The sequence below is a fragment of the Nomascus leucogenys genome, chromosome 5, assembly GCF_006542625.1.
Source record: "Nomascus leucogenys isolate Asia chromosome 5, Asia_NLE_v1, whole genome shotgun sequence".
Lineage (NCBI taxonomy): Eukaryota > Metazoa > Chordata > Mammalia > Primates > Hylobatidae > Nomascus > Nomascus leucogenys.
The window spans coordinates 46,806,748-46,876,872 of record NC_044385.1 but is presented as its reverse complement, the minus strand read 5'-3'; the positions used below and the strand labels follow the sequence as shown (position 1 = coordinate 46,876,872).

Below are 70,125 nucleotides of genomic sequence, written 5' to 3'. Positions count from 1 at the left end.
AGTATGTTGGGATGTGTATGGTTGCAGAGTTTGGGGGTGCGATTGGGGTGTGTTTGGTTGGGGAGTTTTCTGGCTGGGTGCAAGAATGCGGGTGGGTGAATATGGAATGCTTCTGCAGTTAGGTACATGTATGTCGAAGTGTGGAGGAGGAGTATATGGCAGAGACAGACATGTACCCATGTACACCCCCACACACCTCCACATCAGCACCCAAAGCACAGCCAGACACCCCCAGCACCACACCCAGACACACGCATCAAGCACCTAGTATATACGGCCACACCCAGCCCACGCTCCCATAGCACACCCTCAAACTCACGCCAGCATATGTGCATGCGTGTGTGTGGTTGGATCAGGTGAGTGGGCCTGTGTGTGTGTTGGCGTACATGTTTGAGCATGAGTTTGGGGCTGCAGTGTGCTCATGGGGCGTGTGCTTATGTTGGAGAGGGCAGTTTTGAGAGTGTGGTTGGTGTTTGGGGTATGTCATATGTGCAGTGTGTCAGGTGTGCAGTGTGTCAGGTGTACATATGTGGTCGTGTGTGGTGTGTCAGGTGTGCCATGTGTCGGGTGTATGTTGTCATGGTGTGTGGTGTGTCAGGTGTGTGTATGTTGTCATGGTGTGCAGTGTGTCAGGTGTGCGTATGTGGTCATGGTGTGCAGTGTGTCAGGTGTGCGTATGTGGTCATGGTGTGCAGTGTGTCAGGTGTGCGTATGTGGTCATGGTGTGCAGTGTGTCAGGTGTGCAGTGTGTCAGGTGTGCGTACGTGGTCATGGTGTGTGGTGTGTCAGGTGTGTGTATGTGGTCATGGTGTGCGGTGTGTCGGGTGTGCGTATGTGGTCATGGTGTGCATGTGTTTGAAGGGTGTGTTTGAGAATCTATTTTGTGTATGCGCCTGTGTATTGGTTGTGAGAATGTGAGTTGGTGTTGGATTTGTGTGTGTGTGTTTAGGTGTTGCTGGGATGTCTGGATGTGCGTTGAGGGGTGTGGGTTGTGTGTAGGGGTGTTGGTGTCGGGATCACCCTGGCTGGGAGAGATGAGCCTCTGGCTGGCTGGGGCTGTGATTTGAACCCAGGAGCCTGCAGTCCCACTCCCTCCACCTCAGTCAAGGACCATGCAGGGTGTTGTTGCAGGGGGCATCTGGGAAGACCTCTGGGAGGAATGAGATTGAACAGGGCCTGGGGGTGAAGAGAGCACCGGTGTCAGAGGCCATCCCAGGAGGAGGGATGGGTTTGTGCAGAGGCCCAGAGGCAGGAACCACCGGGTACATCCAGGGAAGGCAGTGGACACAGAGGGCAGAGGAGAGCGGGGTTTGTGCCCTGACACAGGGGCCTTGAATGGCGGGCAGAGGGAGGGCAGAGGTGGGAGCAGACTAGACGACAGAGCTCACGATCGGGCGTGGCCTCACAGGGAGGGACTGCCAGCATGCTCTGCGGAGCACTCTCAGGGGCCCTGAGAAAGGCAGCCCCTTCGCGGGGCTTCTTCTTGGTCCCCCAAGGCTCTGAGCAACCGACCTGGCGTTTTCCCAGAAGCCCAAGGAGGCATCAGGGCAGAGGTGGTTACCGTGTTTGGTGAGAGGGAGGGAGTGGTCTGAGACCCACAGTTCTGCAGAGGCTGAGGGACCCCCCTCGCCCTGCAATTATCCCTCCTCTGCATAAGGCTTCCATCCCGGGCACGGGTGCAGGGTGCGGATGGGCCACCAGTTTCCAGGCCTCACAACAACCCTGAGAGGCAGGTGTTTTAAATTTCTTTGTATAAATGTGGCGTAATCATATGTTAGAAATTTGGCAAACCAGAAAAAGAGAACAGAGGACTTCAAACCACCGTGGTGGGATGTTTTCCTGGCTCCTCTCAGCACAATGCCAGGCACATAGTGAGGGCTCAAGACGGGGGATCCTTTAAAAAATCACTGGCCGGGCACAGTGGCTTATGCCTGTAATCCCAGCACCTTGGGAGGCCGAGGCGGGCAGATCACCTGAGGTCAGGAGTTCAAAACCAGCCTAACATGGTGAAACCCCGTCTCTACTAAAAATATAAAAATTAGCCGGGTGTGTTGGCAGGCACCTGTAATCCCAGCTACTTGGGAAGCTGAGGCAGGAGAATCACTTGAACCCGGGAGGCAGAGGTTGCAGTGAGCTGAGATCGCGCCATTGCACTCCAGGCTGGGCACAGAGCAAGACTCTGTCTCAAAAAAAAAAAAAAAAAAAATTGCTGGGATTTTGGAGTAGGGAGCGTCTGAACCTGTCACCCCTCGTCTTGAAGCACCTCACCTCTCTGTGCCTCACGTTCCCTGTGGAGTTGTTGAGAGGATTATTAATAATTCATGTTGGTGGCTTTAGTATTATGACTGAGAAATCTGCCATTGTGCCATGGTTCTTGATAATTGTGGTTTCACAGCAGTATGATCATCCAGCGTGGGGACTGTGGCACTGTTCACTCAGCTTTTCCCCGACTGTGGGACTCATCTTCCGCCACTCATAGTTCATAACACCAATATTTTATCATCTTCTTGCATAAAACTAGTCTGACCTCCAGCCTCAGCCTTGAGTAGGAGCCCAGAATGGGGATGTCAAAGGGCAGTTTGAACCTAACTCAGTGTGAGTGCGTGTTCGCTCTACGCACTGTCATGTCTAACCCTCCCAGCCCTGGGGCAAGCCTCCCCTCGAGGCCTCTGCTCCCAGCAGCCCTACCTTCTTCCAGCCCAGGCCTACTGCAGAGCAAGGCCAGGGATGCTCACTTGCTAATGTGTTAATGGGGCTGAGCTTCCTCTGGTGCTGACATCGTCGTTCTGAAACATCACCATCTATGATTTGCAGTGGGTCGGTTCCTGAGCCAGTGTCTGGAATCCCTTGTGGAAGGAAATTCCTTTTCCACCCAATTTGAGCATGCATGCCTATAAGGAAACTGACTTCTTTGCGAATAAAATTGAATACAGGGCTGGCAAAGGAGAGAGAAAATATCACGAGCTGGGCTGACCCTGGTGGCTCTGATGCCCATCAGGGAGTCATGTCCCATTTAAGGGGCCTCTTGCTGCCACCCCATGCCAGCCACAGGGGCACCACTTCCCAGTTGGAGTATTAGCTCAAGGGTGGGTATGACCTTCCCTAATGCCCCAAGCTTTCATTCTGTGGCCTCCTAGGTGGGCGACCTGAGCAGGGTGCTGCTCTGTGACTCTGTTTGCCCATTTGTGATATGGGGATGATATTAATAACAACCATACCTACCTCATGGAGTTGTGGGAGTTAAAATACTTAATACACACACAAGCACTTGAAACAGGCCTGGAACATTGGAAGTACCCAAGAAATGTTAGCTTTTGTTGTTTGAGCTCAAAATTGACTTTGCTTTTGCAATTACATATCTGATAAGGGACTTGTACCTAGAATATATTAAGAACTCTTTCAACTTAATAATGAAAAAGATAACATAACTTAAAAATAGGCAAGGAACTTGACCTGATATTTCTCCAGAGAAGAGATATAGATGGCCCAAAGCACGTGAAAAGTTGCTCAACATTAGCCAGCAGGAAAATGCAAATCGGAACCACACCCACTAGAAGGGCTAGGATCAAAGAGATGCCAATAACGAGTGTTGACAAGGAGGTGGAGAAAGTGGAACTCTTGTACCCTGATGGGAATGTACAATTGTGCAGTAGCTTTGGAAAACAGTCTGGCAGTTCCTCAGATGATCAATGGTGAACATATGATCCATCAATGTCTCTCCTAGGTATAGAGCAAAGAGAAATGAGAACAAATGTCCACAGAAAAGCTTGTACATGAATGTTCACAACAGCATTCATCATAATAGCCAAAGGTGGAAACAACCTAGATGTCCATCAGTGGAGGGATGGATAGATAAAATGTGGTATATCCATACAATGGAATATTATTTAGCCATCAAAAAGAGTGAAGTATGGACACATGTGACAACATGGATGAGCCTTGAAAACATGATGCTAGTGAAAGAAGCCAGTCACTAAGGACCACATATTGGATGATTCAACTTACATGATGTGTCAAGAATAGACAAATCTATAGAAATAGAAAGTAGATCAGTGGTTTCTAGGGATTTGGGAGAGGGAGGAATAGGGAGTGTTGTCTGCTAGTAGATACAAGGTTTCTTTTGGGAGTGATAAAAATATTCTGAAATTGATTGTGGTAATGCTTGTACAATGCTGTGAATATACTCAAAATCACTGAATTGTACACTTTAAATGGGTGGATTTTCTGATTATGTGGACTCTACCTTTCAACAGAGCTGTACAAAAATAACTGGCTTTATTGAAGGCTTATGGATGACCACAGGGAAACAGACGCAAGCGTAACGTCAGCCAGAAAATCTGGCCCACACTTGACCTTCCTCTGGGTTTGCCTTCCTGGGGCAGAGGCTGTCTATAACCCTTACCTTGTCAGAGCACTTCAGCAACTTCTGAGCTCCTCCAAGACCTGTCCCCAAAAGCCAGGCCCAGGGTTCTCATCGCAGCAAAGGCAGCATGACAAAGTGGTAGAAATGCGAGCAGGGATAACCCTGGTGGCATGGCAGCATTGTCACAGGATGAGTCGAGGTTGTGGGTATTAGCATCCAGCTGGAGCAGGTGTCCATGCGTGATATGTGGCCCTTCTCTCATTCCTGCCCTGAGAGCCCCCTGTCCATGGTGGACATGGGAATACCAGCAGCAACATGCTAAAGCCTCACTCAGTGCTGTGTGCAGACTGGGTCTCCCATTAGAGTTGTGCATGGCAAGGTTGAAGTCCTGTGTTGGTGTGAAGGGAGGCTCTTGGTACTCACCCACCTGAGCCCCACCTTCAGGTGCCCTGGGGCACACCCTGGATGTGGAGTGCCAGAGCCAGAACAGCCCTGTGAGATCATCTTTGGCCCCTGAGTCCCGTGGAGTGTGGCAGCTGGAGGGGAGACATTCAGCACGCACTCAGCAGAAATGCCCCCCATGCGAAAACAGCAGCAGAGGAGGCGGCCAGCAGGGAGGCGGGAGGGAGAAGCAGGAGGAGTCTGTCCTTGAGTTTTGAAAAATAAATATTTGTAAAAGTTTTATATGCTTATTGCAGAAAACATGGAAAACACAATAAAGCATAGATGAGAATCCTCCCTGCTGCCCCTCCCAGAGACAGCCTCCACTGGGCTGCGTTTGGCTGCTCCTGGCTGCTCCAATAAAATAGAAATCAACTTTAGGAACCATATTTCTAATGAGAAATCACTGCCATTCTGTTCTGGTGATCGCTGACAGCCAGGCTTGGCTCAGCAGAGAGGCAGGAAAATAGAATTCGTTAAACCCAGTCTGAGCCTGATTCACCAAGTTCATATTCCAGAATGTACAGCCATACCAAAGATGATGAAAACCCACTGCGCTGGCCTTCGCAAATACGTTCCCAGGCTTGAGTAGGCCTGTGGGGCCCACCAGAGGGCTTTGGCCATTGGTGACGTTCTGGAGGGGTAGGTGTGCTGGGGGAGCCCTGCCTGGGTCAGGGCCTGGGAAGTGGAGCCTGACGGAGGTAAGTGACACCTTCCGTCCATCAAAGGCAGAAGCCAGCAGTGAGAAGTGCAGTAGAGCTCAGGCAGGTTCTGTGCTGACGAGGGGAGATGGAGGTGCCCAGACCAGGGTGTATGGTTGGTCTTGCCACCTTCAGCCCCATCGAGCCTGCAGCTCTTGGCTATTGCCCTTTCTCTGGCTGTGAGAAGACAGCCCCGAGGCCAAGGATCAGAGGGCACTGGGCTGGGAGTCTGGAGCGCTGTCTGTCTGTCTCTGGGTCACCACTGACGTACTGGGCAGCCTTGAGCAGGTCTCTTCTCCTTACCCAGCCCTAGTCTTCCCATCTGCAAAATGGGTAGACTTCCTCTAACATCCCTTTCAACTCAGACCTTCTGGGATTTTAAAAGAAAAGAGCCTCTCTCCTTCCCCAGCGGTGAGGTGAGACAAGGGTGGCTAACCCTGACCGAGCACAGTGTTGCAGTCAGCAAGCATGCCCTGAGCACCTGCTGTATGTCCAGTCCCTTGTTGGGCCCTGGAATGAGAGGCCAGTCAGAACCAGGTCCATCCTGTGTCAGCCTCCCACACCCAGTCAGGGGAAGAAAGAGGCGGAGAGCCCAGCAGTTACAATGCTTGAGTCCAAGGGCTGTGATGGAAGGAAGGGCATGGTGGGGGACCCCAGGGCAGCCTAGTCTTAACAACAGGGAAATCTAGGAAGGCTCCCTGGAAGAGGTGGCTTATGAGCTGAAGCTTGGAGGATGAGCAGGACTCAGCCAGATGAAGTGGCAGGAGAGAACATTCTGGAAAGAGAATGATGGGAGCAGAAGAGAATGATGGGAGCAGAGGCACCTTGGTGTCGGTTGCATGGAGTGTGCCACCTGTTGCTGGTGTATTGGCACTGCTGGATGGACCCTGTCCCAAGCCCAGATTGACGAGCCCTGCCATCTCTCATCTCATGTAGTCGTTGCAATAAACCTGCAAACAGGGAGTGTTAACCCCGTTTTCCAGAAGACACCTCCGGGACCAGAGAGGCTGAGTGATGTGCCTGAGGACACAGGCGAATAAGCAGCCCGGCTGGGACTTGAACCTGGTCTTCCTGATCCGAAGCTGCACCCCATCCGGGTGGCTCAGGGATGTGTCCCCAGACATTTGGCTGAGGCTGCAGAGATGGTGGTGAGGGAGCACTCGCTCCTCCCCAGTGCCCCATGGCTCCTGGCTGCTGCTGCAGAGTGAAATGTCATCCTCGCCCTCCCTGCCGAGGTTTGTGGTGTGGGCTTGCCTCTGGCTCCTCTGCTCTTAGGAGTGAGCCTGTCTGTCACCAATATCTAATTACACCAGCCCCCTGCCTCCTCAGGCATCCCTGGACATCATGTGTGAAACAGGAGCTTGGTGACCTCACCCTGCAAGGAGGCACCCACATCCTTCAGTGCATCGGTGGGTGGGTCTCACTTCCCTGATGCAGGCACACCACTGTCACCGTGAGCTGTATCCCCTGCCCTTCGGCAAGTTGGTCTCCATCCATGTCTTCCTTCATCCTCAGAACCCCTCTGGAAGCCATCGTGTTGTCCCTGTATTCTTATGTGGAAAATGAGTTCAGAGGAAAGCTCTTTGCTCATGTCACATAGGACAGGAGCCAGTGCATGGGCTGGATCTGGCTCCACATGCAGCAGGGGGCATCCAGGGTCCCGCCCTCTGCAGCGACTCACGCAAGGGCACATGTAGAACTAGGCAAGAAGTCCAGAATTGTGACTAAATCTGTCCATGAAAGTATGACGCTGCCCACTGTAATTTTTTTTAAACTTTAGCAAAACGACGTAGTGTAAAATATAAAGCAATAAGTATAATATGTAAAGAAGTAGAAAGTGGAGAGTGAAATGTAAGGAAAAAAGGAAAAGTTATCCCTACCTACACCACACAGAAATAACCATAGTTTCATATTTTGGAGGATTTTTCCAGGCTGCTCTCTGTGTATAATTACACTCTTTACTAAAATGGAATCCTACTATACTTACTGTTTGGGTACTTGATTTTTTCACTAACAGTGTATTTTGGGTGTGTGGCTATGAGCAGTTAGCTGAGTGAATGAGCGAGTGAGGAAATGAATGAATGGCTGGTGAATGGCTGAATAAAGGCATGACAGTCTGCCCCATGATGCCGCTGGTCAGGTCAGGCTTTGGGGACTCCTCTGCCCAGACTGCCTTCCTGAGGAGCCAGGAGCCTGTGTCTACCCCATCAGGCCCCCTGTCCTTGGGGTCCGTGGACCACAGTGTCTCTGCATGGGGTTGCAGGTAGTGTAGACCGTGTTACAGCCGTGTTGATGCTGCCTCTCCACAGCCCTGGGAGGGGTGATACTCTACTGTCATTACCTCCCTGGCAATGCAGACAAATTAGGGTATTAGGTGGTTTTCACAGAATTGGAGGGGAATCAGGATTTGAACCAAGGTCTGGATGACTCTTGAGCACTCTGTTCCCCAAAATGAGCACACAGGAGCAGGAAGAGCCTGCCCTAAGGATCCAGGGGCCTGCAAAAAGCTGGGGGCAGGGGAAGCCTTGGGGAGCCTTGCCCTCTCTGGGCTGCCTTGGTGTCCCCACCCACAACATGAGGTCCTTGGAGGTTCGGCCATACTGACATTGTGTGGGGCTTGGGTTCCCACGCAGCCCAGCCCAGCTGCTTGCATTTACCCCTGGGCTGGGGCGAACTCACAGAGGCTTTGGGCCCAGGACCTGCCCCAAAGCCCAGAACCTCACAAAGAAGCCAGTGTTGGAGCTGAGCTTGACTTGAGGGAATTCCAGGCTGAGGGAAGAGCATATATAAAAACACACAGATATGAAGTTCTGATGGCCCAAGTGGTCAGTGTAACGGGAGCCCGGAGAGGGACCAGGGAGCCGGGGGAGCCAGCCACAGCCAGAGGGTCCCCAGAGGTCAGTCAGCGAGATGCTGGAAGTGCTGGGCTGAGGGTGGTCTCCTGAAGGCAGTGGAGCCACCCATAGGGTTGGGAGTGACAAGGGGAGGCTTGCAATTTAGGGGTCTCCCTGCTGCAGGGGAGATGACAGATCTGGGAGCAATGGCCAACCTAGAGGTGGGGGGCCAGGGAAGTGAGTGGCAGGATGCACATGTACCTGGTGCTGCCCTGGCAAGTGAGCAGCCCGAAGGCCTCACTGTGCCCCGGGGGACCAGACCGCACCCTGGCTCCCAACCTTCCCCTTCTCCCATCCCCAGCAGAGTTGAGGGTTCCTCTCTCAGTCCTCAGCCCTGTTGGCAACCCCGGGGTCCTGACTGGGCCCAAGTGCAATGCAGTGATTTATTTTCTGTAAATTATTGGTGCCCAGGTCATAGCTGAGTGGCTCAGCACAATGGCATCCTTTTCTTTTTGTCCTCCTTAATTTTAGGAGCCAAAGCGAAATGTTTTAATTTTATATTATTCCTGACATAATGCTAATGAGTTCCAGGCGTCCCTCTGAGCGAGTGGCGCAGCTCTGCTGAGCCAGGCATCTGGGCTGGGCTGCGCGCCCCAGGACGGCTCCTCCCGCCACCCCTTGGTTCTCCATGGAGCACCTCACAGCGTGCTTCTCCTCAGGGGCCCCTTCCTGCTCTCCCGTGTGGATGTAACTTTTTTCAGTGGACACGGTCCTGTCTCGCAAGTGGTGGCCACGGGGTGTTTCTCCCTTGCCCAGTAGAGGGAAGGCTCATGTGAGAGCCGGGCGGCCTGGTGGCCGGCAGATAGCCACTTCCCTCTCAGACTCCTGGGATGAACAAGATGCAGGTGAGGGGTGGGTCGCCTCCCCCACACCCTTCCAGAACTTTCCAACCTGTTTTGAGCCGAACAGCTGGCGATTCGGGGTTTTAAGAGAGACCAGTGGGCTTACTGCAGTGGCTGTTATTGCTAGCATTATTTTCTGGTGACATGGAAACATTTAGTCCTTTGTTTTTAGTCATTTCTTCCCCGTGGGCCAGTGTTTCCTAAATCAATAGACCACTCTGCTTTTGACTTAATGCAACATAAGCACAGGGGCCAGGGGTTTGGTATCAGACAGCCCTGGACTCATTCCTCAACCCTGGCTCCATTCCCACTGCTGCTCTCACTCCTCAGGGGCCCTGGGCCCAGGCCCTCTGGGAGCCTCTGTCTCCTCATCTAGGAAAGGCAATTACAGTGGCACCTTCTGTCTAGAGCACTCCAGAGGTTAAACAAGGCAGTCCGCCGAAAGGGCCGCATGGCCTGACTTGAGGGCGCCCATCCGCGGCAGTTTTCCTCCCTTTTCCTGTGTCCACGTCCCCATGAGGGAGGACCGCTAGTGCTCTCTGTTTTACTTATGTCAGGTCCAAACCTGAAGTCCACAAACTGGAGTGAGAAAGAGAAAAAAAAAGTAACTTTAAATGTTCCTTTCACTCCCTTCCTATCCTGAGCCCCGACGTGCTGGGTAGCAAATCTCTGGCAGTTCACAGATCACTGCCCATCTTCTTTCTTAGTTTCATGCAAATTCTGGAGTGTGGGGGGCTTACACTGAGCCAAGGGGCCCGTAGAGTCATTTGTCACATTGACACCTGCTGAACCATCCTGCCCTATCTTTGGCCAGAATCTGCTTGTCCCTGTCCATCTAAAGGCTGCCTCAGAGCCAGCCCAGACTCTGTATCTTCTCTGTAGTGCTGGGAGGGGACCTCCCTGAGGCAGCCAGAGTCCTGCCTGGATGCCCCAGGTGGCCTGGGCCTTGCTGGGAGCAGCCCTGCTTCAGGTCCCACAAACCTAGCCAGTGGTGCTGTCAGCAGCCCCAGGGCATAGCCCCACGGGTGAAGGGGGAGAGCTCAGGACCTCACAGCTTTTAGGGACCCATGCCATGTACATGCATCTGGCTTCCCTCCAATGTCCCTGTCCCAGCTAGAGCATCGTTTGAGGGTGGAAGTACAGGAAACTTTGCTCTTTCCTCATCACAAGGTCTCTCCCGGCCCCCACTAATTTGGGAGGTGACTCTGAGCAGCCAGGCACCTCCCTACCCGCCCCACACTTCCCTTAAGGTTCATTTGTTTGTTGCCTGATTCTTTCATTCATTAACAGATGTTCACAAACACCCGCTCTGTGCCAGCCCCTGTGCTGGGCACTCTCCGATGGGTTTGTGGCGGAAACATCATTTGAAATATTAACTGCCTGTGACTCATCCGTGTCCAGAGTTCTTTCCATTCGGCCCTGCGGCCTGGGATTTTGAAACCCAAAAGCCAGGAATGTACTCCTGTCTGCTCTGCTTTCTGCTAAGTCATCTCCTTCCCCCCGGCGCTTGAGTGGAGGTGCAGTGCTATTCCACACGGACCCCTTTGACAGATGAAAACTGAGGCCCATAAGGGAAGGGGATACCCTCAGGGTTCCTGGCCCAGGGGGCTCCTCTGGCTGAGTCTGCTGGGCACCTGCTTATAACCAGATGTCGCTGTGGACAGTGGGGCATTTGGGGAGAAGGCAGTGGCTCCCAACTGCTGAGAAGCTGAGTGAGCCCTTGAACAGTGGCCTCTGAGCCAAGGCTGTGGCCCTCCCCCTTCCTCAGCTTTGGTGAGTGATCACCCAGGTGCTATCATCACTGGCCACAGGAGGAGCTGTGGATTACAGACCAGGTGCACCAGGCACCTTCCTCACCAAAATCCCCCAGCTGCAGGATGAACAGACCGAGCCTCAGACCCCCAGACAGTTTCCTTTACCACCTGGTGCCTCAGTTTGCCCATCTCAAAAGCAGCATCTCCGTCCTGCCTCTCACAGGGCTGCTGTGATGCCAGGGAAGAGAAGGGCTTTGCAGATGGAGGCACTTGGCCACCAGAAGGGTTTGCCTCTGTCTGTTCCCAGCTTCTCCTTCCCTCCCTGGTTGGTTTCCTTTGGTTTGTGTGCGTGTGTGACTGGTTTCCCGCTATAATTCACCTCCCTTCCCTAACTTGAGTGCGTGTGCAGGGCTGATGTCCTGGGTTTAGGCCATCACTGTTTTTATCCATCTACCTTTACTAAGTGCCCACTGTGAGTCCAGGCACTGGGCTTGACCAGCGCAGGAGGGTGTGATGTGGGCCACTAGGCCTCATGCACATACGGCCCTGAGATGCCAGCACAGGGCCAGCCCACCTTGGGGCCTCTTGGTCAATCATGTGGGTGGCTGGGTGGGTGTGGGGAGGACCAAGGCAGGTTAGCCTGGCCTATTGATACCACTGGCCTCAGGTGGCAGGCCAGCCCAATTTAGAACCGTGGACTGTCCCCTGAAGGAGATCTCCTGAAGGTAACCTTAGGAACCATTTGCACCCTCTGAGCAGCCCTGATGAGTACATGTCATCCGGCTCTGTTCCTAAGCGTCTGGGACGGGAGGCTCACCATCTCTCCTGGTACAGCTTATCCTGCTACTAAGCAGAGTCCTCTCGGTGGCCTCCCATCCCCAACTCTCTCAGGTCCCTGTGGCTCCAGGAGCTACACACCAGCGGATCTTCCCAGCCCAGCTCCCACCTCCACGCTCTTCACTGGCCTGGTGCTGAAACTGCCCCCTCGCGAGCTGGGGGTCTAGGGCCTCACGGGACATTTCTGGTGGGGTCTGAGCCTCAGGTGCACACTGGCAGGTCCTTTCCACCCACTCAAGATGGGGAGCTTTGCCTGTGGTACGTGTGTGATAATTCTGGTAACCTGACACTGGGTTTTCTTTCAGGCAGTGGGTGGAGAATCTCTGGCCTCCGCCCTCCCTGGGCAGCCCCAGATGTATGTTGTGCAGTGTTGGGCATGGATGCATCTGTCACCTCTACCATCGCCCCACTGCCCCATCCTGGGCAGGTGGTCCCTGGTGGGCAGGCAGCTCGGGGTGAAGCTCAGGAAAGGGAGGTGGCTGGGCCGGGGTCACACAGAGCCAGGGCTGGACTTGGGTCTCAGACCCAGGTGTTGCTCACCACCCCTCTCCTTTTATTTCTTCTTGGAACTTGGAAGAGGATCCCAAAAGGGGGCTAACGTTACTGAGCACCTGTCCTGTGCCCAGTACCAAGGCCACATCCTGATGTCCACCGCAGGAGGACACCCCATTTGCAACTAGAACACTGAGGCTCACAGGAAGAGGAGGAAGCACCTGAGCCCCAGGCCATCCCTGGGGGAGGGAGACCCCTGCTGAGGCCGTGGGGTGAGTTTGTTTGCAGAGAGGGTTGAGGCTGGAGGCCTGGAGAGACTGTTTTATTCACTGTGGCCCTCTTCTTCCTCCTGAAGCAGCGCTCACAGCCTCACGCCCAGGGCTTATGGTGAGGCACTGCACCACCGACAAACAATCCCCCAGCAAACGGGAACATGCTCCTCTCCACGGCTTGGCTGTGTGGGCGGGGCGGGCTGTGCGAGGCTCACCGCTGGGGTCTTATGTCTGCCTCTCTCCCTCCCAGGGCCGAGCTCTGAGAGGAGTGTGCAATGCTTGAGCGGTAGCAGAGTGGTAAGGGACTGGCAGTCCTGGCCGCAGCACCGGGATGACAGTGAGAGAACTGGGAAGGCCTCAGGCTTGAGCCAAGCCTAGAGTGACAAGGAGGACTGGCCAGTGAACAGGGGTACCTTGAGCAGAGGACACAGCATGGGCAAAGGCCTGGAGGCGGGAATGTGTGGCCTGTGGCTGCAGCGTGGGGAGGGAAGTAGACATTGGGCTAGAGAGGTCAGCGGAGATCTCTCAGGCTATGCATGCTGTCCCCAAGGCCAGGCCAGGCCAGCCACCACTCAGAGGTCAGGAGGCGCAGTGGACCCAGCCCCTCAGTGGACCCCACACCCACATCCATGTTCCAGGTGGCCAGTTTCCGCGTGTGCTGTGCTATGCATGGGGCAGTGTGTCAGTGTGGCTGGTGGGTGGCGGTTAGTGCGTTTGTGAATGTGGCGGGTCTGGAGCTTGGACGTCTTTGGGTATATGTGTGAACATGTGTGTCCTGGCCCGTGTGTTTTTGTGATATGAGTCATGGGGTGTAAACATGGTTTATGTGTATGATGTGTAGTGTGTGGGGGCGGGGGGGTGTATGCAGTGTGGTATGTGTGTGTGTGGTGTGGTGTGTGTATGTTGGGGGTATGGTACGTGTGTGTGGGAGGTATGATGTGTATGTATTGGGGGTGTGCTGTGATGCGTGGTATGGTGTGTGTGTGGGGTGTGCATTCATGTGCTGTGGAGTATATGTGTGTGGTATGATATGTGTGGGTGTGTTATGTGGTATATATATGGGGATATGGTATGTGTGGGTGAATTGGGGTGTGTGTGTTTGGGTGTAGTGTGTGTGTGAGGGAGTTTCTGGGTCTTGGGGTGTGTGTGTGTGTGAATCCATGTGTGTGTGTTGGTGTCCTGGGGCTGTCTCTGACGTGTGGCTTGGTTGGAAGGAGAGGTGTTCACATCAGAGTGTGTGAGTGTCCGTGTTTCTGGGCCTGTGGCTGGTGGCTTGGTGTACGTGTGTCAGCCATTCTATGCTATGTGCTCTCTCCGGAGCCCTGGCCCCTAGCAGAGCCTCTTTCCTCATCCCAGACGATGTCTAGCCAGAGCTCAGCACTGGGAGAGCCCCTGGATCCCACCTGTCCACTTGGGCCCAAGAGAAGCTGACTCAGCCTCTCTTGCACCTCCTACTTTCGGGGATTCCACATGCCCTGGAAGGGTGGCTCTCTTGATCCTTGCTGGCCGGCCACCTTTCCAGGAGATGCCTCAACTGCACTGCTGGGGACAGGAACCCATTTCTTGCCCAGACAGGGACTTTTGCCAGAGAAGAGCCCAGCCCAGAGCTGTCAGTGCGTTCCTGGTGAGGAAGGGTCAAGGTATCTGCAGCCCCCACCCCCTCAGCCTTGAGATCCTCCTTCCAAGGACAGGCCCACCCGGACGGGCTCCCAGAGGAGGCGTATGGTCCCTCTGTCCCGTTCTCCCTTGCCTCACTGTGTGCCCGCAGCCCTCCCTGGCCTGCCAGCTCCTCTAGGTGCTTATGAAGGCCCAGTGAGCAGATGGTCTCGCCTCTCATGGCAGTGCTCAGTCATGGCTACCTGGGACCAGAGTGTGCCCAGGGCACAGACCTCGGCACTGGAGGGGAACCCAGGCTCCATCCCATGAGTGGGTGCTGGGATTCTGGCACTTCACCTAAACTCAGTTTCCACCTCTGTAACAACAGGGGTTGCAGGATTAGTGAGATGGTGTAGGTGGCACCGCGTCCCCAAAGACCAGACCCTCGAGAGCCTCACGGTCCAAATCAAAGAGCCCGGGCCAGTGCCCTCCAGCCTCACCCCCAGGAACCTCCTCCCATCTGTGCTTTCCATTCTTGCCTCAACCTCCCCACGGAGGACTGGTGAAGCCCCAAACTCTGAGGAGACCATCAGGGAGCCCCACAGGGGAGCACAGGACAGTAACCTCAGGGCAGCCAGCGGCACCTCCCAGAGTGCAGAAGCAAGGAGTGGCCCTCAGTGCCCAGCTCGCCGGCCTTTAGAGCTGGCCAAACGCAGGATTATTTGACATCTTGGAGAAGGAGCTGGCACTGCATTTCTCCCATCCACATCATTGTTGTAAAGTAACTTAAAAGTTTGTACAGAAATGAGAAGTTGGTCCCTGAATGGCTGCCAGACTTTTGTAACCCAATATATTTTACCCTTAAACCAGAAATGTGTTTATTTAGAAGCAAGTCACTGGCAAATGCTAAAACTGAAGGCATTTCCTCCCCTGCCTCCGTGCCATGCCCTGTGCCCCCAAACCTCCTCTTCACTCTCTGTGTCCAGATTCTTAGTTAGAGCATGAGAAACTGAACCCTGCCTCCTTTTTGGGCCATGCCAGCTGCAGGCAGGAAACTTGACATTCATTAGGCACCAGCTACGTGCCAGTTCCTACACTGGGCATATTCTTTTATTTACTTCTGCCAGCCGTTTGTGATGGCCCCATTTTAGAGAAGAGAAGAATGAGGACAGAAATGAGGCGTGACTAGCCCAGGGTCAGGCTCCCGGTGGTGGATCCCCAGCACAAGCCTCTGTCTGCGTGACTTGATTTGTGGCACTTTGGTTTGCGGCACGGTGTCACCAACTCACATGTGAAACAGGGCCCTTGGTTCTTCCCCAGGAGCCAGAGGGAGAGAAGAGCCATCACCCAGTGCTAGTGGCATGCCAGGCACTGTGCTGGGGTTCCCCTGCATGCTCTTAGCCCATCCACAGATGCATAAAAGGCTGAGTGTGGCTTGCTGAGGAAGGTGGACCCATCCTGCAATTCGAATGTCTGAGCCAGCACCCAGAGGATCTTGGGCTTCAGCCTTCCCCCTCCCCCAGCCAGAGCTTGAGGGGTCCCTGGGCTTGGCCCAGAGTCGAGGATGCCACCCCCGCCCTGGCTCCTGGGATGGCTCCCCTCTGTCTTTCATCTCCTGCCCTCTGCTCTGTGAGCTGCACGCAGCAGTAATGGATTGCAGTGGACATTTTTCAGTTAGGTTCTGATTTTCCCCTGCCTGTCACTATAAAACTCCAGATGGTCTGGGGCTTCACGGTTCCCGGGGTATTTTCCCCGTTTTTTAAATCTTCTGTTGTAACACGCCCCACGTGTGGGAATTGGGCCTTTCAAGGCTGTTCTGCGGATCAGCTGGTACTTTCTTCTCCACTGTGCCACCTGGTTTTCCTTTCTGCATGGAGGCATCCACTGTGGGCATCCTTCCTTCCCAGCGTCAGCTCTGGGGCTGGGCCCAGGCCTGGCCTTGCCCCAGGAATGGAACCTGTGACGCCTGGTTTGAAATGATAGTACTAGCTCCCGAGAGAGAACTTGTTTTTTGGTGCTTTAGGTAGGAGTCCCTGAGGCAGTGGCCAGAGTGGTTAGGGACACATATAGACTCATCAGCCAGACCCGAGGTCAGATTCCTGCTCCGTCACTGACTGGCTGTGTGACCTGGAGCCAGTGACGTCACCCTTCTGAGCCTCAGTTTCTTATTCTGCAGAGTGGGCTGGCAAGTAGCTTCCTCGGCGGGACACGTTGTCTGAATTAAATGAAACACACACAGCACTTGGCCTACGATAGGTGTCAGAGAAAGTGTCACCCAGTCACTTCTATCATTCTGAGTTCACCCCAACTTCATCTTCAAATACATTTTACTGTTTGTGTATTTTGGGGTAAATAAGAAAACCCTAACCACCTATTCTTACATTTTTCAAATTGTTAGACATGCCTGCTTTTCCTTCTCCCCATCCTGGGTACCCCCTGCCCTCAGTATCACCTTCTCTGTTCCCTTGATGTGGGAGCCTTTCCTTCTAGCCAGATCAGTCTGTTGTGTTTTTGGTTATTTGAGCCAGTGTGTTTCACATCCGCCCTCAACAGAAGGTGCCTGTATCATTCTCTGCATGGACAGACGGTGTCAGAGCGCTGATGCCTCTGCACACAGTGGTTCACAGAGCCCCCACAGTGTGCCCCTTCTTAACAGCTGAGGTATCTGGTCTCTGACAAGTGAAATGAGCTCACCCTGATTCATCGGGTCGGGAAGCGTGGAGGCCAGCCTTGCACCAGAATGATCTGAAGCTGGAATGCAGTGGTGTGGGTATGGGGGTTGGAGGGTACAGATGCCACAAAGCCAGCACCAAGGGACCAGATCATGCTGGCCAGAATGCCAGGGTGAGGATCTGTACATGTTGAGGCACTGAGGAGCCATGCAGGGTTTGAGCGGGGAGGGACACAGAGCCATGGGCTTAAGTCTTCTTTTCGTATAGCTCGTGGAAGTGGGTTGGGAAGGGCAGGAGGGAGGCCGGATGGCACCTGTGCAGTCACCCAGGTAAGTGATGCTGGGGTGTGGATTAGGGCAGTGGGTGGATAAGAAGAGAAGGGGGCAGACCTGGAAGGTGATTACAGGGGCCAGAGAGGAGGGAACTTGTTCCTGCCTTGAGCATCCAAGTAGAAGGTGGGAGGTCAGGGGCCCCATACCCACCCAGCCCCCTCACCATGAGGGACTGAGAGGCCCCCAAGATATGTGCTTGAGGCTTAGGGGCCCATGTCACACCCTCCTGCACCGGTCCAGCCCAGTGCATGGACTCACGGTAGGTGCTTAGTAAAGGTAGATGGAAGAAACAGTGACAGCTCAGACCCAGGGCATCAGCCCTGCGTGACCTGGGGTGGTCCAGCCAGCAGAAGTCGCACCAGAGTCCCTCAAGTGAAGAGCCTGTGCCACATCAGTCATTGCATGGAGTGGCTTCTGTGAAGTCTTCAGGATCAAAAATCCCCAAATTTGCCTGCTCCAGAAGGAACCACTACCCCATGTGTTTGAATGAAGGGAGCCCCCAAAACTCCCATTTCTACTTTCACCTCTCCTCTCCCTGCTTCCCCTCCTTCTCTGCTCAACAGATCCTTAGCTGTTTGTAGAACATATCCCACCTCTTCCAGCCTCCCTGTTGTTGTTCATGCTTTGCCCTCTCCCTGGAATGCTTTTCCTGGCTCTGTGTTTCCAGCCTCTGCCTGGGCATCAGGGCTGAGCTCCTCTGTGAAGGCTTTTGTAGCTCCCCAGCCTCTGCCAGCCAGAAGCCCCCGGGTCAGCCCCTTGCTAGGGCTCTGAACACTTTCCAGTGTGTTTGGAGCTATGGGTCTTTGATGCCCTTGGGTCTCAGCTCCCAGCACACTGCCAGGCACACAGAGGGGCAGCCGAGTGAGGCAGGAGGATAAGAACCTGTGTGCTCAAAGAGGAGAGGATGAGTGAGTGACTCCCAGAAGTGCATGAGTGGAAGGATGGGGGGTGCACAGTAGCAGGGATGGGGTGGCTGGTCAGGTGGGGGTGGAGGGATGGGGTACACAGCTGGCTTTCAGGCCACAGGGCTTACCTCGTTTTGCAGGCACTTCTTTCTCAGGAGAGATGGCAATTCTGCCTATGGCATAGCTCAGGCTCAGTGCCCCTGGCACAGGGGGAACAATCCCCCTCCCTGACCCCCCACATAGAGGCACTCAGCCCTTGCAGTGGGGGTCCAGGGTCTGCTCTGCCAGCCTGTACCCTTGGACACTGGCAACAGGAAGCAGGTGTCTGTCCAGGACAAATGTACTGTAGAGCCTGAGGTGACCGGGGTGTCAGGAAGGCCCTGCCCCAGTGGCACTCCCTGTGGTGCAGACCCCATGGAATCATTACGATGCCCTCGGGTCATGGTGCCATTACCTTAAGGTAAGTCCTCCCTCCACCTGAGAAACCAAGTTCTGAAGCCAGGGATGTGCTAGATGGCTGCATTTCTGCTCTCACAAGCCCCATGCATCCATTCTGCAGCATCTGTGCCCCCACAACCCAATGGTGGGGGTTCCCTCCCTGCAGCCCTCCCAGCCCTACACAGCCTGTGGATGGGGCCCCTTCAAGCCATGCCCACCCCAGAGGCTACCTCGCACTCATTGGAGGCTGCTCCTGGGACCCAAAGAGCTCCCCCTGGGCTGGGTCTACACCAGGGTCGGTGTGTGTAACCCCTGTGCTGGCTGCACCCTGAGCATCAGCTCCCCATCCGTCAGTGGGGACAGTAATACTTGCCTACTGGGCAGTGGAGAAGAGAAGGCGCCACATTTGTGACAGCACCAGGCCCAGCAGAACCAGGCACACAATAGGTGCTGAACTGATGGTCACTCCCATCCCTCTCTCTGTGCCTCTGTTGTCCCCATCTGTGCAGTTGTTGACTAGGAAGGACCACAGGGACCTTGGCAGGCAGCTGCAGGCAGAGCCCATAGGCCCTCAAGGCCCCTGGCGTGTCTGGGATGCTGGTCCTGATGGGGCATGACTCTGGCTCTGCCAGGGGTGCCTGCAGCATCCTCATCCCAGACCAGTCCTGATGGGGCAGTGCCCCTTCATCTGCTGCTACCTCTGTTTCCACCTGGAGGGACAGGCCGCTCCCATCATGGCATCCCGGCCAGCTGCTTACTATACCCCAGCCTGTGGCTCAGCTCTGGAAAGTTCCAGGGGGCGGGGAGCAGGACAAGGCTGGGCCAACAATACATGGGCACAGCACGGGCATCAGTGCACACACACGTATCGGGGTACCTTGCCGCACACTGGGGTAAGGGGGTGTACTCACAGGGGTACGTGGACCGCATGCCCAGCAACCCCCATATCATGCTTCTATCCCACCCTTTGCCCCGTGATTGAGATGCCAGCCCTGCCCTCAAGGAACTCTCAAACTCTCAGCCTGGAGGCATGGGGAGAAGGCCATGGCTGTGCAGGGAACACCTACCCCGCAAGCTCACGGGTGTGGCAGAGGATGGGGTGGAGGAGGCTGAGGAAGGCTTCTGAGAGAGAGTTGCTTAAGCAACAGGAGTAGGTGTTTGCTAAAAGAGCAAATAAAGGAAAGGCATTCCAGGCCTAGGGAACAGCTGAAGCAAAGGCCTGAGGGCATGGAAATTCCTGACAGAATTCAGGACTGTTCAGACACAGTCTCCCTCCTGCAGATCACGCGTGGAGCGTCTGCGTGGGAGAGGCAGTTGGGTCCATGTTGGAAGACCATGAACACCAAGCTGCAGATCCTGTGTTTGAAAAATGTATGAATTAGATGGTCAGAGAGTTGGAAGGGAAGGAGTCCCAGGAGGGGGACAGTCCGAACAGAGGTGGGGGGTAGGAGCAACTGTGCTGAGCAGAGGGTTGCCCAAGGCAGGAATACACGGACCTCGGGGAGAAGATGATGTATCGCTCATGGTCCACCATCCAGCAGTCTCCCACAGTCAGGAAAATGACGCAGCCTGGAGGAGTTATTGCCCTCTGCTGCAGATACCTCCCCACCGTGCATGGGCCAGAGGGGAACAAAGGCATGAGCTGGATGCTGAGAGGAAGCCCCACTCTCCAGCCCGGGCTCCCCCATCTCACGTTGGGGTGAACTTGGCACAAGGGCATTGCAGGCGAGTAAGGGAGGTGGCTTGCGGCCTATTTACTGCCCAAACAGGATTTCCTTCTGGTTTGGATGCATGGAAAAGGCACAACATCTGGAAGTAGGAAGCAGAACAGCCTCTAAAACCCAGCTGTGAGTGGCTTGCCTTGCACCCGCCCCAGCAGAGCACGGTCCCGAGTTGTGGCTGGGCTTCCAGGGGACAGGCGCAGAGGGAGCTGTCCCGGGGCCATCGTTGTCTCTCGTGTCTCTTGTGTCTCATGTCTGTCTGAGCAGCTCTGCCCTGGCCTGTGCTCCATCTGCCACCTCTGCCCTGGATGGGGCCTTGGTGACCCTCATCTAGAACTGCTACAATTGCCATCTTCCTGTCTTCTCCCCCGGTCCCCACTTGTCACCAGCAGCCAGAGAGGTCTTCCTAGGGCACATATCTGACCCTGTCCTTTCCCTTCTTTAGGAGAAGGGTCTCCACTGTCCCCAACGTGGAGTCCAGGCTCACTGGCCTGGCATTCGAGTCCCCGCTATCTGGCCTCTGAGCTCCCTGCAGACTCCTTGCCCAGTAGAGCCCAGCCCAGCCACCCCCAGCGTAATGAACGCCACATCAACCACTCAGCGGCCTTCACAGGGAATCTGTGCCTTTCTCATGCTTTGGTGCCTCCCAGCCTGCCCTTCCTTGGCCTTCAGCGTGCGTCACCCCACTATCTTCTTTGGATCTGTTGGTTGCAGTTCAGGGCTCGGGCAGGGCCAGAGACTGAATGAGGTGAATGCATCAGTGTTAGGGGAACTGCCTGCCTGTGTCTCCACACTGCTACGTCTGTCTAAGCTCGCTATAGTCATCAAGCCCGTGGAAGCATCTCGCGGCCCCCAGGCTGGCTTAGGCATCTCCTCTGTGTGGCCACAGCCCCTGTGTCTCCCTCCGTGACATCTCAACTGTGTCGCTTTATGATGGTGTGCGTGTGTGCGTCTCCCGCATGGGCTCTGTACACCTAGAGGGCAGGACCCGTGTCTGAGTTCTCTCTGCAGCTTGGCACTCACCGCAGACTGGAGCCAGTCTGTCCCAATGAACAGCCTCGCACCAGAAACTACTTGATGTGCTGAACAGCCTTGAGCCAAGGCCATGAAAATCAGCCAGGTGGATCACAGGGTCTGAAATGAGCCCACAGTCCTCTCCAGGCACCCAGCCAGCTCCTCCCGCTACTCCCCGCAGATGAGCCCCAGAGAAAGGGTATGAAGAGCAGGCTTTGGGAGCACCAGTCCTCGGGTAACACGGTTGCTACCAGCTCATCCTGGGCTACCTGCTGCTGGGAGCTCATGCTGGCTTCTGGTTCAGAGGGACGGGGTCCCATGGGCCCTGATCTGGGTTAGGTGCTCATGCTTGGCTGTTCAGCCCTGGACATGGAGGACGAAATCAATGGCTCATGAGAGGGGGCCAGCCTCCTCTGGTCCCTTCCTCCTCAAGGGTCACCTGCCCTAGGAAGGCAGCAGGCATAGCAGAGCCACCTGGCCTTTGGCATCAGACTTGGCCTGAGTCCTGTCATTGCCATGTCACAGCCCTGTGACCTTGGGCAGGTCACTTGACCACATGAAGCCTCCATCTCTGAGATGGGGCCATTAATGCCATATACTTCACGGCTGTTGTGTGTCCAACACCCAGCACCATACCTGGATGTAGCAGGCACCCGTCAGCGCTGGTCACCTCCTCCCACCCATGCAAGCAGATGGCCAGAACATCAGCCTGGCTGGGACAGGGACAGATGGGGAGAAGCTGGAAGGAGCAGCTCATCACACTGAAGGACCAGAGGCTGCTGCTTCCGCTGGGCAGCATTTGAGCTGACTTTGAAGGCTGAGGGAGGTTGGTGGGTGGCTGTGAGGGCTGAGGGAGGTTGGTGGGTGGCTGTGAAAGAGGGGACACTCCTTGCTGAGTGACTTGAATGAACAAAGGCTGGAAACTGTCTGGCCAACCCCTGGTGTTGATCTAGGGCGTGGGGTGGGCCTAAAGAGAGGTGTGGAGGGCTGTATATGGTCACAGAGCCACAGGATCTATGAAGGGCCCTTCAGTTTACAAATGTGGCTCTTGTTTTGACAGTAGTTAGCATCGACTCTGTGCTCCAGACGGACAAACCCCATGACATTCACTGTCCTACCCCCTGGGGCCCTCATGTCAGCCTTGAGTGGTGGCCACACAGTCTCAAGCTTGACAACAAGGAAACAAGGCGCAGAGGGGTCAAGAGCACTGCGCAAAGCCTCTCTGGGACAGAGTCCAATTCAGATCCGGGCTGTGGGTCCATCCATATTTCAGCTCTCTGTGCTGGGACACATGCCTGCCCCCAGAGTCCTGATTCAGGGCTGTGCTATGGTCAGGGCAGTGCTTCATTTCCAGATGGCCCTGGGGAGGGGAGCCTTTCAGGTCCAGAACTGGAAAGGCCACTTTATTCTCCAGCCCTCATGCCCCATTTTCTAAGTCAGGGTGCTATTTTTCTGGACTCACCAGGCCTTTCCGATAAGGCCTGGGCCCTGAGCACTTCATGGGCAGCTAATCTGGAGCTCTAGAGGCTCTGGCAGGATGGGAGGGGCAGGGGTGCTGGGGCCAGGCAGGCCTGGGGGGTTAGTTTCCATGCAGGGATGGGGTGCGCACTGGGCTGGGAGTTCCCCTCACCAGCCTCTCCTGCAGTTTGAAGGCTGCAGCAAGGCCTTCTCACGGCTGGAGAACCTCAAGATCCACCTGAGGAGCCACACGGGCGAGAAGCCATACCTGTGCCAGCACCCGGGTTGCCAGAAGGCCTTCAGCAACTCCAGCGACCGCGCCAAGCACCAGCGCACCCACCTAGACACGGTAGGCCCAGCAGGCAGAGGCCCAGGGCGGGGTGGAGGACGGCTGCACACCTGCCACTCATTCAGTGCCGAGCCCCTGCCTTACCCTTTCGCCCCACTGATGTTCCAGGCAGGAGATGCTTGGCAGGGTAGTGGGTTGGATGGCGTCCTCTGCATTCTAGAATGTTTAGCAGTTATCCCTGGCCTCTCTCCACTAGATAGGAGGAGTGTTCCCACTCCCAGTCACAACAACCAAACCTCTCTGATGCCAAATGTCCCCAGGGGTGAGGGGAGGCAAACCTGCCCCAGTTAAGAAGCAATGCTTTGGCCTGTGGGTACCAGCCTGGGCACCAGAGCCACGCACAGTCTCCTGGAGAGAGCACACTCGCCTTCCTGTGTCCCCTCCCCAGAACCTGTCAGCCACGCCGGAGCAGATTGCTCCCTGCTCTTCCCGTCCCCTCGGTAGACACAGGTCAGAGGCTCTCCAGGGCGGTCTTTTGTCCCTTGAGCCCTGCAGGTGAGGAGTGGAGGTGGGCAGTGCCTAAGACTCCAGGTTCCTGCAGGTGACCCAGGCCTCCAGATACTGGCTCCCTTCCCACCTCCCTTCCCTTGTTTGTGCCAGGCATAGATAACAGCAGCTTTATTCCAGTGTCTGCCCAGGCAGCCCTCCGTGTGCCATTAATAGAGCGCTTCCTAAAACTTCACCCCCCAGGATCTCATACGGACCCTGCGCTCTGGGCAGGGGCAGTCACAAAGCCATTTGACAGATTAGGGAAGTGGGACACCTGAGGCCAGTGCCTGCTCACCATCGCACGGCTGGCCGGTGGCAGAGCTGACTCAGACCAGGGCCTTACACTAGGCCCTGGGTGAGGGGCACGTGTTCGAGGAGGACCCCAGCCCCCATGTGCTGCAGGAGACTGGGGTCTGCAGCAGAGCCATGTCCGGGCCCCAGGCTGGCTTCTCTATGCTTCCTGCAGGTGTTTGGGGAACTCTGTGGGTCAGAGGCTGGGGGATTTGGGTGGCTGCCCACCAGCCCATCCAGTTCACAGATGAGGAGGAAACAGGGGCCCAGGAGGGCAGCTGACCCCTCCAGGGTAAGTTGGAGGCCATGAGACAGCAGAGGTCAGAGCTGAAAGGGCACTTGCAGGTCTCTGATGCCAGCCATTTACCTTAGAGCTGGGAAAACCGAGACCCAGAAAAGATTCAGTGCCCAGAAAACAGCAGGGAAGCAATGTTCTTGGGGCCAGGCCAGGCCTTGAGGGGGACACTCTGCACATCTGGCCCCACAGTCTCACACATACTGCCCCCAGTTTCATCCTGGTGACCAACCAAGATGGGGCCCATTATCCCCATTTCATAAATTGAGACTCAGAGAGACTGAGTCATCTGCCCTGTCCACAGCAGGTGTGTGGCAGAGCTGGGATGCAAACCCGGGGTGCATCACTCCAAGTCCAGTGCTCTCTGCTGGAAGAGCTGATGTGGCAGCCATCTTGGGGAATGCAGCAGAGCAGAGGGTTGAGGGTGGCAAGGAAGGGCCCCATCCCCAACCCGAACCCAACTCTCTTCCCCTTCTCAGCTTCATTGTCACAGGCTGTGCTGCGGACATGAAGTGAGGAGCAATGCTAGCAAATCTCCCTGCCTTTGTCACCTTTTCAGCCCAAGGGGCCCGTGGCACCCTGGCCCAGCCCCTGAGAGGCACGCTCTGTGCCCCAGCACCCCCAGTTATGTCTCCCAGAGGCCACAAGCCAGCACTGACAGTGCCAGGCCTCCCTGCACCCTCTCCCCACCCACTCGTGCCTCTCGGGCCACCTTCCCTGTCCCTCCTCCTCCCTCCCTCCCTCCTTACTGCATTTCCTGGACCCAGCCCCAAAGCAACAGGCTTCTGGCCCCCACTTGGTGTGTGAACAGAGCCCCAAGGTCTAGGTCAGGCCTGGCCCAGAATGAGCCTGCAGGCTTATCTCAGGCCTTCGTCTCCCCAAGAGGTCCCCAGGAGTCCTGGGAAGTGCAGCCGCCAAGCCCAGCACCCCACTTGGATCCAGCTCCCCACATAAACACCACAGGCAGCTCTGTGTTGCTAGTTTGCTGTCCCAGCACCCGCCCCCAGAGGCCCCTCACAGGGCAGGGCCTTGCTTTCCAGAGGGGACCAGCCATGTCCCCAGCTCCCCTCTGGCATTGGAGAATGTGGGATTCTCTCCATGGGCAGGAAAGTTTCTCAGAACAGACTGGAGAGGACCAGGCCAGGGTTCTGACCGTGTCCCTGCCTCCTGGTCCTAGAGGTCTGAGGAAAGCCCCTGACCTCCCTGGGCCTCCTGAGAGGTAAAACCCCTGCTTCAGAGAGAGAGGGAGGTCAGCTGAGGCAGCAGGTGTGAGGCCCCGCACACGGACTGGGCAGCCTTCCCCTGCCTGTCCCCTTACTGACTGGGCGCTGACCACATCCTTCCGTGTCCCAGGCTCTCACTGTGGGGTTCGAGTCCTGAGTGCACAGATCCCCTGAGCACTGTCCTGCACAGGGCCTCAGCTTCCCCACTGGGATGATTCTCTCTCCCCTGCCCACTTCACTGGACCATTCGAGGCCACCGAGCAGAGGAGGCATTCTAGCAGAGGCCTGCACACGCTCCCTCCCTCTCCCCGCTGTGGGATCTTGGGCAAAATGTAGGTCTCAGTTTCTTCTTCTGCAAAGCAGGATGAGTCTCATGGGGTGGGAGTGGCCTCAGGGAGATGGCGGATGGCCGGTGCTCAGCACGGGGCCCGCACAGGGGAGGGCTCCCAGCAGAGCTGGCCTCCAAGTGCAGATGGTCAGGGGCTCCGCACGACAGACTCTGAGCCTCCTCATTACAGACAGAGGGAGGCCGCCCGGCGCTGCAGCCCACATGGCCATTCCAGGCGGGGCTTGGCTGCTGGCTGGGGATGGCCACAGGGTTTCCCGAGGGCTCACGCGGAATGGAGCCTGAGGAATGTTCTACACACGTCAGGCCCTGGAAAAACAAACACAGAGATGGGCCTTGCCGCCCGTTTCCAGGCGAATGTGCCCGCAGATACAGAGCCAGCTTGTTTGCTTTTAGACGAAAGCGAGTGGATTTGTATCAGCATCCCCAAGGGACAGTCCTGGGGCCGGCTCAGGGACAGGGCAGGGCCGTGTGTGTGCCTGGGCACATGTGAACGCACGTGTGTGTGTGGTGCATGGGTGTGTATGGTGTGGTGTGTGTGTGGTGTGTGGTGGTGGTGGTTGTGTGTGTGTATGCGTGTGTGTGTGTGTGTATGGTGTGTGAGAGAGGGAGCCTACCTCTGGGGTGGGGCGGGCTGGGGGCAGCAGGGGCCATCCGCGGCAGGCCTCCGCTCTCCCTGCCAGGCCAACCCCAGCAAGCTTCTCACTGCTGTCTCTCTCTTTTTGCTCTCCTCCGTTTCTTTAATCTGGCAACTCTCCATGGCAGCACCAAGGTATGGTCGTCTCTTTCTGCTTCCCCTCCTCATGAGGTCCAAGGGCCATGGGTACCTCTCCCTGGGTCTGAGGTTGGCCTGGCCTCTCCTTAGTCCAGCAGGGGCAAAGCTGCCTTGAGGTTCTGGGGGCAGTTCCACGTGGGTGTGTCTGGCAGGACACGGCAGTCCCTGGTACTCACTCTGAGAGGTGTCATTTCCTCCAATCCTTCTCCTGTCCCCTGCAGTCCCAGCAGGGCAGAGATTTCTAAGAGAGCGGAAGCACTAGACGTGTCCACAAAGGGAAGCCTTGTGAGCTTCAAGCCCAAGCAGTGGCCAGAGTCCTCAAGCAGAGTCCGGTGGAAGCCTTGGGAGAGATTGGGATTCAATTAGAGCCACGAGTCCCGTGCCCTGGGTCACACAGACCTGGGATGAATCAGACAAGTCGCTCCCTGGCTGAGAAGAGGGACACTGAGCAAACCCAGCACACAGGCTGGACAGCGCTTAGGGGGATGCTCTGGCCCCGGGAGGAGGTGGAGGATGCGAGGAGGGCTTGGAGAGGAGGTGACGTGGCTGCAGGAGAGCTGAGGAGGTGCTCGTGGTGGGAGGTGCAGGGCCTGCAGTGCCGGGAGATGGCCTGTAGGGCACCAGGGAGCCACCAAGGGGTTTCAAAGGCAAGAGCGGGCCTGTGAGAAAGACCTTCCCCTCTGGCTGTGTGTGGGGAGCCTGAGGCCTGCAGGGCAGGGTGGGGCCTGGGCAGGAATTCAGGAGGGACAGTGGGGATGGATTTGGGGTCCACTTCTTATATTCTGGGTGAGCCATGGGGGCCTGAGGGGAAGAGACTTGTCCACTCCCCATGCACAGGGCACAGCCCCCAGCCTCCCAGCCTCCCCAGCCTCCCCAGCCTCCCCACCTCCCCCACTCCCCAGCCCCCCACCCCTCCAGCCTCTCCAGCCCCCCACCTCCCCAGCCTCCCCAGCACCCCAGCACCCCAGCCCCCCAGTCTCCTGTCTCACTGCACTCCCTGTCTGCTCAATGCTTACTTGCAGCTGTGGGGTCCAAAGGGTGGACTTGGCCCAGAGCCAGGATCTGACCTGGAAGAACCCTTAGACCTCAGATGGCCCCATTTTTCAGAGAAGAAAGGTGAGACTCAGGAGAGGCAACTGACCTGAGGTCCCAGGATGGTGGTGGAATGAAGACACAAACCCCTTGCTCCGCTCCCAGGCCAGGCGCCTTCCCCACAGCTGGGCCAGGCTGGCTGAGGCAGAGTACTCTTGGCCTGCAGCCAGCCTCTCTCCTGGTCACCTCCCCACAGCAGGTCACGCAGAGGCCCGTGGCCCGTAGGGATGGGCCTCACTCACCCTACCCGTGCCCCCCATGTTACAGAAGCCGTACGCCTGTCAGATCCCTGGCTGCTCCAAGCGCTACACAGACCCCAGCTCCCTCCGCAAGCACGTCAAGGCCCATTCAGCCAAAGAGCAGCAGGTGCGTAAGAAGGTAAGCCAGCCGTCCTCATCTGGCCTCCTCCCACCTCTCAGCCGCCTGCACCACATCAGGCCAGGTGCCCACCCTCAACACGCGCATCCGCCCACCCACTCGCCCTGTATGCCACTGTTCGTCCATCCGTTCGTCCATCCATCCATCTGTCCACTTCCCACCTGCCCTGAGTGTCTCTGCTGACTCACAGCCCTTCCTTCCACACCCCCAGCTGGCCCTTTACCATCCACAGACTGCCCACCAGCTCCTCGCCCCATGCATCTGTGCACCTCCCACGGCTTGTGTGGTAAACGCATGATGTCCAGCCTTGTGCTGGGCACGGAAGATGCAGAAATAAAAAAGCACGGCCCCACTTTCAGTGGCCTGGCAGGCAAGGGCAGACACAAAGAGATGATTCTACCTCATGTCATTAAGATGGCAAGAGAGATGTGCAGAGAAAAGTCAGGGCACAGATGAGGGGACCTTAGCCCCTCTGGGTGGGAGCAGGAAGGTCTGTGGAGGAAGTGGCATCAGGCATGGGTGCAGTGTTTAGGGGTGTGAGCGCGGAGTGGGCCCGCCGGGCTTGCCTCTGCTGGCTCTGCACCCAGGCACGTGCCTTTGGGCTTCAGGTTCCTCAGCCATCAGAGGGGACAACAAAGGACTTGCTTTAGACAGCTGCGGTCAGGAGTAAATGATGGTTTATGCTGAGGGTTTAGAACTATACCTGGCACAAATTTAAAAGTTCAAAACAGAAATTGGTGTATGTGTTCATTGGTCTTGAGGAAGGACTAAATGTTGGGCCGGTGAATTCAGAAGAACGCTCCCCAGAGTGACTGGCGCTGAGAAGGGGCTGAAGCCTGAAGCCCACTGTGTGCGGGATCAGCGGCCAAGCAGCTAAGTGAGGAGAGGTGGTGTGGGCAGGGCCATGTCCAGGGCACAGTGGGTGCCATTGAGGGGTCTTAAGCAGAGCAGGGACATGGCACCTTGAGAGGTAACCCTGAGGGCCATGTAGAAAATGGGTTGGGAATGCTGTTTTGGACAAGCCGTGTGTGAGTTCCTGAGGGGGCTGGGCCATGGTAGGAGGGACAGGACTGCAGCTGGGGTCAGAGCCCACCTGGCTGGGTGAACTCACGCCTGCACTCCCATGGAACTCCAGGGCCAGGGAGTGAGGGTCCTTGAGTGCCAGGGAGGGTGTGGGAGTGAAAGAAACACCAGGGACCAACTCGGGGACACTGGCATGACAGAGGAGGACAGAGTGGGAAGATCGCATTTATTGGTTCAACCAGATTTACAGAGCACCTACTGTATTCCAAGCATTGTTCTGTGAACTGTGGCACTGCCAGGAATGAAACAGCAGAGGCCTGCAGGCTGGAGGAAGCAGCTGCCTCAGGCCCTGGGATAGGGAGACAGCGATGGGGTGCTGGGAGCAAGGGGCCTCAGTGGGAAAGAAGATGGGAGGGGACCGCCAGGCTTGGGAAGTTGGTCTCCGGCCTGCAGGCAGTGGGGAGCTTTGGAAGCTGTGGAGCAGAGAGGGGCGTGGTCAAATCCTGCGCCATGAGCTTTCTGGTGAAACACCACCTCCGTGTTCCCTGAGGAGGGAGGGGATGTGCTTTAGCCCAGGTGCCTCTGAGGCTCAGGCACTGTACCTGGGGCTTCATATCCTGTATCTCATTTAGGCCTCACTATAACCCTAGCTCCCCAGCTACTCAGGAGGCTGAGGTGGGAGGATCACTTGAGCCCAGGAGTTGGACTGCACACCAGCCTGAGTGACAGAGCAAGACCCTGTCTCAAAAAAAAAAGAAAAGAAAAAAAAACACAACCGTAGGTGTGGGCACTGTTTTTAATTCCCATTTTATTTTATTTTTAGAAACAAAGTCTCACTCTGTCACCCAGGCTGGAGTACAGTGGCATGATCATGGTTCATGGCAGCCTCCAGCTCCTGGGCTCAAGTGATCCTCCTGCCTCAGCCTCCTGAGTAGCTGGGACTACAGGCATGCTCCACTGCTCCTGGCTTTTTTTTTAATATATTTTTTTTGTAGAGACAGAGGTTTCACTTTGTTGTCCAGGCTGGTTTCAAACTCCTGACTTCAAGTAATCCTCCCACCTTGGCCTCCCAAAATGTGGGGACTAGAGTCATGAGACACTCATTTTAGAGATGGAGAAACAAAGGCCCAGAGAGTTAACAAACCAGCCCAGCATCATGCACCCCAGAAGTGCCAGAGCCAAGGTCCATCCCAGACCTGTCTGCTTCCAGGGCCTGAGCTCCGTTCACTGCTCTCGGGTTGAGGGCCTGAGTGGGGACAGGGAATGGCCCAGGCTCCAGTAGACTGGAGCTCCACACCAGGGAGGCTTCTGTCCCAAGCGGACCAGTGCCCGACGACCAGAATCCTGTCCTGGCTTTCCCAGGCCCTGTGCTTGGCTCGCACTGAGCCCCCGGGGACTTGGGGCCACAGATCTGCAAACTTCCCAACAATAAGCAATCCATTAAGAGCCATCAGGGATGATGTATCTTTCTGGGTAAAGCGACCCTTGTATTATGACAAGTCCTTGGCAGCCCTGCTGCGTTTCAGAGAGAATTAGAAATGCTTTTCTTCCTTAATTCTCCTCTCCTGCTGCTCCTAATCCGATCGACATTGCGGTCTACAAGAACATGCCTTGGCTCTCTTTTGCCAGAAACTTAATTTACATGGAAAACAGCTGCTGGGTCAGGGAACCAAGAGCCCATCTCGAGGCTGGGCATGCCTTCTCCAAGGCTGGGCCTGGCCCTGCTGTCTTGGGAGGGCAGAAAAGCCCTCGGGGCTGACTCTCAGCTGCTGTGTGATATGGGGCAGGGCTCTCACCTTCTCTGGGTCTGTTTTGTCCTGGGGAAGATGAGCATTTGGATGAGCCAAGCTTTGGGATTTCCCTGAGAGAACGGGCCCTTCCCATCCAGGTGCCTGCCCCAGTCATCACCCAGTGTCCCGAAGTCCTCACCCTGTTCCCATCCTGGCTCTGGAAGATGTTCTGAGGTGACTGGGAACAGCCAAGGGTTGTTGGCCAAAGATTTGCTTGGGTTACTGGGTGCACCCCAGCCCAGGCTCACCCTTAGCCAAGGGACCTCAAGTCCATTTACTGATCCATTGTGCCCACGATGGGGTGACCAGATGGGGCTCGGCCAGCTGGAGCTCAGCCACCCCTACTACAGCACTTCCAAAGCATGCCCCCAGCCATCGTCTCATTACTCCTCATGGCAGCCTGGGGTGAGGTGTGACTGTTGCTGCTTATTACAGGCTGGGTAGGCAAGACCCAGAGAGGTTATGTTATTTGTCTGGCATTACGCAGGGAATAAGAAGAGGTGGGATGGGATCTGAGCCCAGCTCTTCATCCCTAGCCCTGAACTATTTCCACTGAACCTTGTACCAAGAAGGAAGAAAGAAAGAGCTGGGGCGGGATTGGGGGAGGCTGACTGCACACCTATTGTGCTTTACTCCTACCGTGTCCATTCACCGGTGCGGCTGCACAGAACGCACCTGCAGACCTCAGCTACCCATGGGAGGCCCCACTGCTGCACTTTGCCACCATTCTGTGTGTGTGTTGAGGCCACACCTCCCACAGGTTGCTCCCAGCAATGACTTGAGTGTGGCAGGCCCAGCAGGGACACTGAGGCAGAGCCTTCCTAGGAGGCACTGGACTCCTGACATCCAGCAGGCGTTGGCAGCTGAGGACTCTCTGAGTCCCTGTCCCAGAGGCTCCCGCTTGACCCCTTCTCCCTGCCTCCTTCTCTCAGTCCTTGGGCTCTCCCAGCCCATCCAGTTCACAGATGGCACATCTCCCATTTAAATCCTTGCATGTTGAATCCCATCCTGGCATCTGCTTCTCAAAGGACCTGGACTAACAGCATCTTCAGGATGTACACAGTCAGCCCGTTTCACAGATGGGGAACTGAGGCACAGTGAAAGGAAGGGTCTTGCCCTGGGGCTGCAGTCCTTTCTGCCCTGTCCCCTAACGGGAGGGTTGCTGGTGGGCAGGGGTCTCACAGTAACACCTCCTTTCCCTCTGCTTGCTCCCCAGCTGCACGCAGGCCCTGACACCGAGGCCGACGTCCTGACCGAGTGTCTGGCCCTGCAGCAGCTCCACGCATCCACACAGCTGGCTGCCAGCGACGGCAAGGGTGGCTGTGGCCTGGGCCAGGAGCTGCTCCCAGGTATGTGTGCGGGGAGGCAGGGCCAGGGGCGTAGCCCAGGAGGGGCCTTTCTCTGCCCACAGTCAAGCACAAGTGATGCTCAGTGGGCTGCCCACATGGGCATGACTTGTTGCAGGCACTCACTCATCTGGACTTGGTTGCCTCTGCCTTTGGCTCCCTACTTCCAAACCATCTTCTCCCTGCAGCTCCTCTAACTAGGCGGACGTTCCTTCACATTATCCTGTGGCTCCCCATTGCTCAGGGCATGAAGCCCTCACCCCTCTCAGCCTGGCCTTCAAGGTGTGTGGGGCCTGGGTCCTGGCAGCCTCTTGCCTCCTCCTTGGCATGTTGGATGCAGTTCCCTGAACACTCTCTGCTCCTGCTCCCCCCACCTCCGGGCACTGTCCACACCCAGCCAGCCCTCTTCTCCCACCCTTCATGAAGGTAGCTCCTGCTCTTCCTTCAGGACCCACCTCCTTGTCCCCTCCTCCAGGAAGTCTTCCTCTGGGCTTCGCTCTGCCCCAGTGCTGAGCACTCTGAGCTGTCACTCTACTTCCCATCTGCCCATCTGTGTCCCCTACCAGGCTGTGAGTTCCTCAAAGGAGGCTCAGGGTCTGCCTCATTCTGGAGTCACCAGCACCCAGGATGGGGACATGTGCAGAGCTGGGCTGGGGGAACCCATGGCCCTGCCCCGAGCATCATCAAGAGAGGCTCTGGTGCCCTTGCTGATGGCCCATGCTGCCAGGATCATCCGCAGGGAGGAACCGTCTTCAAGAAGAGCCCATTCTGCCCCTGGCCTTGACTCTTGCTCCAGAGGAGAAAACTGAGGCTCTGAGAGGATAGGAACTTAGCCCAAATCACTTCCAGCTCATCGCTCAACTCTGTGGCCTGGAGGTGGGGCCCCCAGAGCCCTTGGGACTCTGCGGACCCCTCCAACCAGACGCTAAGGGCCTTTGGTCCCGCTGAGGTGGCCTGTCTGTCCCTCCCAGCAGCCGTGGGCCACGGGGCAGGTCTCAAGCCACAGCAGGAATTCCTGGCTTTGTGGCTTGGGCATCCAGCCCAGATAAGGGCAGCATGGCCTTTGGATTCCAGCTGACAGTCCTTGCGCTCTACCCCCGACTCCCCTAAAGAAACCACGGTATCAGAGCAGACTTTGTGCCCGCCCTCTGGGATTTCTTGAATTACTCCAACCATTTTCAACATTTTTTATTTTCTAATTTTTTATTCTTTCCCCTCAATGTTGAAGTAGCAACAGATTTAAAAATATATCAAAGCACTTGCCAAACAGCCTCAGGAAGAAAAGCCTTTTAGCCTTTCTCATAGGTCCCCCTTTCCAGGGGTCTGTGCTCAGGCAGGTCCACGAGGGCAAGGACACAGGCAGATGGGTGCCTAGGGGAGGGTCTGTACCCTCCTCACGTCTAGCTAGAGGACCCCTCTGTGTGGCTGCTTCTCACAGGGTCAGAATTGCTAAAATGGCAGGACTGGAAGGGACTGGGGGGCTGATCCAACCCAGGGATGAAGGTATCTCAAGTGCCAGCTCCTAACAAACGGTGATGACAGTGACTACTTGGAGCTCTGTGTTGAGAAGGCCTCAGAAGCTGCCTCCTGATTCAGTCGGAAAGAAAGCTGCTGCAGAGGAGCAGTGCTGCCCCCAGGGCAAAGGTCTTGTACCTACCCCATCAGTTTTACCTTGGGAAGACTCAGGCCTGGGCAGGAGAAGGAATCACCTAAGGTCATCCAGAGAAGTCAGCAGCCAGTCCAGGCTGCAAGCCTGTTCTCCCAGATGCCAGCCTCAGGCTCGTCCCAGCGAGAAGGGACAGGGCCAGCAGTTACCATCTCTTGAGCACCTGCTTGGGCCACTGACTTCACAAATATCCTCTCATTCAATCCCCAACTACGCTGTGCAGTAGGATGTGAAACCCATGCTACCGATGAGAAACAGAATCAGCTGAGGCCTCATCAGCACAGATTGGAGGAGCCACTCCTGCTGAAGCTACTGCCCTTGCTCTGTGACAATAAGTGGTATCTTCCCTGCTTTTAGCCTCAGTTTCCCCCCCAGGCACTGAGGGATCTCATCTGCTATGAGAACAAATGTGATCATGGATGCGGTCACTTATATAAACCCTATGTGACTGGTCATCTTACTGTTACTGTTGTTCATGGTGAGTGAGAAGAATGACTATGTACTCGTCCACCTTACAGTCATGCACAGCCAGCACATAGTGACTGTGAGCCAGGTGCTGCTCCAGGGACTGTGCGTGGACATCACTGCCATCATCCTCACGTCAGCCTCAGAAGGCACACGCGAGCCACAGGTAGCAGGTGGCAGAGGCAGGATTGGAACCCAGACCATCTGTGCAGGCTGTCCTCTTAACCAGAGCCCACACCTCCCTGCTGCTAGTGCTGCACCTCTGCTATACTGAGCACCTGCTGTCTGCCAGGCCCGGTGCTGGCCCTGTCCTCGAGCTGCTTCCAGTGCAGCGGGGAGGGCAGGACCAGCCAGGTGAAGCCTGGGGTCCTGGATCCCCCAGGATCCGGCCTGCTGGGTTCTTCTGCAGGCCGCAGGGCAGATGGCTGAGAAGGGAACAGATGTTAGGGCCAGAGGTTAAGCGCACATGGCTGATGATTGATGACACAGCTTTACAGCCTGAAGTGGTACGTTTTGGGGAGAGCCCATCAGGCCCCGTGGCGCCCCCACTCCCGCTGCCCCTCGCAGTCCCATGGTTCTTTCATTCCCATCTGCTGTTCGCTGACATGGTCACCCTGTGTCCGTCCCTGGTGCGGAGGCTGGACAGGCAGGGACCTGGCCCAGGGGCAGGGGACTGAGTCAGGGAGGATTAGCAGAGTCCAGAACAGAGGGGAGAGGGTGAGGGACAAGCTACAGAGGGAGACACCAGATTCCCATTGTCCAGTTGCAGGACGCTCCCTCAAGTAGGGACCAGTTCTCTTCTGCACCCAACCCCCGGGAGCTTATCTGCCAGGCCCATCCTGAGCAGATCCAGGGTAATGTGATGGGCAGTGAGGACTTGAGAAGCATGAGGTCAGCGTGGCTGAGGGAGAAGGTGCAGGAGTGATCAGGATTCTAAGCCTTCCCAGCTGTCAGGCCCCCAAATTGGTTCAAGATGGCAGGCGAAGAGGCGCTAAGGAGAGTGGTGAGTGGCTCAAACCGTGGGCAGCTCCTCGCCAGGCTCCCTCCACAAACACCGCTTGAGGCGCCTTCCCCTAAGCTGGGGAGGGAGGCAGTGGCTGGACAGACAGGTGGTGCTAGGCCTGGGAGCAGAGTCCTAGAGGCAGGGAGCGGTAAGGACGGTGGCCCAGAGCCCCCGGGTCTCACAGCAGCCAGCGGTGATGCCTGCACCAGAGCCGAGGCCTCAGCCGGGTATCCAGACTATCACCTGAGCTGGAGCTGCTCCTAGCCCTGGCCTCAAGTGGACTTTCTCCCCCTGCTTCTTGGAAGATGGGCCTGACGAGCCGCCTACTCTGTGACTTTGGACAAGTCATTCAACTTGTTAATATTTAGTTTCCTCATCTTAAAACGGAATATATTATGTTCCTCACTGACATTTGTCAAGCTGGTTAAACTAGATAATGTGGAAAGACAGTTTGGCACATAGTATGTTTTTAATTAATGGTAGTTATTCTGATAGTTGAATCTCACACAGTGTAACTTAACGTAGGGTGCTTGCAGCTCTAACTCCACGCCAGGAGTTGCAAACTGTTTGGCCTCATAGGCAAACGGGCACTTTTTGGTGGTGGTGGTGGGTTTTGTTTTTTTTTTTTTTTGAGACGGAGTCACCCAGGCTGAAGTGCAGTGGCACCATCTTGGCTCACTGCAACCTCCACCTTTCGGGTTTAAGCCATTCTCCTGCCTCAGCCTCCCAAGTAGCTGGGATTACAGGTGTATGCCACCACGCCCGACTAATTTTTGTATTTTTAGTAGAGACAGGGTTTTGCCATGTTGGCCAGGCTGCTCTCGAATTCCTGGCCTTAAGTGATCCTCCCGCCTCGGCCTCCCAAAGTGCTGGGATTACAGGCTTGTTTTTTTTTTTAACGGTTTCCATGTGAAGGTCTTTCTGGGACGTGTGCTCTCCCCTTTGCCACAGGCCCTCCTGCTCCCCTTGTTAATCCGTTCAGTTTCATTTATTTTGCTCCCTGCCATGCTGCCTGAGGCACTGAGCTTGCCGTCCCTGCCACAGCCCTGCTCCGTTCCCTGCAACAGCCTCCTGAATTGCAGGCCTGGGCCAAAGGGGCCAGCCTGGGATGAGCTAGCCTTGGAACCCCAACCAACTGAGAAGGTAAAAGTTTCCCTTACCTCATTCATGAAATGAGACTGGTGTGTTCTCAGATTGGTCCTTATGGTGTAATAAGAGCACTGGTCTGGATCCACGGTAACCACAGTGCTATTCAGCATGTAACAGCTGCCCTGGTGCACGCTGGCCAATCAGAATGGACGCCACATCAGTGCAGCCCCGGGCTAGCCCCCAGGTCACCCAGAGTCCATCAGTGCAGTCCCAAGCTAGCCCCCAGGTCACACAGAGTCCTCCCAGGGCATCTGCTGGATGCATGGATTTCAGAGAAAATGATGTCAATTGCTATTAAAATAAACATGGCCAGATTGAAGAAGGGATGCAAAACTGGCCACTCCCTAGAGCGATGAGCCCTGGAGAAGCCAGAGTGAGGCTTGAGGAGGCCTGGGCTCCATTCTGGGTGTAATGGCCTGGAATGCAGGGCTTGGGTGCATTCATCTTTTTTTTTTTTTTTTTTTAGATAAAATAGACAACGTCAAAAACTTACAACTCTTGCCGTGTCTTTCTTAGGCTCCAGTCCCAGAGTAGGAGTTTATTTCCTACTCTGATTAGGGTTTCTTGGTGAAGGCATTTTGGGAGTGCTGGGCTCAGTAACTCCAAACCCTCAATTGGGCCCCTGGAGCAAGGTCTGACTCTGACCTAGTGTCCGCCATTGATTTATTAGCCTTCCTGTCTTAACAAGGGTAAGACTTTATGGGGTAAAAGGTGATAAAAGGTGGCATCACCCTGAAGGTGTCTTCTGAAGGTTTAGAATCTGAGACTAGAATGAGGCTGACTCCTCTCCTCAGTTGGGACCCTTGTTCAGTGTACCGCCCATAAAACCATCCATGGCAGCCCTTCTCAGAGGTCTCCCAGGCCAGCTGCCACCCAGCTAGTGCAGTCATCTCTCTTTGGAAGCCTTCACAGTGGACACCCCGGCTCTGCTTGCATATCTCTGGGGGAGGTAGTTATTCTGTGCAAGGGCCGCCCACTGCCCTGCAGCGGCACTGGCTGTTAGAAGGCACTGCCGAGCCCTGGGCTGCGGTCTGCTCTCAAGCTTCTCTCCATTCCTGGGTCTCTGTCTGCTTCCGGGGCCACACAGAACAAGCCTCTTCTTTCCCAGAACAGCATCACAGAGATTTGAGGCAGCCTGCCCTATACGTGCCCCCATCTCAGAACACACACACACACACACACACACACACACACACACACACACACACACATACACACACACACCCTAAGCACCCCACGCCTCTGACAGCCCCTTGCCAGTCCACCTCTGCTATCAGGGTGAGCCCCAGCCCTGGACACAGCCCTTTAGCCAGGGCCTGCAAGGCTGAACTGAGTGGAGTGGGGCCAGCACCTCCCTCATTGGGGCCCCTAAACTTCCAGTGATACAATGTTGTTCATTTTCCCTCTTGTCTTTCTTTCTCCATCATCAGGCACACACAGCTCCTGGGCCATCACAGCCATCTTCAGGGAGTGGCCAGAGTCCAGTGAGCCTTGTTTGATTCCCTGCAGGTGTGTATCCTGGCTCCATCACCCCCCATAACGGACTCGCATCGGGCCTTCTGCCCCCAGCGCACGATGTACCTTCCAGGCACCACCCGCTGGATGCCACCACCAGTTCCCACCACCATCTGTCCCCTCTGCCCATGGCTGAGAGCACCCGGGATGGGTATGTACACCAGGCCAGTCCTCCTCCAGGGACAGCAAGGGGGGATCTCGGGGGGAGGGCAGGTGTCCTGCACTATCTATCTGCTTGTTACTGATAATAAAATAGCCAGCCTTCAGGGAACACGGACTGCAGACTGCATTCGACACACATGTGTGCATGATTCCGTTGGTGCCTGCAGTAACTCTGAGTAGACCGTACTGGCTTCTGAATGCCTCACTTCATGCAGCCCCTCCTCCCCACTGGAGGACCCTGGGAAAATGCTGTGGCCCCTCCCAGCGGCCCCTGCATTCTGGGCTGCCACACGCAGAATGGAACCCAGGCCTCCTCGGGGCCTCGCTCTGGCGTCTCCTTGCCTCATCTGTGCATTTGGGAGCAGACCGCCCACTGCGTGCACTCCACAGATGCTGGTCTGGGCCCCACACCCACCTCCAGCCACTGCAGCTGTGACATTGCCCGGCCTGCGGGGGCTGCCTGGGAGCCTTTACTTCAGGATCTCTGTGGAGAGGGGCAGCCTCTTCCTGCGCCCAGTGTGGTTCTCACTGTGGCCACTTAATTGACTGGAAATGGTGAATGTGTTAATTGCTGGACCATGATCTGCCAAAATCTGTTTTTCTTGCAAATGAGCAGAGGGAGGCCTCACAGCCCCACCCTCCTGCCCTCCCTGCTGTTTTTTCCTGATCACCTTGTCCCTGCAGGCCTGGCCCCAGCACCTTCCTCCTTCCCTGCCCTTCCTCCACCTGGCTACAGCCTTGGCCAAGGCCTGCCTGCGCCTGGGGCCAGCCTGGCTTCATCGCCACATTTGTGGCCCACTGCTCCTATTATTACTGGGCTCCTCCTGCCATTCATTCACCCATTCATTTGGTGTTCAATTATGGAGCCCCTGTGGGCAGGCCCTGGGCCCAGTGCTGGTGCCACAGATGACTCTGGCCCTGGAGATGCTTACTGTGAGAGGGAGACCAACCACACAGGGGGCCAGTGGTGTGTGGCAAGGAAGCAGAAGGGCTGTGGAGCCCAGAGGAGAGAGCCCAGTGGGGTGTGGCTGCCAGGAGGGTGTCAGGGAAGGCTTCCTGGAGGAGGTGAGGCTGGAGTTGGATGAGTGGAGAAGCTGGGAGGAAGGAGTAGCAAGAGTGAAGGTAGGCATGGTGAGAGCTTGGGGTGTTCTGGGAAACATGAGTCATTGTGTGGGGTGACGAACTTGGGAGAGATGTCGCCAGGTCCAGATCCCAAGGCCTGGGATGAGACTCGACCTGAAGAGTGTTGAGCAGTGATGTGGTCAGGTTTGGGGATGAGGACGCGGGGCGGCATTGCAGGGGTGGGGTGGACTGTGGGGCACTGGACAGACGGCATCCCAAGCCAGGGCCCAGTTCAGGCTCAGGGGGGGAGCCCGGAAGGCAGAGGAAGGCAGTGGTGGCACAGAGGCAGCGGGAGTGGGAAACCCAAGCTGGGCAGGGAGAGGAGGGGGCCTCAGGGATGAGCTGGGGGTCCAGAGGGGCTGCTGACAGGCAGGGGAAGATTGTGGCTGTGACTGTGAGCAGAGAGCCATGAAGAGGCTGCCTGAAGGGGGTGCAGAGGGGTACCCAGAAAACCGGGCCCTCCTCGAGCCTCAGCTGCTGCTTCTGTGAAAGGCATTATAAGGCCCTCCCTGAGGAAGGTGGTGAGAGCCGTACACACGCCTGACACTGTGTGCCTCACCTGGCACAGGCTCCACTACGATGGTCCCCACCCCCACCCATACCTGCTCAGGCCACCTGCTCACCCACCAACCAGCCGAAAAACATCTCCAGCCAAAGAAAAATAAACTACGAAGGCCATTCGCTGCTCGGGCCCGTGCACTCTGCTCCGCCTCATTCATCACCTGCCTGCCGCCTGCATAAGTGCCCGTCAAGAATTCTGCAGTGAGAAGCAGAGTGATGACAAGATGGGACCCCCCGCCTGCCCACCCCTGCCTGCGGGTAGGAGCCTCGGGTCCAGCTGCAGGAGAGAAGCATCCTCGTGCCTGACACCAGGCCCGGGCCCAGCGTGAATGGGTTTCTTTTTTCATCCCCTGAGAAGAGAGTGGGGAAAGGGCCTTCAGCCTCCACTTCCTGCCAAAGTCAACAAGGAACCGCCACTCGTGGCTCCCCAGTGGTTTGCTGGGACGTTTAAATAGCTTGACAGAATTATCTGATTCACTCAAAAATATGCTAAGAGGGCCTGACTTCATGACCAAATTTATTTTCCCTGGCTCAGAGAAGACGCCGAATAGGGCATTTTTTTTCCCAGCCTTGTGCGAGGTATGAAGCCCTCTGTCTGCCAGGCCAGTGAGGTTTTATATTAATTTTTATAGGTTCCAGTTGAAGCAAAAATATTTGATTTAGGAATCATTTGCATGACTCAGAGGAGGAGCTCCAGAAAATCTTTTTTGCCTTTTAAAGAGTTCAGGTAGAGCAGCGTAGCCTCAGGCGTCATGTCTGCTGTGGAGAGAGTTGTGTTCTGTTTAATTTCACTGGCTGTGAAGGTGGCAAATGTGAATTTATGGTGGAGTGAGACAGGAAAAACAAACTTTTGAAATTGCATGTTATTTCCCCTTCATATCTGGTTCATCTTAATCCTGCAATGCCGTTAATCTCTGGGGGTTGTAGCTGAGAGATTCAGAAACTCATTTATTAGTGTCATCGGTTGTTCGCTGTGTGCCAGGCCCAGCGCTGGGCACCGGGTGACCGAGAAGGGCCAAGACCTGGCCCTCCCTAGAGGGGCTTCAGGAAACCAGGGGAGGGCTGGGTTGTGGGTGCCCAGATGGGATGGGGATAAGGCAGCCACCACACAGCAGGCCTGCAGGAAGCAGGAGCCACTCCCCGGCCAGGCCCCGGCCCAGCTTCAGCCAGGAGAACTGGTCATGAGAACACACAGCTCGTGCACCACTGTCCACGGTTTCTGGTGCATACAGGAAGACGCTGTCCCACTTGATCATCCCATAAGACAGGCCTAAAAATAATGATGATGATAATGATAATTTATTCCTGGAGGTGTGATGAGGATTCAGCTCATGAACTTAAAACAGTGACAGGGACCCACAGTGTATTAGTGGCTGGGCCAGGGACCCAGCACTGAGGCCCTGCTTCCCCTGTCCTCAGCGAGCTCACAGTGACGGGGCCTCACACGTGTGGATGATGACAGCAGACTGGAGGGGCAGTGGAGGGGCTGCCAACGTTGGAGGGAGCAGAGAGGAACTTGGCACGGCACAGATGCGGAGACCCCAGCCTCTCCCCACATCTGCTTTCCCCATTTCCAGATAGCCCTGCTTCCTTCAGAGAGGCACTGATCTCCCAGGGCCTGGGGCAAGTCAGGGGCTCAGTGAATGCTGACTGTGAGTGCCATGGGCTGCTCCAGGGCTCCTCGTCCAGGTGGCCAGAGTGGCATGCACGAGGCAGAGAGCCAGGCACCCAGCAGGTAATGAACACTGCAGTGTGCCCGGTGGTGAGCCAGTAGCCCTTCCAGGAAACCAGGGCTCAGAGACATTGAGCAACTTGCCCAAAATAGTTGGCCAATGAGAGCAATTAGGGGTTTGAACACAGTTCTCTCAGCTGGAAAGGTTGTGCCTCTTACCTGTGTTCCTTGCTGACTATCCTAAATACCAGACTCCAAAGCTTACAGGATTGAAAAGTTTGGCTTGAACATGACCAAAAATAAAAGCTCCTCTTCTAACTATTGTAAGTCGGAGCAGGTGAGCTGGTGAGTGGGCTCCCCGTCGCCTGAGGGGAGTAAGCCACAGCAGCCCTGCCTCTGGCCCCCACCCTCCAGACCCCTGCCTGCTGACGGGCATCTCTGTTCTCTCCAGGTTGGGGCCCGGCCTCCTCTCACCAATAGTCAGCCCCCTGAAGGGGCTCGGGCCACCGCCGCTGCCCCCATCCTCTCAGAGCCATTCTCCGAGGGGCCAACCCTTCTCCACACTCCCCAGCAAGCCGTCCTACCCACCCTTCCAGAGCCCTCCACCCCCGCCTCTGCCCAGCCCGCAAGGTAAGCTCTGGCCAGGGTCCCCCTCCGTATAACCCCCCGATTCCCACTCAGGGACCCCAGAGGAACGAGGCGACAGTGGCCTAGTGGGGGAGGCAGGTACTCAGAGAATGACCGGCTGGGCACTGGGGGCTGAGAGAAGCTGGGAGACAGGAGACATAAGAGGCCCAGCTGAGGGCACAGCCTGGAGAAAACTGGTTCTGAGAGTGAGGAAGAGCGTGTTCCGGACAAGGTGGCAAAGGCCCGCTGACCCGAGGAGAGGCCAGTGAGCGGGATTGAGCGCCTGCGAGTGGAGGGAGTAGGCATCAGCCATGGGTGACTCAGGAGCAGCCACGTGAGACCATCTCAGCCACCCCTCGCCTGCCCTCCCCTCCCTGCAGGGTGGAGCTGAGAATGGGGCCCCAGCCTCCTGCACCTTCTCTGCCCTGGGCCCTCCTCCCACGCCCACAATGCCTGGACAGGGCAACACGGGAGGTGGAGCGTGCAGCAAGGATGTTCCCCTCCCTGCCTGGGCACTTCTCCTTTGTGAACACGGCCCCTGCCACCCCTGTCTGCAGGTTACCAGGGCAGTTTCCACTCCATCCAGAGTTTCTTCCCCTACGGCGACTGCTACCGGATGGCCGAACCAGCAGCTGGTGGGGACGGACTGGTCGGGGAGACCCACGGTTTCAACCCCCTGCGGCCCAATGGCTACCACAGCCTCAGCACACCCTTGCCTGCCACAGGTGAGCCCTGCCTGCGTGGCTCCCGGTCCTGGGCACCTGCCGAGGCTCAGCCCGGTGCTGGGTGCTGCATATACGCTGTCCTGCAGCCTTTGGATGCTTATGTGGTGGGGCCATCCCCACTTTACAGAGGGGGAAGTAGAGGCTCAAGAGAGGTCCCAGGACCCCGCAGAACTGCCTGTACCTGCCTGACTGGAAAGTGCATGCTCCTTCCACAGCTTTGCGAGCCTTATGTGTGTCTGAATGCTGACAGGTTTCTGAAGAATCGGACTGGGAGCTCATGGTTTAATTACTGCTTCACTTTATTTATTGAGCACCTACTGTGTGCCAGGCATAGCTGGGGATGTAGCAGGGAATGAACAAATCCTGCTCTCCCTTTGGCAGCAGAGGAGACTAGGCGGGGACAGAGCCTGGAGGTCATGCTGTTCCTTCTCCACATCGGTACCTGGTGCTGCCCTGCAGGGCCCTGGGCCTCCCCAGCTCTGCCCCACGCTTCGCTAGAGAAGCCCAGGGAGAGGGGAGGGTACCCGCAGCCCAGGTGGAACCAGGCTCAGATCAGTAGGGCAGGCCTAGTCAGAGCAGGGGCATCAGAAGGGAGGGGCTAGACCCTCCCTGAATTCCTCCAGCTGAGACCCACCCTCAAAACAGCCTCTGGGCCCAGGTCTAAGAGGAGGTTTCCAGGGCTCCAACAAAGGGGAACCTGAGACCGGCCCCAGAGGCCCTTGGGGCAGCCTTGAGGGTGTGAGCAGGAGGGTGGAGGGACAGGTATATAGGGACAAGCACTGAGGCCTCAGCTGGGCACACACCACCCTGTGGGTCCATGTCCACACACCTGTGCCCATGCCAGGTGTCTGTGTGTGCCCGTGCTTGCAGGGCTTGCACAGGTGGCTCTGAGCAGCATGTGCCCCGTGAGTGTCAGGAGCTGGCACATGTGTGTTACCCCAGGTGTATGTGGATGTCCGTGCACCCCGTCTGTGTGCACATTGTGTCACCCACCCCATGACTCATGGCTGTTTCCACAGACGTGCTTGTGTGCACGTGTGCACCTGTGTTTGAGGATTGTGCCCACAGGCCTGTGGGTAAACGTGTGCCGTGACCACGCGGGATAGACGTGTGTGCATGGCCCCCTGCATGACATGGGGCTCACATGGAAGATGGGTGCTCTGTGTCTGTGTATACCGGAATTGAGGTGCCCAGCACTGTGGGCTCTCCCCATCTTGTCCTCCCCACCTCTATCCAGCCCACATGGGATTTCTCAGCTGAGCAGCAAGGCTTAGAAAGAATAGCTCTGAATGGAGCAGGAGGCAGCTTCCACACCCTGCCCCGCCCCTACACTGGCCTGGGGAGGTTCTTTCAGCCTCCCCTCTCCCCAATGCCCACTCCAGGCCCGCTTAGCTGCCTTCTGCCCACACCTCCCTGGTCAAGCAAAAATCACACACAGAGCATTAAACCAGGCTGACAAGCTTCAGGGGCTGCAGGCCTCAGAACAGTTCGGCCCAACCCCACTGCATAGACTGAGGCTTGCCTGTCTTAGGCCACATAAACACATGACAGCAGCTCATTGGCAGGCCTTTAGGGCAGCGGCTAGAGAAGATGACCCCTCCCGGCCCCTCCCAAGTCAAGGGCCTCTGAGCGGTGGCCCCACCCTGGAGACAGCATGTCTGGTGGAAGAGCCAGTATCTCTGGAGCCAGATGGACCTGGGTTCAATCCCAGCTGCACCCCTTGCTCACGCTGTGACCTTAGGCAAGCATCCTGGCCTCTGTGCCTGCCTTCTCAGCTATAGAACAGGACAGTGAATCCCACCGCAGGGGAGCATTGTAGAGCTGAAGCGAGGCAAGCTGAAATGAGCACTTACTAAGTGCCCAGTAAATGCTGGTGTCCTTCTTTGGGTTTCCTGAGTCTGGTTGGGGGATGCAACTGAAAGGGTGGGTGAGCCGGTCCTTCTGCCAGGAGGGGACCAGCCCCTGAGGGCAAGGGCTGAGCTGCTCCTACCCTACCCCTCTCCTTCCCCCACATTCTGCCCCACAGCCCAGCCCTGGTGATGGACCTCCCTGAGTCAACCCCGTGCCTGTCTCCCCAGCTGCCCTGGGCCCCCTGGGTGTGCCAGGCCCAGGGTGCCTCCCAAGCCCTCGCCCCACCCCAGCGGCCAGCTCCCCCATTTGGAAAAGTTGGGGGCTCCAAGCAGGCCCCAACAACGGGACACTGTGAGGGGGGTGACCTTGGGCAGGCGGGGTGGGGCCTGGGAACTGGGAAGCATGAGCAGGCACAGCCCCTGCTGCCTCCAGCACTGACCCTTTCCCAACCACTCACAGGCTATGAGGCCCTGGCTGAGGCCTCATGCCCCACAGCGCTGCCACAGCAGCCATCTGAAGATGTGGTGTCCAGCGGCCCCGAGGACTGTGGCTTCTTCCCCAATGGAGGCTTTGACCACTGCCTGGGCCACATCCCCTCCATCTACACAGACACCTGAAGGAGCCCCCACCATGCGCCTGCCCGTCCAGCACTGCAGATGCCACCTTGCCCACCTGCTGTTGCTCCCACCCTCCGTGTACCTAGTGGGAGTGCCAGGCCACAGCCGGAATAGCCAGGCCATGACCCAGGGGAGCCAGTGCTGCCACACCACCCAGCGCTGCCAGGGAGCCACCATCCGAGCCTGCACTGGGCGCACAGAGGTGCTCGCCAGGATCCGTGGCCCTGTAATATTCCTTCGCTCGTGTCTTCCCGTTCCTCCCCACAGTGGTTTTGAAATCACAGACCTCGTGTATATAAAACATGCAGAACTTGTTTTCCGTTCCCCTGCCAGTTTTATATTTTTGGTTTTACAAGAAAAACATTAAAAACTGGAAAGGAGATGTGAAGGTCTGGTTCTGCTTTATGATTCAGCCCAGAGGCTGGGACCGGGAGAGCCTCAGAGGAGGGTGACAGAGCTGGGTGTTCAGGGTTAGGGAGGCTGAGTAGAAACCAGCTCAGGCCCTGGGTTCTGACCACGAGGATGGGAACCAGTGGCACGTGGCCCCCACCATGCGCTATGGTCCTTACAGACACCAGTGCTAGTTCCAGGACTGTGCAGTGAGGTAGGCCTATCCCCATGGACAGGTGGGCAAACTGAGGCTGGGAGGGTGCAGCGACGGGCTTCAGATCCCGGGCCCCACAGTCAGACCACGGTTGGGACCCAGCTCCATCTGACCTGGGCCTCTACCTGCTACAACGACTCCTCAGCGGGTGGGAGAACGAGCTTCAAATCTAGTGTCTGGGCTTCTGCAAACAGAGAAAACCTTGGGAGGGCAGGGCAAGCCTTCTGGGGATGGAGCCCAAACAGCCTCAAAAAGCCAGGGCAAAGGCTGGTCCCTGCAGAGAGGCCAGCTGCCGAGAGCAGCCTTTGTCCCAGGAGCCCTGTGCCCACCCTGGAGGACCGAGGCTCGCGTGGGTCTGTCCCCATTTCCCCCCGTCTCTCTCTCCAGCATCCAGCACAAGGAACAGGCCCATGCTCCAGGCCTGGGCAGGTGACCTGGACGGTGGCCAGCATCTCACCATGTCACACTGATCACCTGCTACAAAGATCCAGGAAAATTCCTGCCTCATCCCCTCTGGAGTGGAACCATGCAAGGGCGATCATGTTTACCACCCTCCCTGTGCTCCCAGAAACAGCCTAGGGAGGGGTCTTCTCGTCCCCTCTGTAGGTGAGGAGGGGCAGCCGGCATTCACACCCTCACCATAAGGGCCGCCTCTTTGTACTACACGCTGACGTAGGCAGGCAAAGCAAGATGAAAGGCCCAGTAACACCCTTCTTTATAGAGGGAGACCGAGGGTCAGAGTGACCACCTAGCCACATAGTGACAGAGCCGTGATGAGTGCCTGGTCCTCCCCATCATCCACGATGCCACTGATGCAGCAATGCCATGCCGGCCTGCGGGGCTTCCCAGGGAACTGCTCTCTGCCTCCTCCTAGGAGCCTGCTGAAGAGGTGCTTGCAACCATGTCCTACTTGCCCCCTCCAGACATGCGCTCTGCCTGCTCTGTGTCCAGGGCCGACCCATGGGGGCTGCATTTGGGGCTGCTGCCCTCTGGCTCCGGGCTGGCTTCAGCCAGTGAGGAGCCCAGCATGGGAGGGAGGTGGAAGGGAGGGTCCCTGGGTGGCTGTGTTTTCCACTGAAGGTCTCGGTCCAGTCCAGTGGCCCTCTCCACACAGCCCACTCCAGGCTGGGAGCGGCTCCCCTCCTCCCTCACTCAGGCGTGGGGTGGGGCTGGGGAATCACTCGAGACACCCCGGCTCACAGCATGGTCCCCTCAGGAAACTCCTGACCACCCTGAGCTGAAAAGGACCATCTTCCCTGCCAAACCCTGCTACTTACTCCCATCCTACAGGCACGGAAACTGAGGGACAGTGCGCCCAGCGTGGTGGCTCACGCCTGTAATCCCAGCACTTTGGGAGGCCAAGGCGGGTGGATCACCTGAGGTCAGGAGTTCAAGACCAGCCTGGCCAACATGGTGAAACCCTGTTTCTACTAAAAATACAAAAAATTAGCCGGGCATGGTGGCGGGCACCTGTAATCCCAGCCATTCTGGAGGCTGAGGCAGGAGAATGGCGTGAACCCGAGAGGCGGAGGTTGCAGTGAGCCGAGATCGTACCATTGCACTCCAGCCTGGGTGACACAGCAAGACTCCATCTCAAAAAAAAAAAAAAAAAAAAAAGAGGGACAGTGAAGTTAAGGAACTTGCGCATGTGACACAGCCTGTGAGTGGTAGAGCTGGGTTCAAACCCGGGCATCGGCCTCCGGAGCCTCCACCCTCACCCTTCACACTGTCCTGCCCCTTGCAGAATCAGGCGACCTGCTCCCACCACCTCTCAGCCTCCACCTCCCAGAGTGGCCCAGTCCAAGCCTCCAGCAGGGAGGGATCGACCCACTGTCACACAGCACATCGGGCTGCTGCCTGCCACCCAGGGTCCCCTCGCCCCCTCATCCCCTCCTCCACCGATTTTATGGAACTAATTAGGCCGAGGCAAAACCTCTTGAACAGGGATGCTGAGGAATCAATACTGCATGTCGCTGTGAGCACTTAATCCACTCCAGATAAGCAGCGTGAAGCTCCACCATGAGGACATATTTCTATTAATAATGAAAGGGGCTGAGCCGCAAGCGGGGAACACACAGGGAGCTGGCAGTTGGATCCCATTTAATTTCAGAGAGCAGAGAGAGGGAGAAAAGGAGACAAAGGCAGAGAAACAAAGAGGCCGAGACAGAGCAGAGATGAGTAGGCTGGAGGGGAAGGCACGGAGGGGCTCAGGGGTGGGTCCTGCCACTGTGGTGACGGGGATCTGGAAATGCCATTCCTCACTCTTCTGCCGGGGACTCCCCTGAATCCCTTCTTCTCCTGGCACACTCAGGACGCCCTGCCCCGATGCCGGCAGGGTCTCCCTCCTAATAGAAGGCAAGCACTGCAACACCGGTCCCCAGGCAGGACCCCCGGGGGCTGGACCTGAGCTCCCTCCCCAGTGCTGTCTTCAGCCCTTATTTTAAAAACCAAGACCAAAGCCCCTCCCAAGCCCTGACCTGCAGCCCGCAGCACTGGGAGCCTGGCCACTGCCACTGCAGGGCACGGCGATTACCCCCAGACCCACCATTGGCAAGGAGGTGTGACTGTCACTGTCACACAGGGAGGGCTAGTGGGGTTAGGTGGAGGGGCTGAGATTTCTCACAGGGCCTAGAGAGCCCCTAGGGGGCCACAAGCCCAGGACCCCACAGGGTCTATAGAGCCAAGGGGCTGAGTCCACCCAGGGGCCCCCGAGTCCAACCCAGGGCACAGGGGCAGAGCCCAGGATGGACAGGAGACCATGGCATCCTTCCAGCCCTGCCACTCCAGGCCGCCCCCACAGTCCTGGCCTCTGTCAAGTTCAAGCTAGATTGGCCCAGCACTCCCACCCTGAAGCCTCGGTCTCTCTGTCTCCATCAGGGATCAGGGCCCTCTCTCTCCCTGTCCCTCCCCTCCCTCTCTGTCCCTCCCTGCTCATCTCTCTCTCTCTGTCCCTCTCCACTCTCCTCCCTGTCCCTCCTCCTCCTCTCTCTCTGTCCCTTCCCCCCTCCTCTCTCTGTCCCTCCCCGTTTCTTCTCTATCTGCCCCTCTCCCCTCTCCTCTCTCCCTGCCCCTCCCCTCTCCTCTCTCCCTGCCCCTCTCCCCCCTCCTCTCTCCCTCCCCCTCCTCTCTCCCTGCCCCTCTCCTCTCTCCCTGCCCCTCTCCCCTCTCCTCTCTCCCTGCCCCTCTTCCCCCTCCTCTCTCCCTCCCCGCTCCTCTCTCCCTGCCCATCCCCTCTCTCCCTGCCCTTCTCCTCTCTCCCTGCCCCTCCCCTCTCCCTGCCCCTCCCCTCTCCCTGCCCCTTCCCCTCTCCTCTCTCCCTGCCCCTCCCCACTCCCCTCTCTGTCCCTCCCCCCTCCCCTCTCCTATCTGCCCCCTCCCTCTCTTCTCTCCCTCTCCCTCCCCCCTCTCCTCTCCCTCTCCCTCCCCCTCTCCTCTTTCCCTGTCCCTCCCCCTACTCCCTGTCCCTCCCCCTTCTCCTCTCTTCCCATCCCCCTCATCCCTCTCTTGCTGTCCCTCTCCCCCTCCTCTTTCCCTGTCCCTCCCCCGCATCCTTGTCCCTCTCTTCTCCTCTCTCCCCTGTCCCTCTTCTCCCTCTCTCCTCTGCCCCCTCTGTCCTCTCTGTCTTCCTTCTCTGACCACCCCCCATCCCTACCCACTCCTCTCTGGCTCTTCACCTCCACCCTCCTCTGTCTTGACATTTCCCCTTCCAAGCCCCTTTGTCCCTCCCACCCCTCCCAAACCCACCTTCTCCTTCCTCCACCCCTCTAGGGTCTCAGGTCTTGGGCATTAGGTCCCCTCCTGCCCTGTGTGCCCAGGCCAGGTCCCCTCCATGCTGGGCACTGGGATTCACCATCACTGGTTCTGTCCTCTAGGGACTCCCTGTGCTCCTGCTGGCCCTTGGGGACCCCATGAGCTATCAGGGGACCCAGACCATAAGGGCTGAGAGGGCCCACTGAGACCACCAGCCCCACCCCCCTCACTGCACAGAAGGGAAGCCCAGGCCCAAGAGACTCTGTTTCTGCTGCCCGTTCCAGCCTCTCTCCACGCCCCCTAATCTAGCCGACCAGGGGTGGTCAGGGGAGTGACCCGGCAGCTTTGGGCCTCGGGAGGCCCCTCTGCTGAGAGGGGACTGAGCTGCTGAGGCCCCTGCTAGAACATCCGTCCCAGGAGGTCAGGGCCTGAGCTGTCCTCTTCACTGCTGACTGCCCAGCCCCTGGAACAGCACCCGGCACACAGCCAGCACACCGCACACAGCCAGCACACAGTACCTGTTTCTTATACCCATCAGTGGAGCTAGAGAGACAACGAAGAAACAAGGACCCAGCCCCACAGCCCCTCGCCCAGAGCAGGACCACAGCAAACACCCGTCGACACGGTTGGAGGACACGGGTGTGGAGGGGCATGGGACCTGTCTGAGTTTCAGAGTAGGTGGCAGGCCAGCAGCAGGCAGCAGAGAGCCCAGGCCTCAGGGCCCCATTTGCGCTCTGTCCCCCATCCCTTCAGCCCACCCGAAAAGAATGCTGGGCTCCTAGCGGGCTTGTGCAGCCTGCTGATGATCTTCTGCAAGGCACGTGTTGTGACCCCATTGTACTGAGGAGAGAACTGAGGCTCACAGGGGTGACTTGCCCGAGGCTGGAGAGGGGGCAGAGCAGGGATTCCAGGCAGGTCTGTGGCACCGGCGCCTGCCTGCCCCCCTGCCGATCTGCAGCTCAAGACCAAGACTTGAGTCCTGGGGCGCCGCCTGAGGATTCTTGGCACACGCCTGTCTCACCCGCCCAGAGGGGGCCATTAGGCTTTTACAAGTCCTGGTTTATATACTCGCCTAGGCCGGCAGCCCTGCCAGGGATTTATAGGTTTCTAAGTGGTCCCGTCTCTGGGGGAAATGCAAACCTATGTGAAGAGGGAAGGAGCTGCCAGCCCCTCCTTGGCCCCGCGCTGTAGCGCCAACGCACGATTTAATCGTGGGCCCCAGGCCTGGGTGCAACAGGATCCTCCAGAAGGGCCATGGGAGGCCAAGGAGGAGACAGACACGCCTCCAGGCAGCCCTGTCCAGGCCACGCCACCCACCAGGCGTGTCCATGTCCTTTCCACACAGGAGGGCAGGGAGCCCGGCTCTGAGGTTGCACTTGGTTCTGGTTGCATTAGTTTTAGGGCAGAATAAAGAACCCAGCAGCCCCATGGTTTGGAGGGGGCCGAGGGCATGGAAACAGCAAGTAAAGATGCCGGCGCTGGAGGCTCGGCCACCAGGGTATTCTCTGGGGCTCTGAGGCTGTTCTCTAGAGCACTTGTGTGGATGTTTGACATTTTCCAGAAATGAATTCAAGTAGTCCTGGTGCGGCCAGGCTGGGATGTCTCGCTTGCCTGGCGCTGGGGCAGGCTCTGCTCCTCTAGGACGGGGCCTCCTTGCGGGAGGGTCTGGGGCCTGAGTCCCTCTTTACTTCATGACTATCTTGTCACAGCAGAGACCACATTGGTGGCCCTGTATCCCCAGTGCCCAGCAGAGGGTCTGGTTCACAGCTGGGATTTAATAATGGCTTCTCTGCGTTAATTTGCCAGTGACAAGAGTATGTGCAGAACAAGGGCCAGGACAGGGTGAGGCCGGTTAACCTCATACCCAACAGTGCTGGGGCCACAGGAGACCCAGGGACCCTGGCCCCAACCCCAGAGCTCTGCAGGACACCATGGAGAGAAGGAGGTGACTGTGCTCAGAGACCCTGGGACGACTTTGGGATGAAAAGGAGCCCCCGTCCCTGGGGCAGTGCAAGCAAGGGTGGCCTAGAGACCGAAGCAGTCCTGTCACTGGGTCAAGGACCACACAACTTCTCAGGGCCACCTTCTCTACCCGAGGCAGGGAAGTGAGGGGTGGTTATTATCTACAGGAGGAGAAATCAAGTCCCCAAGGAGAGGCCCGGCCGTGACGGCCCAGCCAGCCCCGCAGGGAGGCCTGAGCCCCTGCCTCGCCTGCCAGCCTGGTGGCACCCTCAGGAACCAGTCATCTGAGGGCAGCCAAGTCATGGAGGAGGCAGGAACAGGAGCCCAGAGGACCTGTGGGTCCTCAGAGACTGTTGACCCATCTGCACAACGGGCCCCGTAAAGCAGAGCGCCCCCCACCGCTGCTGCGCATTAGGAACACCCGGAGTCCCCAAGCCGCACACGCAGATCCCACCTCTGAGCAACAGAGTCAGCCTCTCTGAGGGCAGCCGGGTTGCTGTTTGAAGAGCTCCCTAGGGGCTCCAGCACCCAGGAGGGGTGAGGACGCCGCTCACCATGGCCAGCACCGCAGCGCTTCACGCACATTAACTGTTAAACCACACGGCCCTGTGGGGAAGGTCCTACTTTCACCCCCATTCTATAGGGAGGCAAAGTAAATTACCCCACATCACACCGAGCCAGGTTTTGAACTCACGTCCTCTCAACTGCAAAGCCCATGCCCTTGGCCACCCTCTGAGCCCCAGAACTTTGCTGTCCCCAAACTCCTGAGGTGAGGGGCACATGCCAAGTTGAGCTGAGAGCCCGGGATTGGAAGTCAGCCTGTTTACAACCTGCCTATACCACTGACTGGAGGAAAGTCACTTCACACTCTGGGCCTTGGTTTCCCCATCTGGCGAGAGGGAGCCATCCTCTTAGCTCTCCTGGCTTCTGGGGAATAAAAAGCACTAACGGACAGGAGATGGGTTTTGCCAACCATGAAAGGCCATGTGCAGCTGAGCTGGTATTCTCACTGGAGCCTGGCACTTCACCCTCATCTGTGGTTTCCTCTGTGTCAGTGAAACCACAGCCACTAGACGGGGAGCAACTCAAGGTGGGGCCCGGGGTGAGGAGCTGGGGCCTGAGCCCCCGGTGGAGAAGTGGGTGGGGGTCTCCAGCTAGGACGGAAAGGGTGGGAGGTAGAGAGCAGCCCCAGGGTGGGAGGTGGAGAGCAGCCCCAGGGGGCAGTCAATAAGCCCCACGCAGGGTAGACTGCCAGGAGCACAGGCTCCACGGGGCCCAGACACCGTCCCTCGCCAAGCAAGACATAGGCTGTGCTGCAGCCATCTCCATGGGGCCTGGGGTTTCCAGGGCGCTCTGTGCCCAGGTGTCCAGAGTGCAACAGGCACACACTGCTCTATTACTGATGGGGAAACTCAGGGTCAGGGAGCTGGTGGCTCTCAAAAGATAGTGAGATCCAGGCTGGGCAAGGTGGCTGACATCTGTAATCCTAGCACTTTGGGAGGCCGAGGAGGGTGGATTGCCTGAGCTCAGGAGTTCGAGACCAGCTTGGGCAACATCTCGAAACCCCATAAACTACAAAAAACAATTAGCCGGGCATGGTGGCACACGCCTGTAGTCCCAGCTACTCAGGAGACTGAGGCACGAGAATCGCTTGAACCTGTGAGGTGGAGGTTGCAGTGAGCTGAGATAGAGCCACTGCATTCCAGCCTCAGCAACAGAGCAAGACTCTGTCTTAAAAAAAAAAAAAAAAAAAAAAGGTGAGGCCCAGAGTGCTGACAGCAGGGATTCCAGAGTTGCCAGATCTGAGTTCCAAAACCCACGCAGCCATGCTCCAACCGGGGTCATGGGCAGGTCACCTCACTGAATCTGAGGTTCTGTAAGATGAGACGATGCCTCCTCTATTGGTGGGTGGATCAAATGGGCCGCTAGAGTGACAGCCTGGTATGTAGTAGGCGCTCAGGTGTGAGTATTTTCATTTGAGGACTGCCTATTTAGACGAGTGTCCTGAGCATTCTCCTCATGATTTGAAATCAAGTTCCATGGTACAAGTAGGGAAACAGTCCCAGGAGAAGGCCTGACTTGCTGGGGACACATGGCCATTTGGTGGTGGGTCTGGTCTCAGGACACCCAGGGCAGTGCTCAAACCACCCCATGCTGTCTTGGGCAGAGGCCTCACTAGTCAGCACATCCCAGCTTGTCTACCCAGGGCCTTGTACCTTGATTCAAATTCTGGCTCTGGAGGCAGGGCGTGGTGGCTCATGCCTGTAATCCCAGCACTTTGGAAGGCCAAGGCAAGTGGATGGCTTGAGCCCAGGAGTTTGAGATAAGCCTGAGCAACATGGTGAAACCCCATCTCTACCAAAAATCCAAAAATTAGCTGGATGTGGTGGCGCATGCCTATAGTCCCAGCTACTCAGGAGGCTGTGGTGAGAGGATCACATGAGCCTGGGAAGTCAAGGCTGCCGTGAGTGAGCTGTGATTACACCACTGCAATCCAGCCTGAGAGTGGAGACCCTGTCTCATTAAAAAAAAAAAAAAATTCTGGCTGTGCAGCCTTAGCCAAGTCGCATGCCCTCTTTGGGCTTCAGTGTCTTCAACTGAAAAATGGAAAACTATGATCACACATAAAGTTGTGTTGAAGAGGACATGAGAAACCAGGAGTGGCAGCATTTGGTGACCTTGGAGAGCCATGGACAGAGGGGAGAGGGGAAGAAGTCTCCATCTGTCGATTCAGCAGTTGAGCAATTTGTCATACTCCACTGTGTTTTAAGAAGAGTCTGAGGCTGCTCCAGGTCTTCTTACACCCATTCAACAAGGTAGGCTCCTGCAAGCGTGTTTCAGGGCTCAGCACCCAGAAGTGCCCCCAACGTGACCTCCCTTCCCATAGCCTGCAAATCTCTGTCTTTTTTCTTAATTTCTCTCTGTGCACTTAATGTGCTAATGAAACAGTTAATTACACAGTGTCCTCTTGACAACTGGACATATGTCCAGGAATGGGCATTACTTTCAGCATCTCCCTGAGTAGACTGATAATTAGGGAGAGAAAATCCTGCTATTGCCAGAAACAGAGACAGAATATGACCCTGCCAACTGATGGGCCTAGGCTGCCCGAAGGCAAAGCCATCACTCCAAGGTCAAGAGACCTTCTACAGCCCATGCTGCCTACCCTCATCCATTGGCCAAGAACCTCCCCTGGTCTCCCCAACTTCCAGGCCTTGCTCATGACAACAGGAATTTTTTTGAGCCCCTCTATGTGCCAACCACTTGATATATGTTAACTCATTCGCTCTTTAAACAAGTGAGAGAGAGAGGGAATCTAGGCTCAGAGTGCCAGACCAGGTCTGCAGGGCCCAAAGATTGCTCTCCCTTCTCCTGGAACAAGCTGCCTCTTCGAGTCCTGCTTCCTCCACCTTGACCCTCATCCTTTGGTTCAGTTCTGCAGCTACCAGCACCAGAGCATAGTGATTGCTCAGCAGTCAGTAAGAGCCTTGGATAAGCTCACGGGGTCACAGACTCAGAGCCAGTAGGGATAGGGAGGAGTGGGGCCTTCCCGGGTCACTCAGCAAGCAGGAGAGTGGCAGAGACTGGACTCCCCAGTCTCCAAACTCCCAGCCAGAGCTCCAGGAGCTCCGCAGCCCTGCCAAGCTGGCCCATCTTTCCAGGACCTTTTCCTTAGGCCGCCTCATCTTCCAATGACGAGCTCCTCAAGACCAGGTCACCAAGTCTTCCTTCCACGCAGGTGAACGTGCAGTATGTTACACAGCATTGATGCTGACACATTGGCTGGGGATTCCCATATGACTGCTGGGCCCCATCCTGGGAGAAGGCCTCAACTCCTGGGTCTCAAGACCCCAGAGTCTTTCAGGCATCAAGGCCCAGAGTTTCACCCAGTCCATCTCCGAAGGGCCTGTAGGGGAAATTGGTTCAATCCCCATCTGACAGATAGGGAGATGGAGGCCTGGGGAAGGGCAGGGACTTGCCCACTGAGTGCAGAGCCCAGGCCAGGACACTTCTGTCATAATTCCTTTTCCTAAAGAGACCCAGCCCAGGGAAGCTGTAGACTCAGCTGGTTCTCATTTCCCTTTTTGGTCCCTCGGCTCATGCTGATCAATTCATCAAACTGACTCCAAGTCTCCTCTGAGTTGGGCACAGGAAAGTGAGATGACTCAGCTTGGCCCTAGCCCTGGATAGCCTCACAGCCAGGAGAGAAGACAGGCTCACAAACATCCCCAGGAGATGCCCTGTTACATTGTGTGGACAAGCTGCTGTGCCCACGTGCTCCCACCGACGAGGAACTCACTACCACCAGGCAGACCCCTTCATCTCTGTTCAGCTCTGGCTGAGAAAATCCTTCCCTCAATGTTCTGGACACATTATGCAGTGAAATAAGGTAGTCTCTGTGGTGTGCAGACAATTTTCTAAAAAGGCCTAGAAGAAAGTCTGGAAAGATGTTCTTCCAGCAGTTAAGAGTGGTTTATCTTTGAGAGATGGGGTCGATAGTGATATTTATTCCTTCTTCATATTTACTCCTATTTTCCAAATTTGCTCTAGCATTTTTTAGCCTTAGTTTTCTAATATATATATAAAATAGGGACTAAAATCTCTACCTCACTGGTACACACCAACACCCTTTCATGACTAGAAAAACGTTCAACAAACTAAAAATAAAACAGAACTTCCTTAACTTGATAAAGGCCACCTATGAAAAACCCATAGCTAACATCATATTTAATGGCAAAAGACTGGATGCTTTCCCCCTAAGATCAGGAACAAGACAAGGATGCCCACTCTTGACCCTTCTATTCAACATTGTACTGGGGGTTCTAGCCAGGGCAATTAGGCAATGAAATTAAATAAAAGGTATCCAGATCAGAAAAGAAGAAGTTAAGCTATCTATTTGCAGATAACATGTTCTCATATATAGAAAATCCTAAGGAATACACACACACACACACACACAAACACACAAACACACACAACCATTAGAGCTAACAAACGAGTTCAGCAAGGTTGCAGGATACAAGATCAACACAAAAAGTGTACTTGTATACACTTGCAGTGAGCATTGCAAAAATGAAATTAAGAAAACAACTCCACTTATAATAGCATTAAAAAGAATAAAATATTAAGTAACAAATTCAGTAAAAGTACAAAACTTATATTCTGAAAACTACAAAATATATATATTTTTTGAGACAGAGTCTTACTCTGTCACCTAGGCTAGAGTCCAGTGGTGTAATCTCAGCTCACTGCAACCTCTGCCTCCCAGGTTCAAACAATTCTCCTGCCTCAGCCTCCTGAGTAGCTGGGACTATAGGCACCCGCCACCACATCCGGCTAATTTTTATATTTTCAGTAGAGACGGGGTTTCACCATGTTGTCCAGGCTGGTCTTGAACTCCTGACCTTGAAAGATCCACCCACCTAGGCCTCCCAACATGCTGGGATTACAGGCATGAGCCACCGCACCTGGCCTTAAAACTACGGAATATTGTTGAAAGAAATGAAAGAAGACCTAAGTAAACAAAATGACAGCCCATGTTCATCGATTAGGAGACTTAGTATTATTAGGATAGCAATATTCCCCAGTTTGATCTACAGATTCAGCACAATCCCTCTCAAAATCCCAGATGGATTCTGTGCAGAAATTGACAATCTCATCGTGACATTAATATGGAAATTCAAAGGACCCAGAATAGCCAAGACAATCTTCAAAAAGAAGAACAAAATTGGAGAACTCATACTTCCCAATTTCAAAACTTACTTTAAAGCTTATAGGCATAAAGAAAGACCTGTAGGAATAGAATTGAGAGTTCAAAAACAAACCTTCACATTTATGGTCAGTTGATTTTTAATGAGTGCCAAGATAACTAAATGGAGAAAGAACAGTCTTTTCAACATATTAGTACTGGGACAACTGGATATCCCCATGCAAAAGAATGAAGTGGGATCCCTACCTCATATTATATGTAAAAATTAGCTCAAAGTGGACCAAAGACCTAAATAAAAATTAAAACTATAAAACTAAGAAAAAAAATAAGAGTGAATATTTGTGCCAGCCTGGGCAACATGGCAAAACCCCGTCTCTACAAAGAATACAAAAATTAGCCAGGCATGGTGGTGTGCACCTATAGTCCCAGCTACTTGGGAGGCTGAAGTGGGAGGATTGCTTGAGCCTAGGAGGTCAAGGCTGCAGTGGGCCAAAATCGTGCCAGTGCACTCCAGCCTGGGTAACAGAGTGAGACCCTGTCTCACAAAAAAAAAAAGGAAAAAAGAAAAAGAAAAACATCTTTGTGCCCTTGGATTAGGCATTGATTTCTTAAATATAACCACCACCACCAACAACAAAGATAAATTGAATTACATTAAAATTAAATTTTTTGTACTAAAAGGACATCATCAAAAAAGTGAAAAGACAATCCACAGAATGGGAGAAAATATACATAAATCATATATCAGATAAGGGAATTGTAGCCAGAATATATTAAGAACTTTTACATCTCAGTAATAAAAAGAACCCAGTGTTGAAAGAAGAAAGATAATTTACGAATGGCAAATAGCACATGAAAAGATGCTCGACATCATGAGCCACCATGGAAATGCAAGTCAAAATCGCAGTGGGATGCACTTCATACCTGCTGGGATGGCCATCATCAAACGGTCAGATACTAAGCAGTGTTGTGGAGAAATCAGAACCCTTATATGCTGCAGGGGAGAATGTAAATTCTCCACGCTGTGGTAGAAAATAACTTGGCAGCGCCTAAAAAAGTTAAATACAGTTACCATATCACCCAGCCATTCTATTCTTACGTGGAATAAAAAACCCAAGAGGAATTAAAACATATGTTCACACCAACTCCTGTATACAAATGTTTAAAGTAGCACCATTCATAATAGCCAAAAGATGGAAACAATCCAAATGTTCAACAGATGAATAAACAAAATGTAGTCCATCCGTTTGATGGAATATTACGCAGTAATGAAAAGACATGAAGTACTGACACGTGCTACAACACGGATGAGACTGGGAAACATTACACTCACTGGAAAAAGCCAGTTGCAAAAGGCCACATACTGTACGACTCTTTTTATATGAAGAGTCTGAACAGGCAAATCTATAGTGACAGAAAGCAGATTCCTTGTGGCCCAGGAATAGTGGCTGAGGGAAATGGTGAGTAATTGCTAATGGGTGTGGGGTTTTTTTGGGGGGATGATGAAAATGATCTAAAATTGGTTGTGATGAAGTTGCATAACTCTATAAATATATCCAAAACCATCAAATTGTATGTTTTAGATGGATGGATTTTATGGCATGCAAATTATATCTCAATAAAGCCATTATTATTATTATTATTCTACTTTTTATTTTTTTGGAGACAAGAGTCTCACTCTGTCGCCCAGGCTGGAGTGCAGTGGCATGATCTCGACTCACTGCAACCCCTACCTACCAGGTTCAAGCCATTCTCATGCCTCAGCCTCCGGAGTAGTTGCGATTACAGGTGCTCACCACTGCACCCAGCTAATTTTTTGTATTTTTAGCAGAGACATGGTTTCACCATGTTGGCCCAGGCTGGTCTTGAATTCCTGACCTCAAGTGATCCACCCACTTTGGCCTCCCAAAGTGCTAGGATTACAGGCATGAGCCACCGCACCTGGCCAAAGCCATTATTTTTATTTTTATTTTTAGAGATGGAGTCTCACTCTGTCGCCCACGCTGGAGTGCATTGGCACAATCTCAGCTCACTGCAACCTCCGCCTCCTGGGTTCAAGCAATTCTCCTGCCTCAGCCTCCAGAGTAGCTGGGACTACAGGCACACACCATCATGCCCAACTAATTTTTGTATTTTTAGTAGAGACAGGGTTTCACCACGTTGGGTAGGCTGGTTTCAAACTCCTGACCTCAAGTAATCTGCCTGCCTCAGCCTCCTAAAGTACTGGGATTACAGGCATGAGCCACAGCGCCCAGCCACATTAGTTTTTAAAAAGAGTCTGTATGCTGAATTGTTGCTTATAAACTTCTTTTTTTTTTTTTTTTTGGAGACAGAGTTTCACTCTCGTTGCCCAGGCTGGAGTGCAATGGCGCAATCTTGGCTCACTGCAACCTCCACCTCCCGGGTTCAAGCAACTCTCCTGCCTCAGCCTCCCACATAGCTGAGATTACAAGCCTGCTAATTTTGTATTTTTAGTAGAGACAGGGTTTCACCATGTTGGTCAGGCTGGTCTCAAACTCCTGACCTCAGGTGAATCACCTGCCTCGGCTTCCCAAAGTGATGGGATTACAGGCGTGAGCCACCGTGCCCGGCCCCAATTTTTTAATTTTTATTTTTGAAACAGGGTCTCGCTTTGTCACCTGGGCTGGAGTGCAGTGGCACAATCTTGGCTCATTACAACCTCCACTTCCTAGACTCAAGTGATTCTCCAGTCTCAGCCTCCTGAGTAGCTAGGACTACAGGTGTGTGCTATCTGGGTAATTTTTGTACAGACAAGGTTTTGCCGTGTTGCCCAAGCTGGTCTTGAACTCCTGGGCTCAAAGCAATATGCCCACCTTGAGCCACCATGCCTGGCCTTCTTAATGATGACAGAATCCAAGCAGTCTAATTAAGTGACTGTCTTGGTGGTGGCAGCAGATGACTAATCTATCATTTTCTCCACTGGCACTGCAGTTCTCATCAGGATGCAACCCTGTCCCTTGCTTGGCCAGTTGTGTCACCTCAGAGATACATAACTACGAACAGGTGAGGCACTAATGAGAGAAAAGCCACCCTTCTCAAGTGAAACAGGAGTGGCCGGGAAGAGTGTGCATTCTAGGCACAGGCGGAAGCAAACCTTTTCTGCAGACCAAAACCACTGAAGGAAGAGGCCACCGTGGAAAGGTGCTCCCACAGATGCCAGGGAGGACAGAAGGTGAGTGGGGGCTTTTGCCACAGCCTGGGAGCCTGGTTCATTTTTGTTTTTCAGGCAAGCTCTCTCCCAACATATTTTGCTCCTTCTCTAGGGGAACAGCCCATGCAAAAGTGTGGAAATGAGAGGGTGAGCCCTGGTGAGCAGAACACAGGGTAGTTCGGGCCAGTGGAGCAGGGTTGGGGGAGGGCAAGAGGGAGGCTGGAGAGGTCAGTGCGCCACGACTGCCCAGGGGGCTGACTCCTGCAGAGAGGTCTGGACGGGCTCATAGGGTGCCCCTGGACAAGTCACCCCCGTCTCTGAGCCCATTCCACATCTGTAACTTCCTTCCTAGTGTGATAGTAAGAATCCCATGAGATAATACATTGTAACATGCTTAACGGGGCTCTTGGAATAGAGAAGGTGCTGGATAAATATTAGCTGTTATAATAATGATGATGTTTCTTTGGCTCCCCCAGATTGCCTGATGTGAGCAAAGTGTAACTGAAATGGCAGAGAGAGACTGGACATAAGTGTTTATCTCATCTCCTTCTAATCCCCATTAAGGTGATGATAAAGAAATAAAAGGAGCTGTCAGAACAGGAGAGGTGCTGATGGGAGATGGGAGCCGGCAGGAAGTGGAGCCTGGGCTGGTGGCAGAAGCAGCTAGAGACTGCCAAGGGGCACTGCCAGACATGGGCAGGGTCTCCCACAGAGCCCAGAAACACCCAGGACTCAGAGGCACCAAGTCCTGAGGAAGGTGGGGGACAGGGTGGAGTAAAAAGAGGGGGCTGGGTTGGTTGACAGTCAGTGTAGGAGCCATTAGACTTCCTGGGGCCCCCCGAAAACCAAGCAGCTAGTCCTCCCTCCGCCACTCACATCCCACTCCCAGAAGACCAGTAGATGATGGTTTATCCTTCACAGAAACTGGACCAGAGGGGATTCTGATGCAGAAACACCAAGTGGCTATTTGGACAGGAAGGTGGAGATGCTTCTCTGGAAAAACTGGCCTCTAGAAATGGGCATTTTGAGCCCACCCCAAGAAGCCGACTTGCCCCTAGGTCACCCCAGTGAAGCTCATAGTCAACAAGCCTCACCCCTCCAATCAGGCGCACAGAGCTTCCCACTGGCTTTTTAGTGCCTCACTCTTATACCAGTCATCTGCCAAGGATCACCAGGAACAAACAAACAAACAAAACCTGGGGGAAACAGAGATAATGTAGGCAGCAGAAAAAAAACAAAACCACCAAACAGAAAAGATAACCAAAATGAAAGCTCTGATAGAAAGTTTGAAAGTAAGAGAGTAAGCACATAAATGAAAAATAGGGAAAAATTAATGAGAAGGTTTGAATATCAATCCAGGAAGTTAGTATCTGACCAATAAAAATTCCCAGCTGGGTGCAGTGGCTCACGCCTGTAATCCCAGCACTTTGAGAGGCCAAGGCGGGTGGATCACGAGGTCAGGTTCAAGACCAGCCTTGCCAAGATGGTGAAACCCCATCTGTACTAAAAATACAAAAATTAGCTGGGCGTGGTGGCGGACACCTGTAATCCTAGCTACTTGGGAGGCTGAGGTAGGAGAATTGCTTGAACCTGGGAGGTGGAGCTTGCAGTGAGCTGAGATCATGCCACTGCACTCCAGCCTGGGTGACAGAGCAAGACTCCATTTCAAAAAAAAAAAAAAAAAAAATTCTGGAAAGGGGGAAAAGAGAAAATGGAGGAAAGAACATTATCAAAGAAGCAACAGAAGAAAAACGTTGAAAACCAAGGGATATAAGCCACCAGCTTGACAGGGCTCACTGAGTGCCCAGTGCCACAGCTTAAAAGGTCCCGTGCCAAGACATGACATTCGAAAAGTTCTGAAGAGCAGGGATGAAGGAGGGATCCTAAAAGGAGAAGGAGGAGGAGAAAAAGAAAGCCTCTTAAAAATATATGGAACAGCATCTCATCACATTTCTCAGAGCAACACTGGAAGATAGAAAACTGTAGAGAAAAAGACTTAAAATTTTTCAATGAAAGCAATTTTTAATCCAGGATTCTATGCCCAGCTGAACTATTAATCAAGGGGGAACATAGAGTAAGGAATTTTCAGACATGCGAAAACTACAAAAAAAAAAATTTTTTTTTTTTTTTTTTTTGAGACAGGGTCTTACTCTGTCACCCAGGCTGGAGTGCAGTGGTGTGATTTCGGCTCACTGCAGCCTCCACCTCCCAGGCTCATGAACCTCCCACCTTAGCCTCCCCAGTAGCTGGGACTACAGGCATGCACCACCATGCAATTTTTGTTTTGTTTTGTTTTCTTAGAGACAGGGTTTCACCATGCTGCCCAAGCTGGTCTCAAACTGCTGAGCTCAAGCGATCCACTTGCCTGGCCTCCCAAAGTACTGGAACTATGGGTATGAGCCACTACGCACCGCCAAAAAGAAGTATTTTCTAATTTTTTTTTTCAAAAAGTTATCAGAGGAAAGCTCCCCTAAACTGAGGGAATAAGCCAAGAACTCTTGCAAACAAGGATCCCAGTGCAGGAGAGTGGCAAGGAGAGTCCAAATGGACAGCTGGGTTGCAGGAAGCGGAGGGCTGGTCCAGAGCTAGCGGAGCCAGACGCTTGGATGCATTGGCCGGTGTGAGAGTGATGTGAGAGGTGCTGGACGTCGCTATTAGAAGGGCTGGGGAAGAATTAGCAATAGAAATATAGACAGCTGGGCCAGTGAGAAAACAGGCAATTATTAATTCCAGAAAACGTTAAAAGCATGAGGGAAAGAAACTAATCAGATTACAGTACTTGGATTAGTAAATATTTATATAATCATGACAACATAAATCCAGAATATCGATTTAGTGAAAACGTATGTGCTCTGACTACCAGGAGCTGGGGAAGAGGAAGTGTCGAGGTTCCCACTGCCCTGCCCACGAAGCCCATGGAAATGTCTCTCTGAGGAGCCAAGAAACAGCGTTTTTTTGTTTTTCGGGTTTTTTTTTTTTTTTTTTTTTTTTAGGCGGAGTCTTGCTCTGTCACCCAGGCTGGAGTGCCGTGGCGCTATCTGGGCTCACTGCAAGTTCTGCCTCCCAGGTTCACGCCATTCTCCTGCCTCAGCCTCCCCAGTAGCTGGGACTACAGGCGCCCACCACCACGCCTCACTATTTTTTGTATTTTTAGTAGAGACGGGAGAAACAGCGTTTTTAACATGCTGGACTGAGGTATGAAAGGGAAGACAGAAGCAGCTTGAGGACTTGGGCAGCTGCCTCTGGAAAGTGGAACTGGGTTGGAACTGGTTGAGATGGGGATAATTTGAGGACTGTTGGTTTTCTTTCTTGGCCAATAGTTCCATTAGATTTTTTGAAACAATGTGTTTCTATTACTTTAGGAAAAATAAACATGAAGGATCAGTAGGTATAATTAATCCATCCTGGCAGAGAAGACACAGAGGCTCAACAAGTCTAAGGGACTCACACAAGACCCTGGCATGGCCACGTCAGGATGGAGCCGGAGCCCTCCACTGCCAGGCCACTCTTGGTGCCAGTGACCAGAAGCATGATGGCAGGAAAGATGAACACTGGAAGCGTACCACACTGACCCTCAAGAGGCAAGTCCGCTTGACCCTCCAACCCTGGAAGAACAGCTTTTAAAAAGTTCCATCCATTTACAGTAGGGCTGGTGAAGTCAGCTGAGTTCAGAAGAAACGTATGACCATAATTTGTATTTATTTGATCCGAAAGCTTTACTTTCAAGGAGAGGGATAAATATGGGACCAGGGGGAATTCTTCTCAATGATCGTGAATTCCCAGGCCACAAAGCAGGGAGGACAATTTCCATAATATTCCACCTTATTCTGTACATGTTTCCAGGCAGCCTTTGATGCTGCAGTTTAGAAAGCAGCCCAGAGCCTCTTGCTCTAAAACAAATCAGCTGCTCCCTGCCTCCCCTTCCCCACCGCCTCCCCTTCCCCACCACTTCTATCCCCATTTCCACCAAATTTTGCAACCTCAGCTCCCACCCACCCCACTCCATTGCCTCCTTCCCAACCTGCATTCCAGTGGGGACAGCTCGACACTAGAGTGTGGTGTTCGGGGGGGTGCCAGGGCTCCTGCCAGGAGTGGGTTCACAGAGTTCACCAGCCATGGGAGTCCTCAGGATGGTGGGAGACTTTCAAGTAAAAGGACAGTTGCAGAGCGGTGTGAGACATGCCCAGGCTCTCCCAGCCCCAGTTTAAGGTTCAAAGACCTTGGTGAGGGCCCTGCCCCTCTGTACCTGAGCCCTGGCCCTCCTCCTGTCACTCTGCTTTCTCCCTGGCCCTGCTCTTTTCAGCCTTGCCTCTTGCTTCCAGGCCCTTTTCCGTGCTGTTCCCTCTGTCTGGAGCACTCTTCCTGCAAGCTTCCCAGGTGCAATGATCACATTGCACTCATTGCTTGCTGTAGGTGAGTGTCTCCCCTCTAGCCTGCGAGTCTCTCAGAGGCTGGACTAGTTGTAAATTCTCTCTGAGCGCCCTGGGCACAGCAAGGGGCCCCCATGGGTTGATGCCTGTTAAACAAAGGAAGAAAGGGAGGAATCTGACTTTGGGGCTTGGCAGCAGCAGTCCAGCCTCATGCCCTGGACAAGCTACCTCCATCTATAGAGTGGCTTCTCATAGGGTTGTCTCACACCCAACCCCGCCTTCAGATCCACTTGGGGCAACTACTCCAAATGCAGATTCCTGGCCTCCCCCCAGAGCATCTAACATTGGAAGCACGTGCACCAGGGCTGCATTTGGACTCAATGCTCTTCCTGTGAGGAGATCGCCTTCTACTGGGCTGGTTTGTGTATCTGCAGCTCCTAACCCTGGTCCCATGTGGTTTCTGCCTGGGTACTTGCAGCAAATAGAGAAGGAACAGCCCACCCTAGCCCCAGAGCCCAGAGCGCAGCCTTCCCTGCAGCGGGGATTTTCAGGCAGGTGAGCGTGAAAGCATGCAGTGGCCTGTGCCTCAGTTTCCTCACCTGGTGATTTCCCACGTGCTTGTGGAGGTCGGGCTGGTGAATAAACATCCTCGGAGCTGGGAGGCATCCTTGCAGGCAAGAGCACTCACGGGGCCCCACGGGGCATGGGTGGGACCGGGTAGGAAGGCACAGGCCCAGTGGGCCCTCTCTCAGACCGTGCCTCCCACCCACCCCTCCACTTCCACACCACCTGGGTGAGGAGGGCACCACCATGGACCAACGGAAACGGGGGCCTAGAGGGCACTGGCAGGACTGGCCGCAAGTCTCTGGCGGAGGACAGGAGAGACCCTACTTCATGGAAACTCAAAATGTCATCACAGCTCACATCCCCTTGGAAACACATTGAGTAAAGACGAGAGCGTCCCAGTCTCTGCTCAGAGGAGGGCTTGGGCTGGGTCCTGGCGCCCCCTCGCGGCCACTCCTTTGCCTTCCCCACCAGCCCCTGGCCATAAATAAACCAAGTCGTCAGGGAAGACCAGCACCGAAGGAACCCTGGAGGCTGCTGATCCCCGCTGGCCCCTTCCCTCGCCTCTTCCTCCCTATTTCTGTCCTCCTGGTCATAGCCTAATTTGTAAAGGATGTGTTGACACTCACTTGTCTCTTCCCACCTCATAATCACTCCAACACCCTTCTCTTTAGTGCCACTCTCAGCCCACTACTTGGAACCCAGGCCCCTCCTGCCTGCCACGGCTTTCTTTCCATCCCCCAGCTGCCTCCTTTTCAGGCGTCCGTCCCTGTCCGCAGCCACCCCGCCCCTTAGGCACACCACCCCTTAGGACTGCACACCACATCTGCGCGGACAGCAACCCCTCTCCATCCCCAGTGCAGGGTGCCCTCCTGAGCTCAGCCCCAGGAAGCTGCCCCCCACCCCTTCTGCAGCTTCTCACAGACATTCCTGCTCAGCACCCCAAAACCCTTCTCCTACTTTCCCATCTCAGCACATCACCCACTTGGGCCAGAGATCCGGGTGTTGTCCTGATTCTGGGCTGAGACTCCCCTAAGAAGGGATCTCACAGGCTCCAAATGGCACCTGGGTCTCCAGAGCCAGCTCAGCAGACAGCACATCTCATCCCTGTGAGCTGGCTGCATACACTGGGTGTGCTGAGTCTCCCAGAGGCAGAGGCGAGTGGGACAAAGTGAAACTGTGTCCTCCTGACCAACAGACAGGGATGGGAGCTGGCCCGGCCCAGACCCGGCGTGGCCTCACCATACACTGTGCCTGCGCTCCCTGGACTCCAGGCCTCTGAAGATGCTGTTCCTTCTGCCTGGGACACCTTTCTGTACAATACTAATGCCTTCTTGTTCCTTGACACCAAGCCCGTGTGTCATTTTTTGGGAAGCATTCACTGATGCCCGGGCTGGCAGCCTCTAAGGCAGCCCATGATCCCGTGCAACCTGGCCCCTGCCTCTCAGCCCTGGGGACTTTCTGTTAGCTCCTCAAATATGAAAACCTTGTTCCCACCTCAGAGCCTTTACACATGCCACTTTTTCTGCTGGGACCCACCTCTGTCTACCCTGTCCCTGGTTTCCACCCAGGAAATCTTCCCTGCCTCTTCCAGCAGACCAGGGTCCTCCCATGTCCCCCAGACCCAGTCTCCCTGAATCCGCGCGCTGCTCCTCGAGGATCAGTCTGCACACATCTGTCTTCTACAGCAATAATGCTAACCCTTCCCAGCACCTGCTCTCCCACTGAGGCCTAAGCACTTTGTATACATTCATCCTTTATCACATGTCATAACCCCATCGTTACTCTTGTTTACAGATGGGGAAGTGAGGTCCTATGTCCTCCATCCAAGGCCTGAGTCGAGCACACGATCTGTGCAAGGGAGGGCTTCCCGACCCAGAGCTCTGACAGAACAGATGCCTCCAAATCTTGTTTAAATGGAAAGCAGCCTCGGGGCCGCTCCCACCCCTGCCGGCCCTGGATGAAGGCTGGGCAGCCCCTTTCATGCTGTTTATTCTTTTGAACAAATTGTGAGTTTTACAAGATATCCAAGGCCTGTGGTGGCAAACACATGTTCCCATGGTGAGAACCATTGGACCTGCTGGGCACAGGGCCGTGAGTGCAGCCGAATGGCTACCCAGGCCCCTCCTGCCCCTGCTCTGCTGCACCTGGGCCCCCTTGAGCAGGGTCACATCCTAGCTGCCCCACGGACCACTTCAGAGAGAGGACACAGCTCCCCTACCCCACCCTGGTGTCCCCTTCACACCCCTGGCTCCCACACTCACGGGCCTGACCCCCTCCCACCTCTGCAGAGGCTGCAGCCTCATAGCAGCCCAGGAAAGGGCACTGCTATCATTCCACTCTCAGAGAAGCCAGCTTAGAGAGGGGTGGTAACTTGCCCAAGGTCACACAGCTGGGTTGGGGAGAAGCTGCGAATTAGAACTCAGGTCTCCTGGCTGCAAAGCTGATGCTCCCCACGACAACATCATCTATGCCATCAAGGCCAAGAAAGCAGAAAGGTCTGTGTCCCTTGTGCCCTTCGTGTTGCCTTGCATTTACACCGAAAAAGCTGGAAGCGCTTGGAGGCAGAGATGCTGCATTCCGGGCCTGGCTCTGCTCCTCGGGAAATCACTCACCTCCCCAGGCCTTGGTTTCCCCTTCTGAAAACAAGGAGGATGAACCTGCGCTGTGTAGCCCCCATGCTTCAAAGAACGCAGCCTGGCTGAGTGGCCTCAGGCACTCTCACCTTTCCCAGGTCACACTGCTCTGGATGGTGCCTGTCAGTAAGAAGGTTCTTCACATCTTCCTTCCACCACTTTTGCAGGTAGCCCTCAGAAGCATCCATAACAGCTGAGGATGTTTTAATCTCCAGCCAGAACTTTGATTTTCAAAATAAAGTAACAAGTTCCCCCCAAAAACTGAAACTATATAGACTCAAAATGGGCAACCCCCTCTTTTCTGAGGGCCATATTTGGGGAGAACCGCCTGCCTCATATTGAAGCTCATGCGGTAGCTGCCCTTCCTCAAGGGCCTAGGGGAGTGCTGTGGCTGCTGGAGGCCTCCTCTGGGGCTTGGATCCTAACACACTTTGAAGCCTGGGTCGTGTTCTGACCTCCTTGGCATGACATTCAAGGCCTTCCCGCATCTGCTCTCCAAGCACTTCCAGCGCATCTCTTGCCCCACCCTCTCACCCTGTGCTCCAGCCACATCTGCTGGAGTCCCTCCCTGAGCCCCCCAGGGAGACTTTGCCCTCAAGGGGACAGATGTTTGGAGGGGAGGGCTATAGAGCCCAGTGGGTTGGGGCAGGCATCTGAGAAGATGCCATCGAGCTGAACCAGAATGAGGACGAGCCAGGCAAGGAGAGCATTCCTGGGAGAGGAAACGGTAGGAGCAAAGGCCCGAGGTGGGGACGAGCTCAAAGGAATGGAGAAAGGCCAGTGTGGCTGGCATGCGGAGGGGTGAGAGAAAGGAAGGGGAGTAGCAGGTGTGGGGAGAGGTGGACCAACAAGGACCTGGGCAGTGACGTCCACAGCAGCCCTGCTCCCCGCAGCGTAACCTGCATGCCCACATGCCAGACGAAGAGCATGAGAACCCCGGGATGCCCCCGGAGTACCCTACAGCAGAGAAGGCAGCAGCACACAACACCACACCATGGGTGAATGTGGGCAACATCATATTCAGTGAGGAAGCCTCGCCCCAAAGACTACATCCTAAAACAGCTGTTCAAAAGACTGTCTGGGCATACACATGGATGCAATGAAATCCAACAAGCAAAGCAAGTGCAGGAGGCAAAGGGACTCTGGGTTCTGGCTGCCAAGGCCGGTGAGGTGAGAGTCAATGGGGGCCTGCTGGCTGGAGGTCAGATACTGTCCGGGCCTGGATTTTTGTCTGGAGCGATGGATTCATGGGTGCTTATTGGATTATTAAAAACAAACAAACAAACAAACAAACAAGTGAGGGTGTCCTGGACAAACGATGAGTGTGTCTCATGTACCAACCTGGTAGAGGCCAGATGGCTTCACATCTCAAGGCCCAGGCCAAGCGGTAGGGGGTTATTTGAAGAGCAGCAGAGGCCATTGGTGGGTTGGGGGTAGGGGACTGACCTGATGCGTGGCGTATGGGGGTGGTTACTCTCCCTCTGCAGGTCACACGCAGATGCAGCCTCCACCCTGCTCCGTGTGCAGGGGCCTGACCCCCATGAACAGCATCTCCTGGGATCCTGCACTCTCTGGCTCCCAGTAGGAGACCAGCAGGCAGGAGGTGACAGAATTTGGAATTCTCCTCTGAAAGGTACATGGCTGTACCTTGTACCATCTGCCAGTAGATAAGAGGCATGGTGCTGGCAGGACCTCTGGATTTCGGAGGCTGCTTACACCACACCTGGGGGTGCAGCTCTGACCTACTTCCTGGGAAACTGGTGAGGCTGCCAGTTTTGGAGGGGCTCCAAGTAAGAAAGGGCTCTGCATTAGGTCTGGCTACAGTGCGAGCTGCCCTGACACACGGGCCTTGTGACCCAGCAGATCCAAGGGAGCGTGGAGTGTCTTAGGCAGGTTGGGTGGCAGGTGGGAGTGGTGTGCCCCCAGTGTCACAGCACAGAGCCCTCCGGCTTGGAGCCCTGATGCTGTACTCATCAGCTGCTCTTCCGCATTGGAAAGGCAGCTGAATCTGGCTACTGGCCCTGGTAGAGACCGACCTCCATGGCCATGGAACGCCAAACAGCTGTGTCCCGAGCTGCTGGCTAGATGTCTTC

At 55.2% G+C, this 70,125-nt stretch overlaps 1 protein-coding gene across 1 annotated transcript; it reads left to right on the top strand.

Moving 5' to 3' along the window:
* The first annotated feature begins 19,874 nt into the window (after nt 1–19,874).
* Nucleotides 19,875–45,646, top strand: LOC100595198 (zinc finger protein GLIS1). Its single transcript, XM_030812445.1, has 8 exons — nt 19,875–19,910; nt 22,920–23,081; nt 27,860–27,970; nt 32,000–32,132; nt 37,922–38,078; nt 41,896–42,074; nt 42,629–42,796; nt 45,107–45,646. Exons 1-8 carry the CDS (start codon nt 19,875–19,877, stop codon nt 45,262–45,264), a joined length of 1,104 nt encoding a protein of 367 aa, XP_030668305.1. The 3' UTR covers nt 45,265–45,646.
* The last annotated feature ends 24,479 nt before the right edge of the window (nt 45,647–70,125 follow it).

Coding starts and splice junctions, on each gene's coding strand:
- LOC100595198 (XM_030812445.1), top strand. CDS start 19,875: ATGAACACCAAGCTGCAGATCCTGTGTTTGAAAAAT. Junction 38,079..41,895: donor GCTGAGAGCACCCGGGATGG/GTATGTACACCA, acceptor TGTTCTCTCCAG/GTTGGGGCCCGGCCTCCTCT. Junction 42,797..45,106: donor CACACCCTTGCCTGCCACAG/GTGAGCCCTGCC, acceptor AACCACTCACAG/GCTATGAGGCCCTGGCTGAG.